General features: G+C 41.5%; 5 protein-coding genes across 5 annotated transcripts; all 5 read left to right on the top strand.

Annotated features, from left to right (window-relative positions):
• The first annotated feature begins 36,259 nt into the window (after positions 1–36,259).
• Positions 36,260–38,853, top strand: LOC133009681 (beta-1,3-galactosyl-O-glycosyl-glycoprotein beta-1,6-N-acetylglucosaminyltransferase 3-like). Its single transcript, XM_061077219.1, has 2 exons — positions 36,260–37,310; positions 38,636–38,853. The coding sequence occupies exons 1-2, from the start codon at positions 36,260–36,262 to the stop codon at positions 38,851–38,853; spliced, it is 1,269 nt and encodes a 422-aa protein (XP_060933202.1).
• A 3,583-nt stretch (positions 38,854–42,436) lies between these two features.
• LOC133009680 (beta-1,3-galactosyl-O-glycosyl-glycoprotein beta-1,6-N-acetylglucosaminyltransferase 3-like) lies at positions 42,437–43,648 on the top strand. The gene has a single exon (XM_061077217.1). It carries the CDS (start codon positions 42,437–42,439, stop codon positions 43,646–43,648), a length of 1,212 nt encoding a protein of 403 aa, XP_060933200.1.
• A 2,886-nt stretch (positions 43,649–46,534) lies between these two features.
• Positions 46,535–47,818, top strand: LOC133009679 (beta-1,3-galactosyl-O-glycosyl-glycoprotein beta-1,6-N-acetylglucosaminyltransferase 3-like). The gene has a single exon (XM_061077216.1). It carries the CDS (start codon positions 46,535–46,537, stop codon positions 47,816–47,818), a length of 1,284 nt encoding a protein of 427 aa, XP_060933199.1.
• An 11,002-nt stretch (positions 47,819–58,820) lies between these two features.
• LOC133009678 (beta-1,3-galactosyl-O-glycosyl-glycoprotein beta-1,6-N-acetylglucosaminyltransferase 3-like) lies at positions 58,821–60,086 on the top strand. The gene has a single exon (XM_061077215.1). It carries the CDS (start codon positions 58,821–58,823, stop codon positions 60,084–60,086), a length of 1,266 nt encoding a protein of 421 aa, XP_060933198.1.
• A 3,107-nt stretch (positions 60,087–63,193) lies between these two features.
• LOC133009676 (beta-1,3-galactosyl-O-glycosyl-glycoprotein beta-1,6-N-acetylglucosaminyltransferase 3-like) lies at positions 63,194–64,477 on the top strand. Its single transcript, XM_061077214.1, has one exon. The coding sequence runs from the start codon at positions 63,194–63,196 to the stop codon at positions 64,475–64,477; it is 1,284 nt and encodes a 427-aa protein (XP_060933197.1).
• Positions 64,478–67,546: the final 3,069 nt, after the last annotated feature.

Genomic DNA, 67,546 nt, shown 5'->3' with positions numbered 1-67,546 from the left:
TCACAGACAGAAGCTGATTTGTCATTTAATACAAAATCTCTTCTCCACGCAAATGTGCCACAGGCTGTATTTCCATGATGTCAACGTACGTATGTAGCAGTTGGACCGTAATAGGATGAGTTATAGCAGAGATAATTGTCTCCATAGTGAGCGGTGATCGCCCACATGTGAGGCCGCTATACACGGCAAGCAGGTGGGAGGTGAATATACTGTACAAACACTTTCACTCTACTCTTTGTACTGCAGCTCCCCCAGAACTGGAGAATGGTCGTATAAGTAAATCCTATACAGCATCATATACATCTGGAGTTAGAAGCTTTTAATACCTGGTTCTATTTTGGATTTTAGTGCAAAAAATAAAACTGATTCAGTTTGGGAAAACCCTTCATACAGACATTGATAGGTATAATTTTCTAAGGTTAATCAATTTCCTTCTATAAACCTGCATCGTCATAAACTGTGCTCGGTTGGAACAAAAAATAAGTCCCACTCAAATTGTAACTGCAGAGATCGAGATGGGGAGTCAATATCTAACACCCCTCACTCTAAAAGGTAAAAACTGGAGGGTAACAAATTTATCGGTTCGTTATTAGAGTAATATCGATATTTGCGTTTATGTTTGCCGATTTGTGACTATATGAAAACTTTTATTTTACTGAATAAACAATGCAGAAAACATGTGCATTTATGTTGATCATAATAATTAACTACTATTAGTATCAGCCCCCAAATCCCCAATCCACATTGGTTGAGTAAAAAGACTGCAACTGAAGTATTAAAGATGATGATGAAGATAAAGAATCTCGTACTGAATACAAAGTAAATCCTGTCACGATAAAGGTGTCTGATCACGCCGCTCCCCTGCTGCAAGACCATCTTGACTTGACACAGTGTAAAATTGATTAGTCTGATGATGGCGGATGAATTGTAACATTTCATAAAGACTGGATGTCACACTGTGACGAGCGGCTGCTGAATCTGCCAGTGGCAGATCATCTGGTGTCAGCCTTCAACCCACCTCCTGCCAGGAGGAGAGGAGTGGATGGGAGGTGAGGAGAGGAGAGGAGAGGAGGAGAGGAGAGGAGGAGAGGCTTATCTTCATAGTATCTAATCATATTTGTATGATGACTACATAACTCACTTATGTTTTCTCATTAAAGGGACAGTGTACCAAAAACTGAAAGGTTCAAACATGCTGTTAATGACAATTTGAATGTTGGTGCTTATGGACAGGAGCAGTATCGAGGCATTTTATGTTTTTTTGGGGCCACATCTGCCAAATTACCAATATTGATATATCAGCCATTACAGGTATTTAAAAAATTGGTTATGAAGATGTTTTCATCACACTCTTAAGAAATGTATTTGAGGTTTGATATTTTACAATTTAACCATAAACTTCATTATAAATAACTATAAATAGAAAGAAAACACATACACATCTAGACCAGCACTTAGTACAGTCCCCATATGAAACCACGTTTTAATTTATGAGCTCTGGATTTTTATTTGGTTCTGCATCACCTACTCATACATTTCACTCCCCTAATCCTGGATGATAATTCATCAAGATCCAGAAACTATTCTCTTAGAAATGAAGGAAAAGGTTGAAAAATACACTCTCACTATGATGTGAATAACAAAAAATCTAATGATTTCTCCCTTCACAAAATTTCATGGAAAAACAATACTATTCTCTAGTTTTTACCTAATCCCGATAACTAATAAACAAAACAATATTTCCTCAGTGGAGGTAAAAACTAAGTGCATATATTTTCTTCATTGTTTATTCTGTAAAATAAATATTTTTTCATATTGGTGCATGTCAGCAAAGATAAATGCAGTTACTGTTATCTGTGGCTCAGATCTGCTGATAAATTGTTCAGGCTTGACTAAATATTTGAATAAGATAGCTAATCTCATTGAAGGATTCAATGCATCCTGCTTTGGGAGGACTAACTCAAGCTCCAGTAGAGCAGGTGGCAACAATCCAAAGTGTCAACAGGATGTCTGCCACCTGAAACCTGAGCCCGGTTTACAAAATAGTGGCAAAAGACTTGTTCTGCAAGGGATGGACATATAATGCAGGCTTGTGGTTAAACACAAATGAAGCTCCTGAAACCTCAAGGAGTCCTGATCCCTCCTGCGTTGCATGGACAGAATATTTTGGATTCTTCAACTCGAGCATGGTATAAAATCTCAACACTCCATCGGGTCAAATGTGGCTTCACTACCAGTTTGTGAGCTGAGCTGCAGTTATAGGGGGCCAATCGCCATCAGGCTGAAACTGCCAGGTTCGACATCCTGTATGAAATGTGTGAGAAGATAAACATGCGTGTGTGTGTGTGTGTGTGTGTGTAAAAAGCTCTCCACCCCATTCAGTGTGCCCTTGGTGTGTTTACCAATCTCACAGCTAACAGAGCAAGTGCTTCTACCAAGGACTGCCAAAACACTGAAGACAGCTAATAAAAGATGTGATTCATTCTTATCCAGAACTTATTCACATGCCTGTGTACAGCAACATGTCAACCCACTCTCTCAGTTATGGCCAGAGGGGGAAAAAAAGGCCTGTTTTTTCCTACAACAACAGAAGCAGCTTTGCTAATTTAATGGAAACACTAAAACCACACAACAGTTTCTGAACGGCGTTGATTCACAGCTATTATCAACCTTCTAATTCCACATACATCTGTCTGTCTTTCCCACATATCTCGCAAACCGTTCACCAAATGACACTTATTCAAATTGCCTGAGGAAGTTCAGTGTCAAATTTGGTTCAATTTGAACATTAGATACCTTCAATATTAATAAAGTATTTGAATAAACAAGCGGCCGGCGCTCTGTAGCAGTCAGAGGGGGGGAGCAGGGTAGTGTGTCAGTCTGTAGACCGAGTTGAACACGTCTTCTTCAATGTCCGGAGATAAACTACAGCTGGTTGGCAACTGGCAGCCAGTGGCTATTAATATCTGTCCCGCCAGATCATTTCATTAATTTGAATTCTTGGTGCTTCACTGGTGCTGATCTCCATCATGTCAACAAAATTCATAAAATCACTTCCTCCTCGTTGCAATTCATTTTCAAAGTGAAAGCACAAGATGTGTTTTGTTGCAGCTGTGCTCTACACCGAGTGGAGTCAGAGAGCTTTTATTAGAGATCTGAAGATTGTGTCAACTGATTAACAGACTCTGAAATAGCTGACATGCAGTGTATGAAAAAATAACACCAGTTAAATAAATCAAGCTTATATGCAAACCACACTCACAGTAATAAAGCAGATTCAATTTCATTTGATGAAAAACCTTGACTAGGAGGGATGAACACATGAAAAGTTTTCGAACTTCACTCTGCACCATGGACTGTTTATAAAAAGCTGTGCACACAAACAATAAAAAAGTGACAATTCTGAAGTAGCTCCGGAGCAATACAAAGGACAAGAAAACAGCCCATTCCAAACAGGCTTGTTTACAACAACCACTGCACTAGTTGATGTAGTCCAATGAATAAAGGCAGAAACAATGGAAAACACTATTAAATAATATATTAGACTTTTAGGGTAATTGCACATTATAAAAGAAATGAACACAATTCCAGTCAAACTGATTTTTCCTTTCCACCTTGCATCAGTAGTGAATAATCAACACAATCCATTAGCATGCTTCATCACACAGCACACTTAAGTGGCATGGGAAATGCATGTAATGGGATATCATAATGTCTCAGCAAACTACACACTAAGCACTTCCACTATTTCAAAGTCCCTGCTTGAGAGCACAAGATTCAATCAGAGAATTTGTACGTAGAGTTGACGTTCCACTTGCTATTCAGCCTTCATATCAGTCAGTCAACCTCAATCCCTGTCCTTCCTCCTCCTTCCTCCACCTCCTCCTCCTCCTCCTGCAGCCACAACGGTAAGCTTGTATTTTTGGTGATTGTGTCCGTGCATCACTAGTTACATGTGGCAGCAAACGTTTGCATGCAGTACACAGATGCTAGACAATATGATCGGCAGCGACGTGTTTCAGTCAGTGCCTGAGGCAACATGTTCATGCTAGGGCTCTTCAGGCTCATCAAGTTTAGCCATTTGGATTTCTGAGCGCTCCATCTCTGTCTGTCTGTCTCCAATAACCATCTGGGAGTGTAGAGACTCCCTCCATTATGCTCTACTCACCAGTGAGTCGTTCCCTGACTTCAGCGCCCACAGGAAGGTATTTACTTGGTGTGAGAAACTAAACGGAGGGTCCCACTTTCTTCAAGAAACAAGAAAATGGAGAGATCGACGAGAGAAAGACAACAAGGTGGAAGGAGTGACTACAGGTTGCATGTCACTGATACACTAACCACTCCTGGCTAATGCAGAGAGCCAGTATAATACTCAGAAGTCTTGACCTCTAGACAGCATCTGTAATAAAGCTGTGCACCAACACTCACATACTTTTTCTTTGACTCTCTTATCCTCCACTAAACTTAAAAGAAGTCCAGCTTCTGTGCAGCAGCCTTCCACATGCTGTGGGAAAGATGCTGCTGGAGGCATTAATGTCACTTTCCATCTCATTGCTGCACTGCACACTGCCAGCACAGCAGTGCACGGAGTGGAGGGTTGTTGTCAATTTGCTCTAAATGCATCATCACATTAATATTTGAGATAAACTTTGATAAACGCTGCAGTGGACAGCACAAGCAGCCTGTGTATCTGAGCGACACTGGTGTTTCAAAAGAACTTTCCATTTTAATTTAAGGAGACATATATAGGTCCATTATCTTAATTTGAAAATGTTCCGAAAACAATCACTAACCTCATACAGGCAATTGCAGCAGCTCCTCTTTTCAGACTGCGTCTGAAATGGTTTGGTTCTGTCTCTTAAGGCCCCCCCCTCCTGATAATGCCCATTCTCCTATGATTGGTCACAACTCACTCTGTTGTGATTGGCAAACTGCGTCAGCCTCTATCTTACTTCACCTGGCTTGTCCGGAGGAGTGTCAGAATAGCTGCTAGGCGTGCATTATGCAAATGTAGGGAAGTATGGTCCAGACTGCTGACAAGGGGTTTGGGGAGCTTCAGGAACAGTGTATTGTGTGGGAGAGATGAGCTCCCTTTACCACAGACTTTGGGCTGTTAATCTTTGCAGACTTAATGACACACTAGAGGAATAAGAAAAGCCACAAATATAACAAAACATGTCTCTATTAAAAAAGTGAAAAAGTCCAGCCTATAAACCACATGAATCAGACAGAATGTTAATTTACCATCAGAGCCATAACTTTTACTGCTTTTCCTAGGGTTTCAGTTATTTACAGACACAGTCATTATTTAGAAATGACAAGAAAGTAATCACCCCTAAAAAATGTGTTTTCACAACAAGTAATACATCAATTTAGCAAAGTAACGGTTTCTGTCTGATATGATTGTCGAGTCAAACCTCTGGTTCCAACAGATCCGCAGACACAGCTCAGCTGTGTGTGCAGCATGCACCCAAACAAAGAGCGGGTTGCTGAAGGGCACAGAAGAAGATCATAACCCCTTAAAATGTCAATCCCTCCAGCCCCCTACCACAGCGGCCAATGCCCCTTTTCCCGACTGGGCCCTTTCAACAGAGTGCCACGAGCTGTCAGCTGTGACCACACAGACTGAGGCCTTACCAAAGCAGAGGGTTCCTGACTTTCTGTTGGTTTGAAGCTGATGCCATAGAGAGTGAAAACTGTGAATACATCCTTTGCAGCCATAGGTGTATTAAAGACATGTGTAAGAAAAGAAGAGACATGGTGAACTGCTTGTTTTCTGAATCTGTATGTTCTGATCCCACGTGAGATTAACACAGCAACTAGCTGAAGCCAGCTGGTGTTTCCTATGTGAGTTTGTGCTGAGGGAGGCTGTTCTCCCAAGAGACGAACACACAGTGTCTTTCGCCTGCATCCACTAATTTTTTGTCCTGGACAACACTGTGATACAAAACGATTACTGCCTGTATCTGAAGAGAAACTGTGTGTAAGTGACGTCATGTTTCACTTGTTTGAGATCACCACTGAAATGTATGCATGCCACTTTATCAGTGTAGTTCTGGTTTGTTACTGAGGATTCAGAGGCCAGCATTTCCAATAACGCAGTAAAGGTCTACATCCTTGCACATTAAAAGATGTAACTGACGATAACGTTTTGTCCACCTCTTCACTGTCTTTGTAGTCTTAAAATACAAAACCCAACCAGATGTCTGCCGCTGCCGCCGCAGCTCCAGCCATGTTTTATGTCCCTTGCGAGGCCAGATCTCATTGTGTAAGAAGGCCGACCACGAAAGACCAACAGTTAAAGAGCGCCGATCTGATACCAGTGCAGTAAAAGCTTCATGAATCCACAGGTAAAGGCCATAGACTGTGAAAGTTATACGATGAAAGACTGATCTCAGGATTTTATGAATCAATGCAGGAACATTTAAATCAACATCCCAGCCTGATAGCATAGAAGGTTAAAATGTCATCTCTCAGAGATGAAACACACAGACACACACACAACCACATCTTGGTGAGCTTAGCAGCTAAGCAGTACTTGTGCTCTTGTCAACCTGATTATTTCATTTTGCTACCCAGCAAACTACAGGACGATAGCATTTAGAGTAAAGCAGTGCAGGGTTGTCCCAGTCGCAGCTTTGAACAAACATCCAAAATGTAAAGAAATAATTGTATTAAGCTGAAACTCTGCTTTAGTCACAGGACATTCAGAATGTCCTATTATTACAATTAAAACTGTATTTAAACAGGTTTAATGCTTTTATCTCAAACTACCTGTATCGTCCAGCATGGCACCACTGTTGGATTGATTCTGTGCGTGGGTGCTTGCATGTTTGTGTGTGTGTACATTCAAGTAGGTGGAGAAAGCAATATTATGGAGTTTCTCTCCTATTGTTATTCAACAGCCAGGTTTTTCCTTTTGAGAGCATTATTTCTTCATTTCACGCTCTAACTTTGCAGTGCCGTCCCTCAAAACGCTGCCCTCTCTTCTAAACAGCAGCCGCTCGCGTGCAAATTTGCTCTGCTCCTGCTCAACATCGTTTTTCTGCACTCACATTACAGCTGTTTGAACAAATGTCCTGCGTTTCAGTTTGAGTCCTTATCCCCCGTGCTCAGGCTGCTTCCATGCACTTGAGCAACTCCTGTCAATCAACATAATGGCAGGTATGACACTGACCAATTAAATCCTTTTTGTTGGTCTGTGGTCAGCCTCACTGTGACATCATGACAGCGTTTCCCACAGAATTTATTCGATCTACAGTGGTAACATGGGGTGCACATGCTCGAAGATCACTTTCACGTGCTACAGATTCTGAATGACAGCTCCACAAACGTAAAAGTGAAAGATAAGTTCTCGGATGATAAAAAAGAACTGCATTGCATGCCACAACTGCGGCTGCAACAATGAGGTTTGACTGCGTGGTCAACAAAAATGTTATGGGTATACGGACCATAGCATGAGCATGCAAAAGCTCGTGGAAAAAACGACAGCATGTGTGAGCATAAGGCAAATAGTCGTGCACACAAGTTTTAGATCTCTAATGTTATGAAGAAAAGTGTAAAAAAAAATGTTGGTTTATTATGAAACTGAGGTTGGACAAATAAGATTATGACAGGCAGCCACTTTATAGATAATTAATGGGAAACACTGCATAATGTTCTGCGAAAACAGTCCTCAGTTGCTGGTGATGGAGCTGCAATGCCCTCCCACACACCTGCCCACTACTTTGCTAATGAAAAAAAACAAATAAATCAATAAAAACATTATTCTATTTAAAGTTAGGGCAAGATGTATATTTTAATACATTTTGCACAGAATACACCTATTTTATTCTCTCCCAACCGCGTGCTCAACATGTGAATGTTTCCTATGGTTGCTCCTGATTCTGAGGTGCAATGCTATAGAAAAATGGCCTTAAGAGTGTTTTCTCAACATAATGAATGCATAAGGAACTCAATGAAGCTGACGTCTGACCTTTGACCTTTGACCTCTACATTGCAATCAGTTCCTCCCTGAGTCCAAATGAATGTTTGTGCCACATGAAATAAAACCCCCTCCATGTGTTCCCAATATATCTCAATCACAAGAAGGGGACGGAGAGACGGACGGATGGACAACCACAAACTCGAACCACGGGCCCCCAGGCGACTTCCTGCACTTTACTGTGGTCACTTTTGCGGAAGGAACAGCAACAAGCTAACAATTAGGAGTGGAGCTCATGCTAACTTCAGTAGGCAGACCCAAACTGTGTCTGGTGAGGACCAGAGGACAAGTCACAAATTAATAGTGGCTGCATAAGAAGTGGACATACTATGAATTTGATGCTTGTGTCATTTATTACCTATAGCCACAATGGATTTTCCATCCATCCATCCATCCATCCATTATCTATACCCTTTATCCTTTGAGGGTGGAGGGGGAGCTAAAGCCAAACCTAGTTGACATAGGGTGAGAGGTAGGGTGCACCCTGGACAGGTCGACAGCATATAACATTCACACAGTTAATGTAAAGTCCCGAATTGACCTATCCCCAATCTGCAAGTCTTTGGACTGTGGGTGGAAGCTGGAGTACCTGCAGAAAACCCACACAGACAGAAAGACCCCGGCCAAACTGGTATTCGAATCAAGAACCTACTTGCTATGAGGCAACAGTGCTTAACACTAGGGCTGCAACTCACAACTATTCTGATAGTCGATTAGTCACCGATTACTGAAACGATTAATCGACTAATCGGATTATGAATGACACAAATTCTCAATTGCTCTTATTTAGCAAACAGCTTTTAAATTTTGCTTGAGGTTGTTCGAGGCATGTGATGACTGAAAAAACAGGTAATAAAGATTGTTACTTCATTAAAAAAAGTCTTTTAATAAACTTTGCTGCATATAAGGGTACTGTGACACGAAAGCAAAGACAAATCAAGTTTTTGACCATTTAAAACCAAGGACAGGCAAAGTTCTAATAAAAAAGATAAATTAAAAATCAAGTATCCATTTTTCCTGTTAACAAAAATAACAGGGAAAGTAACAGCAATAAAAACATCAACAAACAAAACTACAGTCTTCTTCTGACTAAATAATTGTGATTAAAAAAAGACGTTTGTCAGGCAATTGGATAACTTTTCGCTTTTAAACTCGTTAATAAAAAGTTTAAACCATATTTTTGTAATGGATGCTAGAATCCTGCGCGCAGGTATATACGTTTATATATAACATCTGACAGAGGCGAGTCCGCATCGTCTCCGTTACGATGTCACACGTGCCTCCTCCTAACATGCGCGTGTCCTGCTTCCATGGAGAACAGGTCCGCTGTGCAGATACTGCAGGTAGTTTTTTTCGGGCTGTTACGGGTGAAGTTCTCCCGAACTTTTTACTTTCTGGTGCGCGATGCTGCTGCAGCGGAAGCCGGCAATGCTCCGTGTTTTGACGCTATTGCACATGCGCGACTTTCATAGATAGGAAGGAAGCGAGATGGCTCACTCCTCAGCTGCTTTCATCAGCACCTCCGGTAAAACGCCGTTTAGTTCCGCTGCGCGGCACGAAAAACACGTGCTGTGACGTAACCAACGAATCATCGACGAGTAAATTCGTCAGCGACTATTCTTGTCATCGATTTTTGTCGACGACGTCGACTAATCGTTGCACCCCTACTTAACACTGCACCACCATGCCGCCTACCAGTGATTTTGAAGCCCTAAATCAAAATATTTCAGAAGGTAATGGAGCTTAAATCCACAAAGATATCCCACACAAACTTTTGCATCGGCCCCTCAGAAAACAAAAAATCCTCACTCTCATAACTTTGCTGGATGCATGTTCTCCAAGCTTGGTTTAAGTGCACCCACAGGAAGGGCATCCAGTGGGCGGGGGTGCATTGTGGAGGAGAGATGTGTCATACCCAGACAGTAACAGACATTTGACAGATTATGTTGTGGTGACTGATGATGCGAGCATGCAAAATGTTTCCCCTTCATTGTTCAAACGATTTTCACGATGGGAATGTTTTTTACAACCAACAGGGATGTTTCCCTGTACAGTCTATGATCTGATTTCCATTTTTACAGAAAGAGATTTTCCTTAAATCAAACATTTACAATGGCCATAAATCTGGACAGTCCGTACCCACAGATGTTAACGTGAGTGTGAAAGGTTGCTTGTCTCTGTATGTCAGCCCTGTGTTGGGCGACATGTCTAGGGGTGTACCCCATCTCTCACCCAATATCAGCTGGGATTGGCTCCAGCTCCACCACGACCAACAAAGGAGGAGCACTATACATGTGATAATGGATGGATGCTCTAAATCACGTTGTGATGCTTTTTATTGTAAGTGGTGGAGTTCCAGAAGCTACTTCAGCTGTTTGCAGACTTTGGAGACCTTTATGTGCTTAAAGGGATAGTTCACTGAGAAAGGCTACTTCCGGTAGTGGACCTTTAGGCTTAAAACATGGTGTAAATTATGTTGTTTCGAGTCGAATATAAATACCGGGGCATGCAGACTAGGGATGGGCATAATTAATCGACGATCGATTAATTGATCATAAAGAATTTCGTCGAGGACATTATTTTGTCTTCGACGAAATTATGTTGCGTTCACTGCCAACACTGCGAAGCTATACGTCTCCATGAGCGCATGAGTAGGAGGGCAGAATACCCGGGTTGCCTGAACGCAGCACAGTGACGACGTTAGCAGCTGTAGGAAGCAGCCCGGAGCTATACTCGACAAGCTCCGCTGGGGGACCGGCGGCTGGCCGCTGGGAGCTAGATGGATTTAACGGTTCTCGACCTCTCAGTCCGGTTGTTGTCATGTCATCAATCCCGGAACCTCACCCAGACCCGGGTCTCTCCGGGTTCCCTTCCCCGTAGACTGAGGGTCCGTGTGCGGACATTCAGCCAAGCTCCGCAGCTAGCCGCCGCAGCTAGCAGAGGCTAGCTCGAAAGCTAGCCTCTTCGGACCCGGACAAAGCCGGGTCTGGTGGAGGGGCTCCGGGAGTGAGAACGTGACAACGGCCGGACTGAGAGGTCGAGAACCGTCAGATCGAGCTAGCTCTCAGCGGCTAGCTGCTCTCTCAGCGGGGCTGAAGAGGACAGCAGCGAATATTTTCAAGTGTAACCATTGAACGATCCCGTTTAACTGCCACAAGAGTTATTCATCTTGTAATAAAGATCTCAACTTTGGGTAACTTTGGCTGCAGAACTGTTTACCCCTGAGACTTCTAAAGTGTTTTGTGGACTCAAACACTTCACCCAGCCATCCATCAGCATAGTGGTGAGCAGTGTTGGGGAGTAACGGAATACATGTAACGGCGTTACGTATTTAGAATACAAATTATGAGTAACTGTATTCCGTTACAATTACAAATTAAATAGATGGTATTCAGAATACAGTTACATTGTTGAAATCAGTGGATTACATGACGGTACTTCTCGAGTTTATTCACTCTCTTGTAAATCCACCGGCGGCAAAGCCCCCAGGAAGCAGCTGGAGACCAGGGCTGCCGTAAGAGCGCCCCGGCGGCGTGAAGGAGCCTCACCGCGACCGGCTCGGGACCGAGGCTCTGAGAGAGTTCCGTCTCTACCAGAAATCTACGGAGCTGCCGATCCGCAAGCTGCTCTTCCAGCACCTGGTGAGAGAAGACCGACCTGCGCTTCCAGAGCTCCGCTGTCATGGCTCTGCAGGAGGCCAGCGAGGCACGCCGGGTAGCGCTAATAATATCACCCGTTGACCCAGTAGTACAGGGATGCCAGGGTGAAATTGGACAGGGGGCCAGATTTTTTCAAGCAAGACCTCAGGGGGCCGGATTACACTTTCGGACTGAAAAGGCCAAACACTGACTCAACACATGGATAGGTAGATTATTTGAAATTATTCATGAAGGCCTACACATCAATAAGAAATTGCATCGGCACCAAAATAGCCTCACAATGAGGCCTAAAATTACATAGCCTAAAGCAGGAGACAGTTACCCTCTAAAAACGTTACATTTTCCTATCCATGCAAGTAGCCTACATTTATAAATTAGAAATGCAACAAAATAGACTAGGTGCCAACAAAACACATTTCCTATAAATAACACAAGTGTAAACTGTTAATTACTTTTATTATATTTATTGAAGGCTTGCACATGAAAACAAGTCAATGCAAAAAAACGCCAATTAAAAGAAGGCCAGGCCAAGTAGGCCTAAACGAGTCACAGAAAGAAAGCGCCAGAATAAAGTAGTCCAACATTAGACCATGTGATTGAATATCCAGTAGGAATTAGTAAAACAAAACGGTTCTTGAAAAAATAGGCAAATATGAGCTATCTAAAAACTAAATTGGCTCAATAACAGATGAGGCACATTAACTTTGCCAGTCATCACCAGTCACCAACCCATATTTCCACACACCCATGTGCCTTTATGGCACTAGCCTGGCTATCAGTCAACCCCAGCCCCTTTTATTCCCTCCCCCCCATATCACAGTGGAAATTATAAAATATATCATACTCTCTGTATATTCTTTGTATACATAAGTCTATATACACATATTTATACATGTGTACATGTTATAATTACTATTATTATATCACTATTACTATTATTATTATATATACTGTTGCTGCCATTATTACTATATACTGCTTTTATATTGGTATAATTACTATCATATATAAATATATATTATGTTATATTATATACTATATATACTGTACTATTCTTATATACTGTCTAACAATAACATTACCATCTGTTTTTTATTCTTTCTACCTCAATATTTTTTATTTTATTCTATTGTATTGTATTTTTGTATTTTATTGTATTCAAATGTACCGGCTGCTATGACAACTTAATTTCCCTTCGGAAAGTAATCTATCTATCTATCTATCTATCTATCTATCTATCTATCTATCTATCTATCTATCTATCTATCTATCTATCTATCTATCTATCTATCTATCTATCTATCTATCTATCTATCTATCTATCTATCTATCTATCTATCTATCTATCTATCTATCTATCTATCTATCTATCTATCAACACTCGTCTTCTCCCTCCACTTCCTCATTCACCCCTGACACGCCAACGAACCAGCCAATGAGAGCCTGTCATCCCACACAGCCATTGGTCAAGAACTGTCACATGTCCGACCCCGACCTATTCACAGACACTCAGGACATCTCAGTACTTATTCAACACGGTGTACTTAGCGGAACATTCATTACAACCACATATCAAGCAGTCAAACAGAACAGAACTCAACTATCAGTTCGTTACAATATGTATTAAAATAAAACGAACCTTCGTGTGTATCTCGACATTTGGAGAATACGGCTTGCTGTTTCTGTAGCGATGATGCTAGCTCGTTTAGCTTTTGAGTCCGGAGTTGCCCTGTGTACTCGCCGTATTTCTCGGCGTGGGTCTCGTAGTGTCGTTTGATGTTGTACTCCTTTAGTACAGCCACTTGTTGACGACAGATAAGACACACGGGTTTGCCTCCTACTTCCCAAAAGAAATAATTTTCTCTCCATCTATCCTGAAAGATGCGAGCTTCAGTGTCGACCTTCCTCTTCTTTGACAACATCTCGATCAGCACTACCGGCGCTGCTGCAGCTGAGGCGGGCAGCAGCAACAGACCAACTAACGGAGTCCACCGAAAATTTTAATTATTTTTTTTTTTTTTAATTCCATCAAAATTAAATTAAAATTTATATTCTCCCCTTATCACCCTCGGGCCGGATGTGATGTACAGTCGGGCCGGGTCCGTAACCCTGGCATCACTGCAGTAGTATAAAAGCATATGGTCACTTGTTGCTCCAACATTAACTGCAACAGCGTCCCAATTTAATTTCATCCATCTTCAAGAGCTTCTCCGCTGTTTGCTCCGTTCAATGTCGGGTGTCGAGGGTCAATTACGTATTCTCCGCCCCCCCCTCTCTTTTTATCTTTATGACTGCTTGTGTGTCTGTAGTGGATGGGCAGAGGGGGGCATTTAATAATGTGATCGGTAAAATTGGTCAAATTAAAACTCCAGGACAACAGAAGGGGAATACAAACTATGGGATGCATACTTTATCATTTATATCATATAAAATGTCATCAATATCGTTTATAATCAATTGTCAGTGTGTTTCCTGGAGCGATATGCTCGCGTCAAGCGCAAAAAAAAATAGACTCGACGCCGAAACGATCGCTGCACGGCGCGAGGCAGCCTTGGCGCAGAGGGGGGGGGGGGTCCTTCAGCCTCCGGTGGGACCCGCACAGAGGTGGGAGTGGATGGGAGCCGGAGATCCAGCTGGCCCGCCGCATCGGCGGAGAGAGAGTTTAAACTGCTGCTGCTCCACTGACTATAACAATGCCGCAATCATACACTTAAAAAATGCAATACAAACCGGAAGTATTCCAAGTATTCAGAATACGTTACTCAGATTAGTTAATGTAATGGAATACGTTACAGATTACATTTTTGGGCATGTATTCTGTATTCTGTAACGGAATACGTTTTGAAAGTATCCTTCCCAACACTGGTGGTGAGTAGGTAATGAGTGAATTTTCATTTTTCGGGAAACTATCCCTTTAACTGCACTTGCTGTTACTACTATTGACAACAACCAACAACGTAAATAAACCAGGACTGAAACGTTCAGCATTTAGGGCCATTATCAGACATGAACTCTGGAGAAAGTCCACACAACTGGGAAGGGACTTTTTTTCAGATCTTTTCTTTCACATATTAAGAACGCAGCAGGAGATGCTGTGGCCATATATGTTCAAAACAAAAGGAGAATCTCCTGAGCATTAAGATTAGAGTAGAGCCGCAGGAGGGGAGTGTTTAAACTGCACTGTGGAAATTACATGTTTTCTCATCAAAAGCCCAAATCCCCAAAACCTATCAAGTGTTGTTGTCTGTCTAAATTGTTTGTTTCTTCCACATGTATGACACTTCTCTAACTCTCTGCCATCCTGACACATTTGTTCTCTTTTCATTTTTCACTTGCTCTGTGGATGAATTGTGTGTGAAAAGGTGCTGCACAAATGTGTGATTGTGACTTGCACTATTAAGTGCTCTGAGTTTCCAGGCTTCGATGAGACTGGGGAAGTTCTATATGAATGCAGCCCATTTTCCATTACTCTGAGGGAACCAGCAGCAGGGTGAATTAGAAGAGCTGACCCCCCCAGGCTCATATTCTTGTGAAAATAATACAATTAAATGTATAAAACAGTATGACTGCTGACAGGGAGAAACTTGAAAAAAAGGATTCCAGCAAAACGTAACAAGATAAATATAGTCCACAACAACAACTCTACTTCATGGCCCTCTTGAGTCATCTCACATCTTTTCTTTGTTTCCCCAGCAAGTAGACACCAAAAATTATAGATTCATTACTAGTTGATGGAAAGGACGTGGAGTGAAAGTGTGGAGTAAAAATGAAAGAAAGTGCAGTGACAGCGTGAGACAGCACAGCATTTACTTTCTCTACCTAAGGAAATGAATGACGTAGAAGGCGAGCTGAACAGCACTGATCTTCCTTTTTCCACGAAGGGCCTAACCTGCATTTCCTTTTTAAAATCTCCTGAAACAAAAAATGAACTGCAAGGCAAAATGGAGTTACATCGAGTTAAGTTTCCAACCAACTCAGCTGGGTTTTGCAAAGAAGACGAGGCCTGACCTCTTTCCCTGAAAGAATGAAAATGACCTACACAGTGGACCCGCATGAATCTAAATTGAGTCACCAAGGGTATCCTGTGCAACAGAGTTCTGTTTGATTTAGAAACGGCTCCCTTGCTGTTTGGAGACAGGACAGGGGATGGCTGTGCCCACTGGGCCTTGAGGGGAGAACGTAGCCTGAGTCTAGACTGACCACCAGACGAGCAGAGTCACACACATGCAGTCAGGTGCAGGAGGTCAAGACACACACATTTGTGCACATATGCAGACAATGGCTGTCACACACCAACACACAACCTGTGGATTCTCTTACTTTATAAGTGTCAGACTCAAAGATGTTCCGATAGCATTTTACCTTCCAAATACCAATTCTGAAAACTGGACTTTGTGTATTGGTCAATAACGAGAGCTGATCCCATACTAGTGCATTCAAAATAAAATAATATATATATATATATATATAATACAATGTATCTTAACAGCTGCATGCTTTAGGGAAGTGATGATTGTTATCATTGTTGTTTGGCCTGGCTCAGGTTAAACACTTTGAAAAACAAATTCATACAGAGAATGTATGTCATAGAGGTTCTTTTAGTATCTAGTTTAGTATCTATTACTGATATTTAAAAAATTATAATCCAATGGTTTTCAGTTGTGTCTTACTGTGGTATGTGTCTGTCTCAGCATCTGAATTCATCCCACCTCAGCCTTCCCTAGAACTGTATCCATACGTTTAACTAAAACCATCTCTGTCCACAAAAGCGTTTTGGCTCTGTATCCATTTTAATCTAGGTCCATGCCTGAAAACGCATATCACGTGACCACTTTACACTTACACAGGCATTTGGTTGTTAGTGTTAGAGTATACACACAAATAATAGCTTGTGTCCTCCACATGTAAGCATTTGTATCATTGTAAAATGCAAGACAGCTGTTAGCAAAGACAACAGGGTCTGCAACCTGTAGCTGAATATCCATGTTGCGTTCTACACTGGATGCCAAGGCTATTTATGATTGTTTTCCTCCGGAAGGGGTCACGTGATAAGAGCCTGACGAATCATCTTAGGCACGTCGTTATCAAAAGACCCAATCAGCAAGCTGTTGTGAGTGTGTAGGTCATAGTTTCCAAATAAATGCTCGTCCAGATTATAACACATGTTCTCTAGCTTCAACGTATGACCCAGGTAACGTCTAGTCATCCAAATAAGACGATGGTCACAAGCCCCAGGGAGACCGCCTCTGTTCCACTCCTGCAACGCACATTTCAAAACACGACAAATAGAAACACAAGCTCAAGCCTTGCAGATAAACACTGTCAAATCCAGCTTTACTATGAAAAAGTCCATAAATCACTGTTAGATGGTTTCTGCAGTCGATGTATTAAAGCCTGTCTGCGGCTGCAGCCTGAAAGGGAATACTGGTGTAGGGATTTATTACATCTTTATGGTGCAAGGTTTACAACTACATTTGTCTGTGATTTGGAGGTGCAGTTTCATATTTCCATTCAAACGCAAATTTGAGAATGGGTTTGCTCAATGCCTGTGACCACCACAGTGACTCTGGGAAGGTGACCTGTCGCCCCTCCACCCTCGTCTAATTTGATGTGTGCATGAGAGGAGCCCCTCTGCCTGCCTCCATGGCCTCTAGCTGACCTCCCTCCGCCTGCAGACAGAACACTTAACATTGCTTCCCCACCTGTAGAGATGTCTGAGGAAAGGGGGCCAACTTCAAAGCCCTGCAGTGATTGGGCCATGATTACCATGGGGCACTTTACTCATTTCGTCTCCTCTGAAGGACTTGACTTTGGAGGAATCAGGCATGGAGGTGTGGAATTCTTCTGAAAGGAAATAGGAGGTTTAAACCCCCTTCACAGGTGCATTTCGGGATCTGGGTCAATTATTTTGATCATTCTCTGAGATCCCTGAGTAATCCATCACCGGAAAAACGTAAACTGAAAATGTTTCGATTACTCAATCCTTTTTTTCCAATGAAAGCTTATGAGGGTAATTTCTCTGCAACTGCACAGATGTTTGCAAAGGATTGTCATTTTGCATCAATTGAAAATAGTTCAATAAAGCGGCACTGCTGCAGTGACATGAAAGCCCAACTGAGTTCAACAACAACCGTCATCCCTGGTCTGCTTTTCTGCAGCTAAATACCAGTGACAAGAACAGAATTCGCTGTGGTAACTGATCAGGTGCCAAGCACCCTCTCCCCAGTGCCTTCCTGCACCGGAGCCCTCTGTGGAGCTGGCATGGCTCGGCCCATCTAGGCCATGCCAAGGGCCTGGCAGCCACGGGCCCTGCTTTGTAGCTCTGCCCTGTCTATTGGAGCCGTCTCCAAATTAGACTCGACAACTGTCGGCTGCCCGTCTCAAAGACCCGAGCAGAGACTTTAGACAGGGGCAATAGGTGGACTGAATAAGTTGTGTGGGTAACACAGCCGACAAGCTGATCTGATGTAAATCACCAACAGATGACCCAAAAGAAACCGAGAGACCTCACTATAGTGTTATACCCAGCTCAAATATTAGCTGATATTCCTGACAAACACGGATTTATTATGTCGATATAAATAAGGCTGGAGTCCAAAATTAGAGCCTTTGCAACACAAACACAATTGGGAGATAGCGTGAACCAGGCCAGCGTTAAAAGAATGAAATCAGACAGAGGCTTTTGTGAGTCCTCCTACATTTGAACAGGAATAGAGAGGTGATGGAGACACTGCTGAGATTTACTCAAACATGCATGATTTCCTCTCCAGCTACATGTGAAGCCATCTGGCCCAAAATACCCTGTGATGATTAATATTCCATATCTGTAAAGACAACTACAGCCCTCACAGCCTCAATAAGCTAAAAGAGACATTTTTTGGGGAGGGCTGTATGCTACCATCACATCATAAATTTATAAATATATATACACTACATCACAAAAGGTCTGTGACTAAGCATACAGATACTAGAGCACATCCATGTTGACAGCATATAAGCGCACGTCTCACCAGAAACCGTCGATGAGATGATTTGTGGCCTCGATGTTTTCTTTGCCTTCGACCCAAATCACAGGTTCTCGCAAGGGAGCTGAAGTTGAATTGCATCGAGGCACGTACACTCGCAGAGAGCCAGGTGCACCTGTCTGCAGCGGCAGCCTATTGTGTCCACTGTCCACTGAGCCATGCATCAGCCTGTCGTGTGTGTGTGCGTGTGTGCGTGTGTGTGCGTGGGGAAATAAAATGAATAAGTGTCTTTCTAAAAGCAGGTCGGTGTCTTACCGTGCTGTTTTCACTCATTGCTCCCCATCGTAGCGTTTTCAGTCCAGACCTCTGACGAACCGTTAATTCCTACCTCTCTCTTTCTCTCTCTCTCTCTCTCCTCTTTCTCTCTCTCTCTCTCTCTCTCTCTCCTCTCTCTCCTCTCTCTCTCTCTCGCTCATCCCCATGTCATATTTCTCCGCTGCAGCAGAACAAAGCCACGCCCCCTCCGACAGTCACCGTCGCGTGACGTCAGCCGGTGAGCAGCGTTGGTTGTGCACACGCCCTCCCGTTGACGTGCAGTGAGAATCCGCTAGAGGCCGCTGTGACTGATAGAAGAGAAGAAAAAGTGCACACACAGACCAAGGAGCTCAGAGCCCATTGATACAGCTCTAATGTTTTATATTTTCACGTGAAGATCTGGAAATTTTTAAATAAATTTTTAAATAAAGAAACGTAGAGGGAGTTTCTAAGATTCTCCACTTATTTTGCAGGCATAGAAAAGACACTATATCACAAAATAAATCAGTTACTGCAGTCAGGGTGGTTCCCTGTTCCAACCTGTATATTCATTTTTCCCAGTTGTTATATGGTTTTCCAAATGTTACAGTTGTTATGTTTATTTTATTTTCCACTTGTTATGGGGTTAAGGTGTTGTGGTTTTCCAAGTGTTATAGTTAAAATGTTTTGTTTTCCTGTTGTTATGGGGTTTAGGTGTTGTGGTTTTCAGTGTTTTTTTGTCTTTCATGGTTTTCCAGGGGCTTTGGTTTTCCAAGTGTGTTGACTTTTCAGTTGTTAAAGATTTCCAGGAAGCATGTTTGTCTCTGGTGTTTTGTTTTACCAAGTGTCATAGTCAGGGCCGGCCTTGGCAATGTTGGCACCCTAGGCGAGATTTCAAATTGGCGCCCCCCAACATACACACGCAAACTGTCATGCATCCACAATAACTTTTGGACTGTATACAGATGCACACACAGGCAGACAAAATTGTAAGCTATAAAAAACAATAAAAATATATAACAAAAAATATAAGGAGTCTGAAATCAGCTGTACTGATAGCATATCATGTCATGTCGACAAAAATAAACATTAATGATGTCCACAATCGGGGTGATTCTTAACTCTATATTGTTCTTTCTTCTCCTCCTCTACTTTGCAGTGCTTTCTGAATTGTGCACCTGATAATTTAATCTTTTTTTGATTTCAATCACCTATTAATTGCAAAATATATTACACTATGTAAATTTAAACTAATTAAACATAAAAAAGAAAAATTAAATTAAATTAAATTACATTAATAAAACAAAAATAAAAAAAAAACTGCACGCGCAATTCCTGCGCAATGGGCCTTTGCGCAGGATTTGTGCAATGGGCTTCTGCGCAGGATGGGCGCAATGGGCTTCTGCGCAGGATGTGCGCAATGGTCTTCTGCGCAGGTTGTGCGCAGTGGGTTTCTGCGCAGGATGTGCGCAATGGGCTTCTGCGCAGGATGTGCGCGCACAGTTTTTTAAAAAAATTTTTTTAAATTTAATTTTATATTTTTATTTTATTTCATTTTTTTTTTTTATATATTTAATTTGAAATGGTTATGGTTCATGTTTGTTTTTAAATTGACATATGATTAGATATTGTGCAATGAATAGGTGGTTGAAGTCCTGCCAACACGACAGCCTGCCAAACTTACCCATGAGTTCGGACCCCCCTACTAGTCCAGGCAAAGTAGCGTTTTCCGACCGACTAATTGTAAAAGAATTTTTTTCAGCATAGATCATTTCTATGAGGTGTCCAGAACAACATACTAAAAGTCCTAAGAAATCCTAGTTGAGGAAATATGTTTAATTCTCATCAATGTGTGCCAATAAGGCCCGGCAACAATACACCCCAAAAGGGCTATTTTTTTCGTTTACTCCTGTCAAAATAAAACTTTACACAATGAAAGTAACCATGAAACGTAACATTTTTTGTATAACAAGTTTCTTTGAAAATGAATTTGAATATGCAAATGAGCTATACACTAATCGACTATGCCCCAAATACACCCAAATAGGCTTAATTTTTTCCTTTACTCCTACCACAATAAAACTTTACATAGTAAAAGTATTTATGAAAAGTAACTTTTTTTGTATTACAAGTTTCTTTTGAAATAAATTTGACAAGCACATGAGCTGGGTGTATTTTGGGCATATTCGATGAGTGTATGGCTCACTTGCATATTAAAATGTATTTTCAAAGAAACTTGTAATACAAAAAATGTTACGTTTCATGGTAACTTTCATTGTGTAAAGTTTCATTTTGATAGGACTAAACAAAAAAAATTGCCCTTTTGGGGTGTATTGTTGCCGGGCCTTAATGGCACACATTGATGAGAATTAAACATATTTCCTCAACTAGGATTTCTTAGGACTTTTAGTATGTTGTTCTGGACACCTCATAGAAATAATCTGTGCTGAAAAAAATTCTTTCACAATTACTTCTATTTTTGGCTCCAAAATGGGTTACTTTGCCTGGACTATACCCCCACAGGAGATTATGTGCTTGTGTGTGTGTGTGTGGACGCGGCGCTTCCCGGTTCTTCCCGGCATTACGCTGCGGGTGCGAACATGGGCAAGGAAACGAGGCGGACCGCTTTTCGCGGCGCTTCTACCTCCGGTGCGTCCCGGGGTTAGAGGATGATGGTGTGACGTTAATATATTGTGCCCCTGGTTATAGTTTTTATATGTTGTTTTTTTTTCCAGGTATGTTACCGTGTGCGTTGGTTTTCCAGGTGTGTTGGATTTCCAGGTTTTTTGCTTTTCCATATGTGTTAGTTTCCCATGTGTGTTGGTTTTCCCGGTGTTTTAGTTTCCCCCAGGTGTTTAGGTTTGTCAGGTGTTTTGGAACATGGAGCCTCCCTGTTTTCATACACTGGCACCAGACGCCCCTCTGAATCAGACACCGGGATGTGTAGGCACACACAGAGAGTGGCTGTTCGCCCCTGTTCTCCTCTCAGGATCACTTGCTGAATGCCGCTGCTGACCGCACTCCCCGCTCATTGTCCAGTCTCCACTCGGAGGAACTGGTCCTGCGAGTTCTCCTCTCGGCAGGTGTGTGTGTGAAGCGCCACAGTCTGTGGTGTAGCCTTTCACATATCAGGAGATACCACCAGCACCGCTGCTGCTGCTGCACGGACACTGCGTCTCTTTGGGGACAAACCTTTTTTTTTTTTACTCCTCCTCACTTCCAGGCGAAGTCTCCGGGCGCAGCCATGAGGTCTGTCTGCCTGCTGCTCGTCCTCTGCTCTGTGGGATTTGTTGCGGGTAGAAAAGCCTCGTCGCCCTCCTGTCCGAGCGGACGGTTCCTGCTGAAGAGCCAGTGTGTCCTCTGTCATCCCACCTGCTCCGAGTGCGTCGGACATGAGCTGTTTGAATGCACTACCTGTGGAGTTGGTGAGCAACATTACACACACACAGGCACACACACACACACACACGCAACCACACACACACACTCAATGCATGGCCGTGCATACATAGCAAGCACCCCCCTCGAGTAAATCGTAGCTTATGATGGATATTTTAATCATAGGGGGCTCATATAATATCATATAATGCTCTTGATACGGCTTCAGAAAGGTGATTCCCCCCCCCCCCCGTTTAGTTTCCAGCAACAAATAAATATTCCAGGCTTCGCAACATTTTTTTCCTCGTATGAAAAATGTCACATGTGTCTGTCTCTTCATGTATGGCCTCTGGCTGATATAAGGTTCCCTTTGATGGCAGATTGAAACAAATCCATGTCAAAGACTGATTAATCCATCTGAAAGGGGGGTGGAGTTTTTCCTTTCAAAGCAGCACTGTACTGGAGGCAGTAAGTTGTTTCAAGGCTTTTGCATTAAAGGAGTGGCATTCAGCTCTGGTTTATCATCTACTCTTAAACAATCAAGAAAGTGCAGCCTCGTCTAGAACTTGTTGATTTTTTTTCTTCTTTTTTCTTGGAGTCACAGGGGCACCTTTTGAAATCAAGGTGTGATCATTTTTCTCCCGTGTAATACGATCACGTCAGAATGGGGCCTTTGTTAATCAGAGGGAAAAGGAGAAAAAATATCCCCTCGGGCTGGAAGTATTACTGTTGCAGTTCACTGGGCGCAACCTGGGAAACCTGCATGTCTCTCTTTCACTCTGTCCCTCACCCACACATCCCTTTCTTTGTGACCGAGCTACATCCAATCATTTCTACTGATTTTAATTAAATGTACACTGCCGTTGAGATTTTTGTGCACAGTATGTGATCCTGGTGTGTGTACCTGTTAGCTGTCCTGTGTGAAGAATAAATGGTCTGTATTCTATCCCTCATGCTATGTGTTGTGTTGTCGTATAGGAGCCACAGTTCTCTGTACATGCTGTTAGAAGGGCTTGTGGTTCCTCTCCTTCCTTTCCCACACATAAACTGAGTGGATGAGACAATGCTGCAGCTCATCGGCTTCCAGAGGGGCCTCAGGTGCCACGGCTAGGCTAGTGGCAGGTGGCACAATATTAATCACCAGGGCCAACACAAGCCTCTCTCTCTGCCCACAGCTCTGATCGCTCATCGGCCTCTGACTGCCCTTGTTTACATTATTTGGAGCATCATCAGTCGGTGATCTCACATGTCGAGGTTGTCATCTGCAAGCCCTGCAGTCAACATGCTGGACCGCAGACATCGGTTAATGATGCTGTTTATGAGTTTAACATGCGCTCGTTCTGCCACAGTTTCACCTTTTTCCGTCAAGGACGCACGAGCAGTGAAATGTAGTATGAATCCTCAATTTCCTAATCTCTGCAATATGTGTCATTACTATGGGCCCTGAACTTCCACACAGCTGACAGCACAGGGTCTTTCATCTTTTCTTCATCCCGTGTAATCATCAGGCTCTACCTCTCTCTTTATTAAGAGAAGCTCATTGATTTTCAGTTTTTATAAAAGCATTGCAGGAGTTCCACATGATCAACGGCATCTTAACCAGAGGAAAAAACCGAGCAGGCTGTATGGTAACAAGTCCTCTGTGCCCTCCTCCTCCTCCTTCTCAGATGAAGATGGACAGGAACGTTTCCTCCACCAAGGTCGCTGTCGAACACATTGCCCCCGGGGACTCTATCCTGACAGGGGTCACTATGCCTGCCTGCCCTGCATCGCCAATTGTGAACTCTGCACAGATGGCAACATATGTGCCAAATGCCGGGAACACTACAAACTCCAGAATGGGGTCTGCCAAACGGCGTCCTGTAGCACGGGTAAATCTAAAGCATTGTTTCTGACTATAGGCTGTAAGTTGAGAGAAAGACACACAGGCTCTTACTGGGTGGGTCTCTTGTGTTTCAGGGCAGGTGCAGGACCCTGATACAGGAGAGTGCATTGACTGTGAGATGGGCTGTAAAGCGTGTTCCACAGGTAAGTTTCACATGACTCCTGTATCAGGCTCACATCACAGCACAGTGAGGAGAATAAACAATGTGTGTCAAAACCTCAGTGATAATGATGCACAGTGCAGTTTTTTATTTTACCATGAATTTTAATTAAGCACCTTTTCTCATTTGCACACAGACGACCCTGAGATCTGCAGCAGCTGTCTTGAAGGTTACTTCCTGTGAGTTTCTTGCTTTATTATTCCGTCTTCCCCTATCGTCTGCCGTATTATCAAATGTCTTCTCAGGTATTCATTTAGAAACCTAACAGTTAGTAACCTCGTCTGCAGAAAGCAGCTTCACTTATTCTGATTAATCTCTCTGTCAAAATGCCAATTGCAGTTTCCCTGAAGCTAAATTGTCATACTGTGCAATAACAACAAAAAGCTTATTTTGTCTGAACATTGCTCCAAACCCAAGAACATTGAGTTTACAATCACATAAGATTAAGAAACTCATGTGATTGTCATATTTGCTTAAAAAAATGACCTGCAATTAACAATCACCAAAAATGTTGCAGACTAATTGTCGGTAAATCGAGTGATAGTGTCTATTTGATACCATAAAAATGAACGTTTGATTTATTCAGTTAAATTTTCTTTTCAGCGGTTTTAAATTATGGAAATTAAATATGCTGCCAGGAAATAATTAACCTCAAAGTGACCTTGTCATATATATATTACATATTTTTTTTTTGCATTGCCATTGTCTTGGTAGATAAAGAGTTGGGTAATTCAATATGCAGTATGTGGAGTAAGAGACTATGCCTTTCCACCAATTGCACAGCAGCATTTGGTATGTTATTCTCCACACTGCAATTTCACCTGTATCCCTGTTTATGCCAGCTTATCGCTTGGACCCAATGTGTAAAGCCGGCTGCAGAGCAAGAACAGACCTCCAATTGTGCTCCCACTCCCTAGAGTTAAGGCTGAGTGGTATTGTGTGATTCAGGTTACCCTCCATTTTGAGTCATACCCTGTTACCTGAGCCCTGGTTTGAGCACAGATCAGTGGTCTGCCTCACGGAGATACTGAGTGGAGTGTGATTCCATGTTGTATGTGAGGAGGAGAGAGACAGAAGAGAGCGAGTGTAAGTGGAGAGCCACACAGCCACCAGAAGTGTAACTATATAGGGTGCATGGTCTTGACTTCTCTGTGAATCCGAGCAGAGGAGGAGTTGGAGGAAAATACACCACTTCACTGCTTGTCCATCGGTGCAGTGAAATAAGCTGCTTTCAGACATACACTCAACTCAGAGATCCTCCAGACATATTCTCCGGAGGTGGTACCCCACACGGAGAAGACATCAACGAAGATGTCAAGAGAGCTTTTGGTGATGAGGGCCAACACTGGGGTCAATGTGCTGTAATCAAAAACACGTGATCTCTCCGCAGAATGAATACGTTTCATTTTTACTCGGCCTGCTGCGCCACCCCTCCCCTGATAGCTGCAGAGATTTCTGCACTTTTTGTAAACGTGTGTCTGAGCAGAGAATCTCCTGCTGTGATGTTAATGTGTGAAAGGCAAACACTGGCAAAGGTCAGGACCCAATTCTCTGGACATCATCCAGAAGTCATGTCTGAAAACTTTCTATTGTCTTCTTTGGAGAATCCACTTTTGTCACATTCACTTAAATCACTATCGATTTTTATGAGATGTGGAGCGAGAAGTCGTCTCGATAATTTGCCTCTCGTTACATCCTCCACGAGAGGCAAACAAAAATTTAAAGAACTCCGATAGAGCACAGGACGATCATTAACTGCAGGAAGAGCCTCACAGTGATAGATCATGACAGTTTTCAGCACTTGCAGAAATTCTGCTCTTTGAGGTTTTACTCATAGTATTGAAAAATGTCAACATTAGACAGCGCTGGCATAACTGTGAATCGACTGGGCCAGTGTTACTCTGGCAGAAAACACCGCCTATTGAAAAGAGCCACAGTATGATGGATGCTTGGTATTTATTGACATTTACCTCCCTCTCCAAGGAGCTAGGTTCAGCTAAATCAAAAATAAATTGCCGTGATTCATTCTCAATATGGCTTATACCAAGCGTTCTTAAGTACAGGCACAGTTTCACCTCTTCATAGCTAATTCAAGGAGTAAAGGCTCCAAACAAAGGTTGCTTTGGAAATGCTGATGTGCTCCCCTGGAATGTATCGTTTGATATTTGCACAGAGGGATTCTTAAACATCCCGCAGATTCTTAAGCCGTGCACTGTTGCCAGGCCAGCTGCTATTGTAAGTGAGTTGATGGATGCTGTGTGGCGCCTCCAGCTGCGCCCGCTCAAATAACCAGCACATCCTAGCACCAAACCCACGGCAACGCAGTCGGAAGGGCAGCTTGACTTGTCAGCGGTCAGGCTCTCCCATATAGAAAGACGACGAAGGAGGCAGCATAGGGTGTTGAACCGTATAACTAACCAGCTTATTGATCTTCAGCCTGTTTAAAGTGTTAAAAGTTGGAGTCATTCTTGATTTAATGTTTTATGTGTGACATCTTTGCAACTCAGTATCTCACCTGCTTTAGGCTAGATACTTTTTTTAGGACAGTGGTCTCTTGTTTAATAGCTCTGTTAACCCTAAAGGACTGTTGTGGAAGGTTAATGACAGAAATCTCCCCCTTGCCTCTGGGCTACAAATAAAAGACCAATTATCTTCCTGCCTTAAGAGGAGCACAAAACTGCGATTAGCTGAAAGAAAAGCTTGTTATCTCTGTTTGCTGCCTTACTGATGGCCGATATCGTTGCACTTTTTTTTGCATTGGGGTCAACAATATGGACACATAGCATGTTGGGCTTGCCTCTTGCATGTGCATGTCTGTGTGTTGTCATCCATTTGGGCAGACGCTTCCTTCAGCAGCATGATCCTTCTTTCACTGTAAAGCTTTTACATTAAGCTCCATGCAACGCTTTACTTTGAAATAGCAGATTAGGTTGATGGTTCACTGACTTGCAAGAGGCAGAATAGTGCACTTGTCACTTCTTGCTGTATGTAACTTTTGTGAGCAGGTACGATCTGTGTGAGATCCAGAGAAGGTCTGCACCATGGCCTCCTGGTTGTCTCCAATATTTGCCTTTCACACATGAACAACGCAGAAGGAGATTGAAAGCAGCTGGATAGTTGTGGCTTTAATGGCCATATTCAGGCCCAGAAAGTTTAAGAGTACTGCTGAATCAGTTAAAAAGACAAATCAAAAACCAGGGTTTATCTTTGATATTCAGCAAGGAAACTTTAAAATACAAAAAATTCAGAGTTTGGTGTATTTGCTACAGCATGCAGCTCTTCTGGTTCAAGAAGCCTGGAATCATGAAAGCCAACAGAATGAATCCCCCCTTGTTGCTGCAGAGGTCGCTGTTGCTCAGTAAAAGTTACAAGGCGTTGCTATAAATCACAATCATTAGGTTGATATAGCTTTGTTCTGCATGATTGCTTAACGTAATAAAAAAGCTATTTGTTTGGTTTGATAGCTGTGACGACCAGTTTCAGTCCACGCCGTACTTAGACATTTTCACTCTCACACACCTAGTTCTCCCTGAACGATTTGCAAATGGAAAATGGATCGATCAATCAATCTATATTTATGTAGAACATATTAATATAATGTGTTCAATGCAACTAAAAGTGCCATATATATAATATTAAAGATAAATATAAATATTAATTAAAATATTATATAAAAGCCAGCCTTTAATATGGTTCAAAATATATCAGAAATATTCAGCTCCTCTGAGCTCCTCTCGAAGGCTGTTCCAGTGATTTGAAGAGTGATTTTTGAAATGGTCTTGACTTTTTTTAAATTAACCTTTGCTTTTGCAGTTTCAGACATCAGTGTCGCAGACACTGTCCCCAGAGCACCTATGAGGACTGGGGCAGGGGCGTGTGTCTGTCCTGTCCAGCTCTGTGCACAGATTGCAGGAGCGATTCACACTGCCTTGCCTGTCAGCCTGGTTACTTCCTCAACGGTAACATAATAATCACTTATTTATATATATATATATATTGCAACCATTTCACAGGGTTTCGTTTTATCTGTTAAAAATAATCTTACAAAATTAGTTTGCATTTGAGAGTAATGAATCAGTCTTGTTAAAGACAAATTATGGTACTCTGAGTCTTTATTTGATTTGCAAATCAGATCTGTGTCAGCTAATGCATGACATGAGATATGCAAATATATGGTTTATGTAAACAAGGAATAAGTGTAGCTAGGTTGAGTTCTCTTTAGGCCTCTCAGTCTCTGCATCTTCTCTACCCATATGATCTTGTTTGTGCCTGGTCAGTCAGATGGACTTTGGAGAGAGAGCGAGCTCCTCGCAGGGTAGACAGGATAGATGTAAGGAGTTTAAATCACTTAGAAATACAGGTTGAAAAGCGTGTAATAAATTTGATATTTTCTTCCATATAGTGTCTGCTGTGTTTTTCAAGAACACTATTTCAGGAATCCAATCATACAGGAAAAATAATTTCATTTTACTCTGTGTACCGATCTGCCCTGACAGGAGGTGAGTGCATCAAACAGTGTCCACAGCAAACTTTCAGTGACTCCACTGGGTGGCGCTGTCAGCCTTGCCACAGCTCATGCCAGACGTGCTATGGACCCCGATCATCAGACTGTGAGCTCTGTCTGGGTGGGAACCCTTCTCTGCACGGGCAGTGCCCTCTGGTTAACTGCCCATTGGGACAGTACTTTGACGGTAAGAGGAACAACGTTTTTTAAGCTTTTGGTTGATTTATCCAAAAGAAAACTTTTTAGTAAATTTACAGGCTTGTGAGTGGCCTAATATGAATATGTGATTGACTGCATTCCAGTAAAATAAAGTAAAACCGTGAGCAAAAGGTTCGATGGCAAACATGCCGATGGCAGAGTTTGCATTATTTTGAATTATATCACAATATGTATAGTGCTGTATAGAGTCATAGTATGATCTCTACGGATGCGGCACAGGAGAATGAACAAGTTTTTTACTTCGTATCGGGGTAAATCACCATGGTAACTTATGCTGAACGGCTAACCTGCTGTGGATCAGGTTAAGTTAGAGATGATAGATCAAGCTGTATAAAGGCCTGGCCACGGATCAATCAATTCCATTAGAACACCACAACACCATTCTTAAAGGATCCTGTGGAGATGGGTGTGGATTGTTTGAGGGTCTCTGAGGAGGACAAGGGTCTTCAGAGACCAAGAAATTATTATACCTACTCCGATGTGTATTTTTATTAAAGATATAGATTCTCATCGGAGGGAATGATAAACCTCTGTCAACAGCTGGAGCCGAAAATAACCTACCTGACACGTAGAAGCAACGTACAGGCTGATTTCCTGGGTGTGTTAGCAGCAGGATAACCAGACATAGTTTTATAGTTTTATCCTTCCCTATAAGTAGGTTTATCCTATGAAATTAAATAGTTATATGGAATAAGGGATAGATAGTTGACAGATTTGCCTTGTGACAGGAGGATACTTCATCAAATAATACACATACACCAAAAGAGGGGTTTTTTGTCGGCAGAAACAGTGGCTCCAAAGTTTCCTTAGATTCTGCATTTAAGATCATGGGTGATTTGAAACATTTGGTGCTTGTGCATTGAGCATTTTCTTGAACAAATCTAAACTTTTCTGGATGGCCACCATCTCTGGTGTTTTGAATTTACAAGAAGAGGTTTCAAAAAAACATGACATTGAAGAGTTTGAGGCAAGCCTTGAAAATTGCCATCATCGGTGATCAGCAGTCAACCCCAGTATCTAGACACAAGATTGCAACCATCGTGGTTGAGGGTGTTTCAGAAGCTGTTCCTTGAACTTGATACCAGTACCAAAGTGACAAATCTCAAACAATATTTTGATATGTTTAGTTAATAAGTGTTAGGTCCATAACTGCAGTTCAAAATAAAAAAGGTAAATTGCCAAACAATGATGTTGTTTAATGAATGCATTTCTTTAAAGCTAAAAATAAATCTAACTAGAGCAAAAAACAATTTTCAAATGGTTGTCAACTTAAAAATGTGTGTTCATGATTATTCAAATTAAGAACAAAATCCTTAAAATTACTTTTCAATAATGTGTAGTCGGACCAACTTTATTTGAAAGAGTAATCCACTTAAAAAAATGTTTTTTTGAAACAATTCTGAAGTCAGTAGATAAAAATACTTTTGATTGCAGAGAAAAATATCATTGCCCTACTCAATCTTGTTTGTTGGTTAAAGGTAACTCCTTTATAAGCTGTCCTTCTTCAAAAAAGATGGATGCAAACTTTTTTTTGTCGAGCCTAGAGAATATTTTCTAGGACCCTTCCACTGTACTGCCTCACCTTCCATTCAAGAGTCTTTTTATTGGAGCACTTTCTAAAGGCTTCTCTGACTTGAGCACCTGGTTCCCCCTTTGGTGTCATGACAACTCTTCACTTTGGACTCAAAAGCCGGACTCAGACAAGTGATCTCAAGCAGTTGAAAGCTTGGTTGAGTGTAAACTTGGAGTAAACGTTGAAGTTGAACCGGAGCTGACCGATGAGCCATGCAAGCTGAGGCAGCAGAGTAAACAAGGAAGAGAGAGTGACGTAAGCTGCTGGGCGAGGAATAATGCAATAATAAAAGTTGCTTTTTATACTTATACAGAGCTGCAGATGGAACAAATGCATGATGGTAACTGTCTCTATTGTTTCACTGTCAGGGGGAAAAAGTGAATGTCGCACGTGTGATGCATCCTGTAAGATCTGCTTTGGTCCTCAAGCACAGGATTGTTCATCTTGTTTCAAAGGTACAAATATTCACTCTTGTCGGTCATGACATTTGATTTGATCATAACCCCAGGGCTTTGTGTGTGTGTGTGTGTGTGTGTGTGTGTGTGTGTGTGTGTGTGTCTGTGTGTGTGTGTGTATACGTGTATACGTGCACATCTTTACAGGGTATTTCCTGGACCAGGACAGTTCTTGTGTTGCACAGTGTCCATCTGGCTCCTATGCAAACACTGTAACACAGCTGTGTGAGGACTGCTCTCCAAACTGTGAGGCCTGCATAGACACCAGTGATAACTGTGTCAGCTGCGCCAAAGGCAGCTATAGACTTTTTCTCCACCAGGGGCGCTGCTGGTCAAATTGCCCTGAGTAAGCCATTGTAATGATGTTTTGTAATTATGGTAGATTGTTGTTAACTGTATCTGTCTCTTTTTACGTATTAACTGTCTCTTGATGCCACTTGCAGAGGTTTCTTTGAGACAGCTGAGGGTTCATGTGAAGCCTGTGACAGCTCCTGTCTGACATGTGATGGGATCAAGTCCCAGTGTCTGTCCTGTGCTGATGGCTACTACTTAGGCAGCGGTATGTGTAGACTGAACTGCTCACTGCGGACGTACCCTGCGGATGATGGCACGTGCAGACGCTGTCCGCCGCACTGTGACGTTTGCTCAGATGACAGATCCTGTTTCAGTGAGTCATCATCTTTTTGAGAAGCTAAGAATAAGTTATAATATCCTAAACCATTTACATTTTTAAATATATTGTGATCAAATCCTCAAATCCCTTGTTACCTGTCCTCCACATCATTTCAGAATGCAGTTTCCTCTACTTGATGCTGAATGGCGTGTGTAAAGCTAGTTGTCCCATGGGCTTTTATGAGGATATGGAGGAGGGCCGCTGCGGTCAGTGCCATCCTACCTGTGCCAGCTGTTCAGGGCCCTCATCAGATGACTGTGAGACCTGCTCAACATTTAGCCCCAAAATCTACAAGGGTGCTTGCTCCAAAGACTGCCACACTGGTACTTACTATGAAACTGAAGCCATGGAATGTCAAGGTGAGCCACAAAAGACAAGGATATTTACACTTACAACAGCATCAGTACAACAGTATCACTTCCAGTGTTTTTTAAAATGATCACCATCTACAATTCAAACATGACCATGCTCACACACACGTGTCTTTTGATTACGTGCAGAATGCCATCAGACTTGCATTAGCTGCTCCGGCCCGGATGCAAACCAGTGCACACAGTGCGAGAAGGGACTCGTGTTGGATCCAAACACGCTGCTGTGTGGCGTGACCGGCGACACAGACTGCCCACCAGGGACCTACCTGCACGATAACCAGTTCACCTGCATGGGTTGCCACCGCCACTGTTACTCTTGTGAGGGGCCGGGCAACGATGAATGCCAGACATGTGTCGTCCCCAAATACCTACACAGTGAGCTTTGGCAGATCTACACATTAAGATAACAGTCTATAATAGCGATGTATGAATGGTATGAATATTTCCTTGTATTGGCAAATATCTCTGAAATTATTATTATAATTTTCTTTAGCATGAGGCTGCAACATTAAATGGGAAAAAGTGAAAGTCTGATTCCTCTCTGAATCCACTGTAGATTTTGTGGGTGTTTGCAGTTGATGCCGTCAGTTCACCTTGAGAACTGGCTACAGAATGATGGCTTCTGTATCTGTGTGCTGCTTTCCAGACGGGACCTGTGTGAGCGAGTGTCCGGCTGGTTCATACAACACAAGGCAGGACGCGGACGGGCAGGAGCTTGGATTCTGTTTGCCTTGTGAACATGTTTGTTCCACCTGCACTGGAGAATCAGCAAGAGATTGCTTAACTTGTTCTCCAGGACACCTGCGGCTCCTTCATCTCTGTGTCACTCAATGTCCCACAGGGTAATGCAATTTCAGATTAACAGTAACCACATCCTCTTTCTTGAATGAATTGTTTTCACAACGCATTCACTGAATTAAAACCAACTACGAGTGGCGTCTCTGCTTCTCCATCTAAATCTACAGCAATGAAAAATCTTTGTATGTGTCTGACGCGTTAATTCTCATAAGTTGATGCATTTCTTCAGGTATTACAAAGACGGATCCCACTGTGAGAAATGTGACCAGTCCTGTGAGCTGTGTACAGGACCAGGGCCCGATTCCTGCAGGGCCTGTGCGCCTCCCCTCCTGGAGCTGCAAGGCACCAAGCTGTGCGCTGAGAGCTGCCCGCACCGCTTCTATCAGCTCCATGACATGTGCGAACAGTGCCACACGAGCTGTCAGACCTGCATGGGTACATACTTAGGAAATATTAATACTATCATTTATTTGATTTAACCATTGTTTAACCTGGATTATCCCATTGAGATTATAGTATAGTGAGACCTGGTCAAGATGGACAATACAAATGTGTCAGCACGGGTGGTTTATGTTTGACACTCTATTGTCCTTGTGCATTTGCAGATGCCTCACCTCAGAGCTGCCTGACTTGTGACTGGGGCAGCACTCTTAAGGACAAAGTTTGCTATCCACGTTGTGAGGAGGGACGGTACTTTTCTGATGAGGTGCAGTCTGAGCTATGAGTCATGAAGCCTACTTAATGAATATCTGACTCCATTGAGAAATAATTCAAAGCAGATATCAACTTTTCAAAGGCATTTAGTACCTGACCAGGATTTAACCCACCTCTTTTTTTCAAATCAGGAAACCTGTAAGTCATGTGACAGCTCATGTCGGCATTGTACTGGCCCCCGAACAGACCAGTGTCTGACCTGTCACCGTGATTCTGCTCTTCACGCCGTGGAGAACCGCTGTGCCCGCTGCTGTCAGGCTGGAGGGAATGACACCGATTGCTGTGTTTGTGACAGTCGCTCAGGTAGAGCTCTGCCCATCATAAGAAACACAGGATTCTTTGGATACAGTTTGCTGAAGCCGTTGTCTTCTTTCTTCTAGCTTTGTGTGTGGAGGCCCCCCAACGTAAGTCAGGAGATGACCCGAGAACAGACGTGAACATGTCCTCCAGACCTTTTAATCACACCTCAGCTGCATTACCTGTTTCCCTGTTGCTGGCTCTGGGGTTGGCTCTGGCTGTTTACGCCTTGGTCAAAGCTCACTCCCAGAAAAGGCTTTGCTGGGGCCAAAGCTACGAAAGACTGAGCGGCACAGCCAGTGTCAACATGCCCCATGGTGTTCCTGAGCCGGACAGCGGAGATGAGGTGGACGTGGTGTACACCAGCAGAGGTGGATCAGTCTATCGACGCTACAGCTTCATCCATGAGCAGGACAATGATGCAGACCAGGATGTGGATGAGAGCACTTGTCTCAATCAATCTTAAATACATTCAAACCCGAACTTTCAGTGAGGAATGTATTGTGAATGCACACAAATACGAAGATTGACAGGTGAATTGAAAATAGTTTAGTTAATGCTTAGATGGGAATGTGGTGGTATGTTTTGTGATGGAAATCTGGAAATACAAGAGGCTGGAAACACCAAAGTTATCTACGTGTATTTAATAGGGGCTTTCTGCAGAAAGGATCAACACAGAGAGTCACAAGGGTCTCAGAGTAAAGATTAAGGACAGTCAAATGCAAGGATCTTATATAGGAGGACTAAAGCTGTCTCTCTGAACCGTCTGAAAATATTCAGGTCTTAAATGGCTCAGACCATAAAACAGCTCAGGTCACAAAGCATTTGGACAGTTTGTATATTTGTAGATACAGGTCATAAAAGTCTTTAGACAAGGCTGCAAAAGGTTACTCTTCAACTAAAAAACTGGTTTTAACCACACTTAGTTAATTTTTCCAATACATTTCACTCCTTGTTGACACTTATGACAACATAAGAGGATGCACAACTACAGTGAAAAATGTAATATATCAATTCACAAGGAGTCTTAATGCATCACCAACAATACTATTGAAGAAAGCAAACTGCTGTTGCTGGGGACACAGGCATCCTGTCATGTAGATCTACAATCCTGTGTCACCCTTGCGTTGAATGGGGTCATACAAGGTTGTAGAAGTAAGCAAGGAGTCATAAAGACCTGACTGGGGAGGCGGCCCAATATTCAGATGATTGGGAAAAAGACTAATACAGTTCTTGATGGGAGGAAAAGAACAGTTCCCCTAAGGCCACACAGGACTGGCAGTATTCAGTGTGTGTACAGTGGATGGATGGTCTGGTCCTGGAACTCTCTTGCAGTGACTGGAATCCACGTTGTCATTTCAGCGACCTCTACTGCTGTGCGTGTTGTTAGCAGGGTCTGTTACGGTCCTGTAAGTTGCAGCTCCTGTGAGTCAGACATGGGGGTGGTTGAGTCGACCTCTAAGAGAATGAGTGAAGCAGGTGGTGGCTGGCGAGCAGTTGCTCTAGCATCCGCTCCGGCATTACCTTGTGATACTGGGTCATTATTAAAAGTGTGAGCATCACATTTACATACTGCAACCTGTCGGGAGGAGGATAGCATCAAATTTTTTCAGGCTGGCTTTGTGGCCTTCTGCAGCTAAATGTTTTAAGAGAGCAACAGTATCCTTTAACCATTGCTCTTTAGTTGGAGCACGAATCATTAAATTGTCAACATATTGTAAAAGTGCACTTCCTGGCGTTATCTCTAATGAGCTTAGGCTTTCTTTTAGTGCCTGGTTGTAAATGGTTGGTGATTCACAATAGCCCTGACCCAGGTGTGTTAATGTCAAGCTTTCACTGTGCAAACCAGTATTGGCTGTCTTTATCAATTTAAACATTGAAAAATGCATTTGCCAGATCAGCAACAGAGAACAATTTACTACCACAGAACTTGCTCAAGGATTGTTTAAGGATTTGGAACAGACAAAGCGCGTTGTTGTACTGCGGTGTTGACAACTTACAAATCTCAGATGAATCACAAATCATCAGATTGTGTTTTAAAAAATATTATTTTATTTGTGAAACAGTGGAAAGATGATGTAACTTAAACAACTACAATTTTTACGATTTGTCGTACATAAAAATACATATGAAATAACGTCCACGTAATGCGCTCAGTTCTACTTGACAGCTGGTTATGCTGCCATAATCTTTTGTCGTCATCATTAGACACACCTAAAGCAAATAGGGGTTTGGTGTCATTTATCTGACGAGGCAGTGACATTGATCAGTCAGATAACCTGCACTGAGGACATCATCACCTGTGATCTAAGGAGACAGCTTCTGTAAGGATGGTGTGTCACAGTGTCCCTAAGTTGAGGATCCTCTGTTTCATCTTCATGGGTATGTTCCTTGCATTTGTCTTTTGGGAAGCTGGCTCTGGCAGGTGGTCATCGGCTGATCTTGTAATACCAGAGCAGTTCTATACGGACCTGCCTGTCTGCTTAGCCATCATCAGTGGAGACACAGAGGGCAAGATGAGTGAATTAAAAGAGCTTCTAGCAGCTGGGACAAAGCAGAAGAAGCTTTCGGAGGATTTCTACCTAAATGTGACAAAGGACTGTCCAGCTTACATTAAAAAGAGAGATTTCTTTACAGTGCCTCTCAGTGAAGAGGAGACTGACTTTCCCATTGCCTACTCCATTGTGATCCATGAGAAAATTGAAATGTTTGAGCGACTTCTTCGAGCAGTTTATGCACCTCAAAACATCTACTGTGTGCACGTGGACCAAAAGTCCTCCGAAGAATTTCAGATGGCTGTGGAGGCTATTGTTGCCTGTTTCCCCAATGTGTTTATAGCTACAAAACTAGAAAAGGTGATTTATGCCTCCTGGTCCCGTGTGCAAGCAGATCTGAACTGCATGACAGATCTGTTGAAGTCACCTGTAAAGTGGAGGTACCTGCTAAACACCTGTGGGACCGACTTCCCTATAAAAACCAATGGAGAGATGGTTAAAATACTCAAGATCCTAAATGGAAAAAACAGTATGGAGACTGAGGCGGCCGGCTTCTACAAGAAAGGCCGTTGGCAATATCATCACAATGTGACAGACAGTGTCATCAGGACCGGTGAGATGAAGAGTCCCCCGCCGATTAGCAGCCCGATGTTCACAGGGAATGCCTACTTTGTGGTCTCAAGAGCCTTTGTGACGCACGTGATGCAGGACACAGAGGTTCAGAATCTCATGGAGTGGTCGAAGGACACATATAGCCCTGACGAGCACTTGTGGGCCACTCTACAGAGGATGCCCTCTGTACCCGGATCGACGCCTGCCGACAGAAAGTTTGATTTGTCAGACATGCTAAGCCTCGCCCGTGTGGTGAAGTGGAGCTATTTGGCAGGTGATGTAAAAAAAGGAAATCCGTACCCTCATTGCACTGGTGTTTACAGACGAGCCGTTTGTGTGTATGGAGCTGGTGACCTCCAGTGGCTGCTGAGTCAACAACACCTTCTTGCAAATAAGTTTGATGCTGAAGTTGATGACATTGCCATCAGATGTTTGGAGACAGTATTGCGTTTCAGAGCTTCAGGCCTTGACCCACTGCTAAAAGGTTAATATTCTACTATGTTGTAATGGTTTTGATCATGTAAAATGTATAATATTAAAGATATAGTCCTTAAGAAATGGTCTAATATAAAATCATACGGGGTCTTCTACTGGGTTGTCTTAACAGATTATGTTCCTGTTGTATTTCCAATATACTACCCATTGTGATGGGATTTTAACATTAAGAATAATTATTTTCATAAATCTTATATTATTTTAGAAAGTTCTGAGCATTAATAATGATAGCCAATGTGTATGGCTGATGTTTTTATGGGAATTCTTTGATGCCTTTGTGTAGGATTTCAGTGTATTTGTGGCTCCATCTAGTGGATTCTGAGTTCTGTCAACTTGTTTTGCCAGTTGCCTGTTCTGTTAAAAAATGGGGTTCAGTGTTTGTATTACTTAAATCCTGCCACGCATACTCAGGAATTGGTCACTGTATTGCTTTGGTAGTGCTATATGATTATCTTCATCATGTTACCACCACAGATGTATTTTTAATAAAAATCCAAAACAATGTGGTTCAATGGATGATAAATAAATCATAAATGTTATTAGAGCAACAAGTCTTCAAGCTCAAATTGGCTTCATCGCACCAGTGTACTGACAGCTGGATCAAGACCAACATATATTCAGGGGAAATCCCAACATGAATTAATTGTGTCCTGCTCTCCTTTGATTTATAATTAAAGTATTGATATCATATAACGTGCAAGTAATTAGTATTAAAGCCTGTCCTTAAGAGATTTTTAGCTTTTCATTGCTGAACACTTTTTCCTGTAGGAACCCGCAAGATCAAACATTACTCCCAGTCAAACCATATTCACTGCCGAACAGAATTGACACAAGATAAACACTTGTGGGAAAATAAAGTAGAACAAAGCTCCATCTTTAACAAATGCAAGAACAAATATTGATCAATTATGTATTATAATGAACAGCGAGATCGTCACTCTGGAACAGCAGCAGCCGCACTCTCCACTTTGCCATGCATGTCCTGATCGATCCTGCCAACAGAGTCAACAGACCATCAGGTGTTTGTGTCACTGGGATGCCACCACATCGAACAGGTCGCCCGTGTGGTGAAGTGGAGCTATTCGGCAGGTGATGTGAAAAAAGGAAATCCGTACCCTCATTGCACTGGTGTTTACAGACGAGCCGTTTGTGTGTACGGAGCTGGTGACCTCGGGTGGCTGCTGAGTCAACAACACCTTCTTGCAAATAAGTTTGATGCTGAAGTTGATGACATTGCCATCAGATGTTTGGAGACAGTATTGCGGTTCAGAGCTTCAGGCCTTGACCCACTGCTCAAAGGTCAATCTTCTACTATGTTGTAATGGTTTTGATCATGTAAGATGTATAACATTAAAGAAATCTTCCATAGTCATTAAGAAATGGTCTAATATAAAATCATACGGGGTCTTCTACTGGGTTGTCTTAACAGATTATGCTCCTGTTGTATTTCCAATATACTACCCATTGTGATGGGATGTTAACATTAAGAATAATTGTTTTCATAAATCTTATATCATTTTAGAAAGTTCTGAGCATTACATATGATAGCCAATGTTTATGGCTGATGTTTTTATGGGATTTCTGTGATGCCTTTTTGTAGGATTTCAGTGTATTTGTGGCTCCATCTAGTGGATTCTGAGTTCTGTCAACTTGTTCTGCCAGTTGACAGTTCTGTTAAAAATTGGGGTTCAGTGTTTGTATTACTTAAATCCTGCCACGCATACTCAGGAATTGGTCACTGTATTGCTTTGGTACTGCTATATGATTATCTTCATCATGTTACCACTACAGATGTATTTTGAATAAAAATCCAAAACAATGTGGTTCAATGGATGATAAATAAATCATAAATGTTATTAGAGCAACCAGCCTTTTACAGGTCGTCACTCTGGAACAGCAGCAGCCGTTATCTCCACTTTGCCGTACATGTCCTGGTCGATCCTGCAGACATATTCAACAGACCATCAGGTGTCTGTGTCACTGGAATGCCACCACACCAAACAGGTTTAAGATCATGAATCATCACAGTGACGACAGGCTACTGCACTTCCCAGAAACGCTTTTTTATACAATCACATCCTGGAAAGGGATCCTTACATTTCCACCCTTACAAAGGGAGTTCTTCCTCCGTGAGAAAAACATTTCTGTAAATATATATTTTTATTTGATTCACTAGAGAAATTTCTTTAACACAAAATCAATAAATTCGATCTAGATAAAGTTAAATAAAGTCTTAACATTTTCCATCCTGAACAACCTTGATTATTCATGTGCTTATAAATAAAAACACATGAGGGTAATACAAACCATTATATAATTTGTATCAATATGATATTCTCACTTCTCCTGAAACCTTGTAAGAGAAAAGCAGTTTTCAGTATCTGCAGATACTACTGCAAAAAGTGGTACATTCCAGGAGGCAGGGTTTAGGACCTATACTGTAGCCAGCCAGAAGGGGGGGATCAAGAGTGTCTGACTTGCCTTTCCTTTGGGGAGCTGTCATGTTATCTTTATGTACAGTCTCCAGCTGTTTCTCAAGTCAGGGGACCATCCCATTTAAAAAAGATCCTTTAAATGTTTCATCCAATCCCTGAGAAACAAAGGTTTCAGTAAATGGATCCTTCCTGGCTGTGTTAGTATCTGTGAAAGGCCACGTAAATTGTTGTAATGAACTGTTTTTGCTAACAATGGGTAGCTGGATAACGAAAAACAACGTTCCTGTGCAACTGGAACGCTATCAACTCTGTGTATTTGGATGTGACGTCATTCCGAGGACCGATCTCCGAGCTGCAATGGAGCACAGCATTACTCTCCCTGGTAGTAAAGGCAGCTGAGAGATCTGCCACGTTGAGACTGAGACACGTGGAGAGGAATCATACAAACACGTTGGCTGTCTCCGAATTCAACCACTTGCTCACTATTGCCTACTTCACTATACAGTGTCTACCATATAAAAGACTATAAAGTGAGCTAATCAGGAAAAGAAAAACACTTTTGGACATTACTCTGTGCTGCTTTTCTGCACTGGTAATGATGTCACATTAAATTTTAAATGTTTATTTTACACTCTGGCATAACCTCGTGATACTGGGTCATTATTAAAAGTGTGAGCTGCAACCTGTCAGGGGAAGAGGATAGCATCAAGCATCTGAGACACGACTAGAGCATGATATACAATGGGTTTGTCTCTGTTTCCAAATCGTGCAAAATGATGTACTACACCACATGCATATCTTCTGTCTATGTAGATCACATGTAGATATTGAGCCTTTTCTCTTCAGTCAACTTGCATGCTTCAATGAGAGCTTGATCTCTGCTGCTTGTGCAGACAGAGAAGCAGGGAGTGGTCGTGCAATCAATTTATCATGTGATGTTAGCACAGAGAAACCAACTTGATTTGCTCCCGTGTATGAACTGCGAGGCGCTTATCTATCCACAAACAGTTCAAAGTCTGGATTCTGCGATGGTGTTTCCTGTAAGTCTGGTCTGGGGAAACAAACTTTGGTTATTGTTACTACACAGTTGTCTTGTTCACCATCTCCTTCTGGTGGAAGAAGAGTAGCTGCGTTTAGAACATTAAATTTTTTTTTCAAAGTGATGCTAGGCATTTCCAACAGAATAGCATGATTTAGATAGCATCATAGACATAGCATTTGGGATCAGGTGAGTTGGGAGTATCCTACTAAATCCTTGTATGCCATGACAGTCTTATCTGAAGCTGCTACAGCTCTAAGACAAGTAAGGAGGCCTGTATCAACAGGATCACGTTTGGCTGATAAAAATGCCACAGGTCTCCTTTTGCCCCCATGGTCTGGGAGTAGCACTGATGTCATGTAGCACCCCTTCTCGTTAACTGCCTGTGTGAGAGGTCGGTCAAGGTTGGGTAGTCCTAAAGTCGGGGTTGTTTGTAAGGTCAGCTTCAAGTCAATGAAACATTTCTCTGTGTAATCAGTCCATATAACTTTAGGATATGCTTGTAGGCCCGTGTGCGATTGCGCTGAGTGGCTCCTCGAGGACAGCATAGTTAGGAATAAGTGATCTGCAATCATTTATTTACTTGTAACAGTTTAGGAATATTTTAAATTACTGTTACTCTATTATGGGAGAGGGATTTGCCCTCTACTGTGATCACGTGCCTACAAAATTAAACTTGTTCTCTAACAAACTGCAATTTTTTCAAGCTTGCTTTGTGGCCTTATGCAGCTAAACGTTTTAAGAGAGCCACAGTATCATTTTCACATTGTTCTTTAGTTGGAGCATGAATCATTAAATCGTCAACATCTTGTAAAAGTGCACTTCCTGGTGTTATCTCTAATGAGCTTAAGCTTTCTTTTAGTGCCTGGTTGTAAATGGTCGGTGATTCACAATAGCCCTGACACAGGCGTGTTAATGTATAACTTTTACTGTTGAACTCAAATGCAAACCAGTATTGGCTGTCTTTATCAATTTGAACACTGACAAATGCATTTGCCAGATCAACAACAGAGAACAATTTACTATCCCACAGAACTTGCTCAAGGATTGTTTAAGGATTTGGAACAGACAAAGCGCGTTGTTGTCCTGCGGTGTTGACAACTTACAAATCTCAGATGAATCGCAAATCATCAGATTGTGTTTTATCAAAAATATTATTTTATTTGTAAAACAGTGGAATGATGACGTAACTTAAACAACTAAAATTTGTACGATTTGTTCTACATAAAAATATATATGAAATAATGTCCACCTCATGCGCTCAGTTCAGCTTGACAGCTGGTTATGCTGCCATAATCTTTTGTCGTCTTCATTTGACACACCTACAGCAAATAGAACCTGAAGGTGTGACGAGGCAGTGACATCTATCAGTCAGATAACCTGCACTGAGGACATCATCACCTGTGATTTAAGGAGACAGCTTCTGTAAGGATGGCACGTCACAGGGTCCCTAAGTTGAGGATCCTTTGTTTCATCTTCATGGGTATGTTCCTTGCATTTGTCTTTTGGGAAGCTGGCTCTGGCAGGTGGTCATCGGCTGATCTTGTAATACCAGAGCATTTCTATACGGACCTGCCTGTCTGCTTAGCCATCATCAGTGGAGACACAGAGGGCAAGATGAGAAAATTAAAAGAGCTTCTAACATCTGGGACAAAGCAGAATAAGTTTTGGGAGGATTCATACCTTAAAGTGACAAAGGACTGTCCAGCTTACATTAAAAAGAGAGATTTCATTACAGTGCCTCTCAGTGAAGAGGAGAATGACTTTCCCATTTCCTACTCCATTGTGATCCATGAGAAAATTGAAATGTTTGAGCGACTTCTTCGAGCAGTTTATGCACCTCAAAACATCTACTGTGTGCATGTGGACCAAAAGTCCTCTGAAGAATTTCAAATGGCTGTGGAGGCTATTGTTGCCTGTTTCCCCAATGTGTTTATAGCTACAAAACTAGAAAAGGTGATTTATGCCTCCTGGTCCCGTGTGCAAGCAGATCTGAACTGCATGACAGATCTGTTGAAGTCACCTGTAAAGTGGAGGTACCTGCTAAACACGTGTGGGACCGACTTCCCTATAAAAACCAATAGAGAGATGGTTAAAATACTCAAGATCCTAAATGGAAAAAACAGTATGGAGACTGAGGCGGCCAACGACTACAAGAAAGCCCGTTGGCAGTATCATCACAATGTGACAGACAGTGTCATCAGGACAGATGAGATGAAAAGTCCCCCGCCGATTAGCAGCCCAATGTTCACAGGGAATGCCTACTTTGTGGTCTCAAGAGCCTTTGTGACGCACGTGATGCAGGACACAGATGTTCAGAAACTCATGGAGTGGTCGAAGGACACATATAGCCCTGACGAGCACTTGTGGGCCACTCTACAGAGGATGCCCTCTGTACCCGGATCGACGCCTGCCGACAGCAAGTTTGATTTGTCAGACATGCTAAGCCTCGCCCGTGTGGTGAAGTGGAGCTATTTGGCAGGTGATGTAAAAAAAGGAAATCCGTACCCTCATTGCACTGGTGTTTACAGACGAGCCGTTTGTGTGTATGGAGCTGGTGACCTCCAGTGGCTGCTGAGTCAACAACACCTTCTTGCAAATAAGTTTGATGCTGAAGTCTTATATTATTTTAGAAAGTTCTGAGCATTAATAATGATAGCCAATGTGTATGGCTGATGTTTTTATGGGAATTCTTTGATGCCTTTGTGTAGGATTTCAGTGTATTTGTGGCTCCATCTAGTGGATTCTGAGTTCTGTCAACTTGTTTTGCCAGTTGCCAGTTCTGTTAAAAAATGGGGTTCAGTGTTTGTATTACTTAAATCCTGCCACGCATACTCAGGAATTGGTCACTGTATTGCTTTGGTAGTGCTATATGATTATCTTCATCATGTTACCACCACAGATGTATTTTTAATAAAAATCCAAAACAATGTGGTTCAATGGATGATAAATAAATCATAAATGTTATTAGAGCAACAAGTCTTCAAGCTCAAATTGGCTTCATCGCACCAGTGTACTGACAGCTGGATCAAGACCAACATATATTCAGGGGAAATCCCAACATGAATTAATTGTGTCCTGCTCTCCTTTGATTTATAATTAAAGTATTGATATCATATAACGTGCAAGTAATTAGTATTAAAGCCTGTCCTTAAGAGATTTTTAGCTTTTCATTGCTGAACACTTTTTCCTGTAGGAACCCGCAAGATCAAACATTACTCCCAGTCAAACCATATTCACTGCCGAACAGAATTGACACAAGATAAACACTTGTGGGAAAATAAAGTAGAACAAAGCTCCTTCTTTAACAAATGCAAGAACAAATATTGATCAATTATGTATTATAATGAACAGCGAGATCGTCACTCTGGAACAGCAGCAGCCGCACTCTCCACTTTGCCATGCATGTCCTGATCGATCCTGCCAACAGAGTCAACAGACCATCAGGTGTTTGTGTCACTGGGATGCCACCACATCGAACAGGTTTAAGATCATGAATCATCACAGTAACGACAGGCTACTACACTTCCCAAAAACGCTTTTCATACAATCACATCCTTGAAAGGGATCGTTACATTTCCACCCTTAAAAAGGGAGTTCTTCCTTATTGACTCACCAGAGATACACAAAATCAATAAAATAGATCTTAATAAAATTAAATAAAGTCTGTTAACATTTTCCATCCTGAACAACCATTATCATTCATGTGCTGCTAAATGAAAACACATGAGGGTAATACAAACCATTACATAATTTGTATCTTGATATTCTCACTTCTGCTGAAACCTTGTCAGAGAAATGCAGTTTTCATTATCTGCAGAACACACTACAAAAAGTGATACATTCCAAGAGGAAGGGTTTAGGACCTATAGTGTAGCCAGCCAGAAGGGGGGGATCAAGACTGTCTGACTTGGCTTTACTTGGGGCAGCTGTCATGTTTTCTTGATGTACAGTCTCCAGCTGTTTCTCAATTCAGGGGACCATCAGAAGAATGAACAGGTTGTTTACTTTGTATTGGGGTAAATCACCATGGTAACTTGGGCTGAATGACTAACCTGCTGTGGAGCTGGTTAAGTTGGAGTTGAGAGATCAAGCTGTATAAAGGCCCGGCCACGGATCAATCAATTTCATTAGAACACCACACCACCATTCTTAAAGGTTCTGTGGAGCTGGGTGTGGATTGTTTGAGAGTCTCTGAGGAGGACAAGGGTCTTCAGAGGCCAAACAAATTATTATACCTACTCCAATAAGTATCTTTATTAAAGATATAGATTCTCATCGGAGGGAATGATAAACCTCTGTCAACTGCTGGAGCCGAATATAACCTTTCTGCATTGATCTACGTTTCTTTGCTTGTGGGAGTTACTGATATTGATTTCCTGGGTGTGTTAGCGACAGGATAAACATAGTTTCATACTTTTATCCTTCCCTTTAAGTAGGTTTATCCTATGAAATGAAATAGTTATTTGTAATAGGGGATAGGTAGTTTTACCTTGTGACAGGAGAATACTTCATCGAATAATACACATACTGCAAAAGAGAGGTTCTTGTCGGCAGAACCAGTGGTTCCAAAGTTTCCATAGATTCTGCATTTAAGATCATGGGTTATTTGAAACATTTGGTGCTCGTTCATTGAGCATTTTCTTGATCAAATCCAAACTCATCTGGATGGCTAACATCTCTGGTGTTTTTCAAGAAATGATTAAAAACAAAAACATGGTTGCATTTTTATTTGGGCACAGCAATTCAGAAGGTAGTAAACATGTCCTCCAGACCTCTGAATCACACCTCAGCTACCTTACCTGTTTCCCTGTTGCTGGCTCTGGGGTTGGCTCTGGCTGTTTTTGCCTTGGTCAAATCTCACTCCCGGAAAAGGCTTTGCTGGGGCCAAAGTTACGAAAGACAGAGCGGCAGTGCCAGTGTCAACATGCCCCACGGTGTTCCTGAGCCGGACAGCGGAGATGAGGTAGACGTGGTGTACACCAGCAGAGGTGGATCAGTCTATCGAGGCTACAGCTTCATCCATGAGCAGGACACTGATGCAGACCAGGATGTGGATGAGAGCACTTGTCTCACTCAATCTTAAATACATCCAAACCAGAACATACAGTGAGGAATGTATTGTGAATGCACACAAATACAAAGATTGACAGGTGAATTGAAAATAGTTTAGTTAATGCTTAGATGAGAATGTGGTGGTATGTTTCTTCTTGAGTTCCTGGTGTTAATTCTACAAAGTGCCTGTGTGTTTAAAATGCTTAATTCTTAGAAGAGGCATTTGTGAGTGAAGAAAGGAGATATAAATACATATATCTGTGTATACAGTATGTGTGTCAATGGCTTCATTTTTTACTTGACAGCTGGTTATGTTGCTGTAATCTTTCGTCGTCTTCATTAGACACACCTAGAGCAAATAGAACCTGAAGGTGTTTGTTGTCATTTATCTGACGAGGCAGTGACATTGATCAGTCAGATAACCTGCACTGAGGACATCATCACCTGTGATCTAAGGAGACAGCTTCTGTGAGGATGGCGTGTCACAGTGTCCCTAAGTTGAGGATCCTTTGTTTCATCTTCATCGGTATGTTCCTTGCATTTGTCTTTTGGGAAGCTAGCTCTGGCAGGTGGTCATCGGCTGATCTTGTAATACCAGAGCAGTTCTATAGGGACCTGCCCGTCTGCTTAGCCATCATCAGTGGAGACAAAGAGGGCAAGATGAGTGAATTAAAAGGGCTTCTAACATCTGGGAAAAAGCATGAGAAGCTTTCGGAGGATTTCTACCTTAATGTGACAAAGGACTGTCCAGCTTACATTAAAAAGAGAGATTTCATTACAGTGCCTCTCAGTGAAGAGGAGAATGACTTTCCCATTGCCTACTCCATTGTGATCCATGAGAAAATTGAAATGTTTGAGCGACTTCTTCGAGCAGTTTATGCACCTCAAAACATCTACTGTGTGCATGTGGACCAAAAGTCCTCCGAAGAATTTCAGATGGCTGTGGAGGCTATTGTTGCCTGTTTCCCCAATGTGTTTATAGCTACAAAACTAGAAAAGGTGATTTATGCCTCCTGGTCCCGTGTGCAAGCAGATCTGAACTGCATGACAGATCTGTTGAAGTCACCTGTAAAGTGGAGGTACCTGCTAAACACGTGTGGGACAGACTTCCCTATAAAAACCAATGGAGAGATGGTTAAAATACTCAAGATCCTAAATGGAAGGAACAGTTTGGAGACTGTGCCGCCCCCTGACTACAAGAAAGCCCGTTGGCAGTATCATCACAACGTGACCGACAGTGTCATCAGGACAGATGAGATGAAGAGTCCCCCGCCGATTAGCAGCCCTGTGTTCATAGGGATTGCCTACATTGTGGTCTCAAGAGCCTTTGTGTCGCACGTGATGCAGGACACAGAGGTTCAGAAACTCATGGAGTGGTCGAAGGACACATATAGCCCTGACGAGCACTTGTGGGCCACTCTACAGAGGATGCCCTCTGTACCCGGATCGACGCCTGCCGACAGAAAGTTTGATTTGTCAGACCTGCTAAGCCACGCTCGTGTGGTGAAGTGGGGCAGTTTGGCAGGTGATGTAAAAAAAGGAAATCCGTACCCTCATTGCACTGGTGTTTACAGACGAGCCGTTTGTGTGTACGGAGCTGGTGACCTCCAGTGGCTGCTGAGTCAACAACACCTTCTTGCAAATAAGTTTGATGCTGAAGTTGATGACATTGCCATCAGATGTTTGGAGACAGTATTGCGTTTCAGAGCTTCAGGCCTTGACCCACTGCTCAAAGGTCAATCTTCTACTATGTTGTAATGGTTTTGATCATGTAAGATGTATAATATTAAAGGTATCTTCCATAGTCATTAAGAAATGGTCTATTATAAAATCATAAGGGGTCTTCTACTGGGTTGTCTTAAAATATAATGGTCCTGTCGTATTTCCAAAATATTACCCATTGTGATGGGATGTAAACATTAAGAATAATGGTTTTCATAAATCTTATATCATATAACAATGTTCTGAGCATTAAAAATGATAGCCAATGTGTATGGCTGATGTTTTTATGGGATTTCTTTGATGCCTTTGTGTAGGATTTCACTTGTGGCTCCATCTAGTGGATTCTGAGTTCTGTCAACTTGTTTTGCCAGTTGACAGTTCTGTTAAAAAATTTGACCAACATATGTTCAGGTGAAATCCAAACATGAATTAAGTGTGTCCTGCTCTCTTTTGATTTATAATTAAAGTATTGATATCAAATAAAGTGCAAGTAATTTGTATTAAAGCTTGTCCTTAAGAGATTTTTAGCTTTTCATTGCTGAACACTTTTTCCTGTAGGAACCCGCAAGATCAAACATTACTCCCACTCAAACCATATTCACTGCCGAACAGAATTGACACAAGATAAACACTTGTGGGAAAATAAAGTAGAACAAAGCTCCTCCTTTAACAAATGCAGGAACAAATATTGATCAATTGTGTATTATAATGAACAGCGAGATCGTCACTCTGGAACAGCAGCAGCCGCACTCTCCGCTTTGCCGTGCATGTCCTAGTCGATCCTGCCGACAGATTCAACAGACCATCAGGTGTCTGTGTCACTGGGATGCCACCACATCAAACAGGTTTAAGATCATGAATCATCACAGTAACGACAGGCTACTACACTTCCCAGAAACGCTTTTCATACAATCACATCCTCGAAAGGGATCATTACATTTCCACCCTTAAAAAGGGAGTTCTTCCTCTGCACAATTCCTGAAGACTATTTTATCCTCATTACCCAACTTAAACACACACAGACTTATTCTAGGGGGTGACTTTAATTGTATATTACATCCAGTCTTAGACCGCTCCTCTAGCTCCCGACAATATAACAAGAACAGCGAAGATTATTAATTCCTTCCTTCAAGAATACAATATGATTGACCCCTGGCGTTTCCTGTAGCCTGATCTAAGATGTTATTCATTTTTCTCCCCTGTGCATCACTCTTACTCGCGCATTGATTATTTTTTAATTGATAGCCAGTTGCTGACCTCAGTCAGAGATTGCAGATATGAAAGTATCGTGGTTTCTGATCATGGGCCTGTAGTTTTGCAAATATCCTTCCCTAAAAAAGTAACTCTGCGCCCATGGCGCTTCAGCAATACTTCACTCACAAATGAAGAGTTTATTAACCATATAAACACACAAATAGATTTTTTCTTATCCATGAATGATACACCAGATGTTAGCAAGTTCACTCTTTGGGAATCGCTTAAAGCTTTTTTGAGAGGAGAGATTATTTCATACACCACCTGGGAGGGCAGGAATAGAAAACAGCGCCTTAAAGATCTTACAGACCAAATTCATCAGCTGGACTGTAAATATTCAACTGCTCCCACCCCTGAACTTTTTAAGGAGAGGTCAGCTCTGCAGACAGAGTTCGACTTGATGACCACCCATTATATAGAGCAACTACTGCTCCAATCTCGCTCTAATGTGTATGAACACTCAGATAAGGCAGGCAAGACTCTTGCTCAACAGATTAGGCAGTCCATAGCCTCTACCCTGATCACAAATATTCGTAAACATGACGGTCAGATCTCTAATGACGAGCAGGAGATAAATAATGAGTTTAAAGAATTTTATTCCTCCCTTTACACATCTGAGGTGATCCACAACCCTTCTAGGCTAGAGTCGTTTTTTCAGAGCATGGATCTGCCTCAAATAAATGAATCATTTATGGAGCAATTGGAAGAACCTCTGTCTTTGGAGGAAACTAGATCAGCTCTATACAGTATGCAGAATGCTAAAGCTCCAGGACCTGATGGTTTCACGGTCGAATTCTTTAAAAAATTTGGAGATAAACTGCTGCCAATTTTACTCACTCTTTTTGAGGAATCCTTTGTCGAGGGCCAACTTCCACCCACACTCTCTCAGGCTTCTATCTCAGTTATATTGAAAAAGGGTAAGGATCCCCTTAGCTGTGGGTCTTACCGTCCAATATCACTCCTGAACGTGGACTGCAAATTTTTAGCCAAGGTCTTGGCTCACCGCCTAGAAGCTACCCTATCTTCGATTATCTCTCCAGATCAAACTGGTTTTATAAAAAACCGCCTCTCTTCTTTTAATATCCGTCGCCTTTTAGATATCATGCAGAACGCAGATCCCAATCAGCCATTACCCGAAGTAATTATCTCTCTGGATGCTGAAAAAGCGTTCGATAGGGTCGAATGGGGCTACCTTTTTCAGTGTTTAGAGAGATTCAAATATGGTCCAAAATTCATATTATGGTTAAAATTGTTATATAAATCCCCAATGTCGTCAGTACGCACAAATAATATGAACTCCCAATATTTTCCGTTGCAACGTGGCACGAGACAAGGATGCCCATTGTCTCCTCTCTTATTCGCCATCGAACCTCTCGCAACATCACTGCGCTCCTCACCTGAAATTCGCGGCATATTAAGGAATGGAAAAGAACATAAGCTATCATTATATGCTGATGATTTATTATTATATATTAGCGATCCCCAGAATACTTTATCGCACATTATGACTACACTGGATCGTTTTACCGAGCTTTCTGGGTATAAGATTAATGCTTCAAAAAGTGAGCTTTTTCCTGTCAACTCTGCTGCACAATCACTTTCTTTTAATTCCTATCCTTTTAAGGTGACTTCTGATAAATTCACATACTTGGGTATAGTTGCAACTCAGAAAATCTCAGATCTCTTTAAACTTAATTTTACTCCTCTTTTAGAACGCACCAAGATGACCCTCGACAAATGGTCTTCTCTTCCTATCTCATTAGCTGGCAGAATTAACCTAATAAAAATGAACATATTTCCCAAATTCTTATACCTGTTCCAAACTATACCAATCTTTATCAACAAATCTTTTTTTTCACATCTCAATAAGATCATCTCTTATTTCATTTGGAATAAGAACCACCTCGTATCCGTAAGGAATTTTTACAAAGACCCAAATCGGTGGGTGGGATGGCTTTACCTCATTTCCAACTATACTATTGGGCAAGCAACCTGAGAGCCTTGGCCTACTGGCTTCAAACCTATGCTAACAACGAAGCCCCTGCCTGGGTCCAAATGGAGGCTGATGCGAGCCTCCCATTATCCCTCCCAGCCTTGTTGTATTCAGCAATGCCTATCACACCACGCCGTGTCTCTATTGCCCCCCTTGTCTATCACTCTCTGCGTATATGGGCTCAGGTGCGAAAACACTTCGGTTGGCAGACTAGCTCGCTTTGTGCCCCCATTGTGGCAAATCATCAGTTTCCCCCCCTCACTTGAGCATGACTCTTTCATAGTCTGGCGTGAGAAAGGTATTGTCTCATTTAAAGATCTGTACATAGCAGGTATTTTTGCTTCATTTGACCAGCTCAGAGCTAAATTTGATTTACCAAAATCACATTTTTTAAGATTTCTGCAGGTAATGTTTTCATATACGTCTGTTTGTATGAGATTTCATCTTCAATTGTGAAAACCAATTAATAAAGTGGAAAAAAAAAGGGAGTTCTTCCTCTGTGAGAGAACATTTCTGTAAATATATCTTTTATTTGACTCACCAGAGACATTTCTTTAACACAAAATCAATAAATTAGATCTAGATAAAGTTAAATAAAGTCTTAACATTTTCCATCCTGAACAACCTAATAAAACACATCAGGGTAATACAAACCATTATATAATTTGTATCAATATGATATTCTCACTTCTCCTGAAACCTTGTAAGAGAAATGCAGTTTTCATTATTTGCAGAACACACTGCAAAAAGTGGTACATTCCAGGAGGCAGGGTTTAGGACCTATACTGTAACCAGCGAGAAGGGGGGGATCAAGAGTGTCTGACTTGGTTTTACTTTTGGGAGCTGTCATGTTATCTTTATGTACAGTCTCCAGCTGTTTCTCAATTCAGGGGAACATCCCATTTAAAAAGGATTTCTTTAAGTGTTTCATCCAATCCCTGAGAGACAAAGGTTTCAGTGAATGGATCCTTCCTGGCTGTGTTAGTATCTGTGAAATGTCGCGTAGATTGTTTTTATGAACTGTTCTGGAACGCTATCAACTCTGTGTATTTGGATGTGACGTCATTCTGAGGGCCGATCTCCGAGCTGCAATGGAGCACAGCATTACTCTCCCTGGTAGTAAAGGCAGCTGAGAGAGCTGCCACGGTGAGACTGAGACACGTGGAGAGGAAACATACAGACACGTTGGCTGGATCCGAAATAACCCACTCGCTCACTATTGCCAGTCTCACTATACAGTGACTAACACATAGAAGACTATAAAGTGAGCTCATTAGGAAAAGAGAAAGACTCTTGGACATTACTCTGCGCTTTTTTTCTGCCCCGGTAATGATGTAACATTAGATTTAAATGTTTATTTTACACTTATTAATTATATAAGGTTATAAAACATGTTGAATGATAATCTTTAAATATAGAAATTAACTTGTTTACCACATTTTCTGATGTGATGAGCTGCTCTGCTAATATTTGTATTTGTACCACAGGGCGGGCTGTTCCTGCTGCCCTAGCTCCTCTCGTCTCTCCACCGCAAGCGCAATGCATTTTGGACACAGCCTCGGAGAGGAGTCACAGACAGTACGACCGACACAGACATATCTGAGTTGAGCTCAGCTACCTTTAAACATCTATAAACAGAATGTCTCATTTCAGTTCTGCCCAGAGGTCTACCTGGCCTTATATCACAACATGTATAGTGCTGAATAGAGAGCATAGTATGATCTCTATGGATGTGGCACAGAAGAATGAACAGGTTGTTTACTTGTATCGGGGTAAATCACCATGGTAACTTGTGCTGAACGGCTAACCTGCTGTGGAGCTGGTTAAGTTGGAGTTGAGAGATCAAGCTGTATAAAGGCCCGGCCACGGATCAATCAATTTCATTAGAACACCACACCACCATTCTTAAAGGTTCTGTGGAGCTGGGTGTGGATTGTTTGAGAGTCTCTGAGGAGGACAAGGGTCTTCAGAGGCCAAACGAATTATAATACCTACTCCGATGAGTATCTTTATTAAAGATATAGATTCTCTTTCTTATATTGGTGACAAATTGATCAACTCAATATTGTCTGTAATTAAAAATAGAAATTGTTTTGTAATAATATTTAAGTTGTAGTAACTTCATGAAGCTGGCTTGACAATTGTATTTTTCTCCAATTTAGTTAAGGATTTTAAGTCCCCTCCCCTGCACACTTAACATCTTTGATAAATTTATGAACTTATGTTGATTAAATTCAGTGGTGGGAAGTAACGAAGTAGAAATAAGGACACATATAGCCCTGACGAGCACTTGTGGGCCACTCTACAGAGGATGCCCTCTGTACCCGGATCGACGCCTGCCGACAGAAAGTTTGATTTGTCAGACATGCTAAGCCTCGCTCGTGTGGTGAAGTGGAGCTATTTGGCAGGTGATGTAAAAAAAGGAAATCCGTACCCTCATTGCACTGGTGTTTACAGACGAGCCGTTTGTGTGTATGGAGCTGGTGACATCCGGTGGCTGCTGAGTCAACAACACCTTCTTGCAAATAAGTTTGATGCTGAAGTTGATGACATTGCCATCAGATGTTTGGAGACAGTATTGCGTTTCAGAGCTTCAGGCCTTGACCCACTGCTAAAAGGTTAATATTCTACTATGTTGTATTGGCTTTGATGTATAAAAAATGTATAATATTAAAGATAGTCATTAAGAAATGTATGAAATATTATGCTCCTGTAGTATTTCCAAAATACTACCCATTGTGATTCGATGTTAACATTAAGAATAATTGTTTTACTTAAACTTATATAACTTTAGAATGTTCTGAGCATTAAATATAATAGACAATGTGCATGGCTGATGTTTTTATGGGATTTCTATGATGCCTTTGTGTAGGATTTCAGTGAATTGTGAAAACTGTTAAAAAATGGGTTTCAGTTTTTGTATTACTTAAATCCTGCCACGCACAATCAGGAATTGGTCACTGTATTGCTTTGGTACTGCTATATGATTATCTTCATTATGTCACCACTACAGATCTATTTTGAATAAAAAATCCAAAACAATGTGGTTCAATGGATGATACATAAATCATAAATGTTATTAGAGCAACAAGTCTTTAAGCTCAAATTGGCAAAACATGAATTAATTGAGTCCTGCTCTTTTTTGATTCATAATTAAAGTATTGACATCAAATAACGTGCAAGTAATTTGTATTAAAGCTTGTCCTTAAGAGATTTTTAGCTTTTTATTGCTGAACGCTTTTTCCAGTAGGCACCCCCACCGATCAAACATTACTCCCAGTCAAACCATAATCATTGCCGAACAGAATTGACACAAGATAAACACTTGTGGGGAAATAGCGTAGAACAAAGCTCCTCCTTTAACAAATGCAGGAACAAATATTGATCAATTGTGTATTATAATGAACAGCGAGATCGTCACTCTGGAACAGCAGCAGCCGCACTCTCCACTTTGCCGTGCATGTCCTGGTCGATCCTGCCAACAGAGTCAACAGACCATCAGGTGTTTGTGTCACTGGGATGCCACCACATCAAACAGGTTTAAGATCATGAATCATCACAGTAACGACAGGCTACTACACTTCCCAGAAACGCTTTTCATACAATCACATCCTGGAAAGGGATCATTACATTTCCACCCTTAAAAAGTGAGTTCTTCCACTGTGAGAGAACATTTCTGTAAATATATCTTTTATTTGACTCACCAGAGATATTTCTTTAACACAAAATCAATAAATTAGATCAAGATAAAGTTAAATAAAGTCTTAACATTTTCCATCCTGAACAACCTAATAAAACACATCAGGGTAATACAAACCATTATATCATTTGTATCAATATGATATTCTCACTTCTCCTGAAACCTTGTAAGCAGGCACGTGCACAGACATTTTGGGGGGGCGGTGCTCAAACCAAAAAAAAAGGGCACCCATCGCCAAAATTATTTATGAAATTTAAAAAAATAATAATAAATAAATAAATACTGATTCTCCCTCATTTGTTTTACTAGTTGATGGCCTGATCCAATATAAAAGAGAGATGCTACCCTGAGCTGCTTGCTGCAGTTCCCTGTCCTGCTTTTGGAGTCTGTCTTTTCTTGGCATTATGCTGCAAATTTTGTAAATGAGATAAATCAATTTTGTGCATAATAATCAAGAGTGATTACATAATCTCTATAAAGCTGACAACACAGTACACAGATTTTTATTTACTGTTTTCTGACAGAGTTGAAGTATAAGCAGCATTATAATATACCACAGTATATACCTCACGCAGCTCAACTTAAGACCTACCTTTCATTTCAATAATTACGATTTTAAATGAAATAAAACAGTGAACTTGTCTAATTTGTAGAACAGTAACACTGCATTTAAATTCTCTGCCTGCTTGCCTGCCTGCCTGTCTGTCTGTCTGTCTGTCTGTCTGTCTGTCTGTCTGTCTGTCTGTCTGTCTGTCTGTCTGTCTGTCTGTCTGTCTGTCTGTCTGTCTGTCTGTCTGTCTGTCTGTCTGTCTGTCTGTCTGTCTGTCTGTCTGTCTGTCTGTCTGTCTGTCTGTCTTCCTGTCTGTCTGTCTGTCTGTCTGTCTGTCTGTCTGTCTGTCTGTCTGTCTGTCTGTCTGTCTGTCTGTCTGTCTGTCTGTCTGTCTGTCTGTCTGTCTGTCTGTCTTTCTGTCTTTCTGTCTGCCCGCCTGTCTGTCTGCCTGTATCTCTCTCCCTCTCTCTTCATTGAACATGAAAAACGTCAGTAAACAGCTGGAAAGGCTTTGAAATCACGGATTTCGTGAGGTTTTTGTTAGTTTATTTTTTATGAAACGTCGGACCAGTTGCGACGTAATGTTTTCAGCGCTAATGTTGTGGTTAATTCATCACCAAACAACATCGGGGGATTGCACACACAGCGTCATTAGCTGTTTGTCTGATGCTGCGCGTCAGAGAAGAGGAGAAGTGGCTGCAGCCGCTTGGCGGTCAGCGCTGCATGAGGAGGAGGAGGGGGAGGGAGGGGCCAGCAGGGGCTGGTGAGCACGCGGAGCATGTCGGGGCGAAATTCTCACAAGAACTCAAATAAATGCCCGTCAGATATCAAAACACATTTGGGGGAATTGATGACAGAGAGAGTAATTTTTATTCTTAAATATTGATGAATGAGGAACAAATTGGACTCCAGCAGAAGGGCACTTTTCTCATCCAGGGCAAAAGGGCTGGTGCTTGAGCACCACTAGGGGTTATCTGTGCACGTGCCTGCTTGTAAGAGAAAAGCAGTTTTCAGTATCTGCAGATACCACTGCAAAAAGTGGTACATTCCAGTAGGCAGGGTTTAGGACCTATACTGTAGCCAGCCAGAAGGGGGGGATCAAGAGTGTCTGACTTGGCTTTCCTTTGGGGAGCTGTCATGTTATCTTTATGTACAGTCTGCAGCTGTTTCTCAAGTCAGGGGATCATCCCATTTAAAAAGGATCCTTTAAATGTTTCATCCAATCCCTGAGAAACAAAGGTTTCAGTAAATGGATCCTTCCTGGCTGTGTTAGTATCTGTGAAAGGCCACGTAAATTGTTGTAATGAACTGTTTTTGCTAACAATGGGTAGCTGGATAACGAAAAACAACGTTCCTGTGCAACTGGAACGCTATCAACTCTGTGTATTTGGATGTGACGTCATTCCGAGGACTGATCTCCGAGCTGCAATGGAGCACAGCATTACTCTCCCTGGTAGTAAAGGCAGCTGAGAGATCTGCCACGTTGAGACTGAGACACGTGGAGAGGAATCATACAAACACGTTGGCTGTGTCCGAATTCAACCACTTGCTCACTATTGCCTACTTCACTATACAGTGTCTACCATATAGAAGACTATAAATTGAGCTAATCAGGAAAAGAAACACACTTTTGGACATTACTCTGTGCTGCTTTTCTGCACTGGTAATGATGTCACATTAAATTTTAAATGTTTATTTTACACTCTGGCATAACCTCGTGATACTGGGTCATTATTAAAAGTGTGAGCTGCAACCTGTCAGGGGAAGAGGATAGCATCAAGCATCTGAGACACGACTAGAGCATGATATACAATGGGTTTGTCTCTGTTTCCAAATCGTGCAAAATGATGTACTACACCACATGCATATCTTCTGTCTATGTAGATCACATGTAGATATTGAGCCTTTTCTCTTCAGTCAACTTGCATGCTTCAATGAGAGCTTGATCTCTGCTGCTTGTGCAGACAGAGAAGCAGGGAGTGGTCGTGCAATCAATTTATCATGTGATGTTAGCACAGAGAAACCAACTTGATTTGCTCCCGTGTATGAACTGCGAGGCGCTTATCTATCCACAAACAGTTCAAAGTCTGGATTCTGCGATGGTGTTTCCTGTAAGTCTGGTCTGGGGAAACAAACTTTGGTTATTGTTACTACACAGTTGTCTTGTTCACCATCTCCTTCTGGTGGAAGAAGAGTAGCTGCGTTTAGAACATTAAATTTTTTTTTCAAAGTGATGCTAGGCATTTCCAACAGAATAGCATGATTTAGATAGCATCATAGACATAGCATTTGGGATCAGGTGAGTTGGGAGTATCCTACTAAATCCTTGTATGCCATGACAGTCTTATCTGAAGCTGCTACAGCTCTAAGACAAGTAAGGAGGCCTGTATCAACAGGATCACGTTTGGCTGATAAAAATGCCACAGGTCTCCTTTTGCCCCCATGGTCTGGGAGTAGCACTGATGTCATGTAGCACCCCTTCTCGTTAACTGCCTGTGTGAGAGGTCGGTCAAGGTTGGGTAGTCCTAAAGTCGGGGTTGTTTGTAAGGTCAGCTTCAAGTCAATGAAACATTTCTCTGTGTAATCAGTCCATATAACTTTAGGATATGCTTGTAGGCCCGTGTGCGATTGCGCTGAGTGGCTCCTCGAGGACAGCATAGTTAGGAATAAGTGATCTGCAATCATTTATTTATTTGTAACAGTTTAGGAATATTTTAAATTACTGTTACTCTATTATGGGAGAGGGATTTGCCCTCTACTGTGATCACGTGCCTACAAAATTAAACTTGTTCTCTAACAGACTGCAATTTTTTCAAGCTTGCTTTGTGGCCTTATGCAGCTAAACGTTTTAAGAGAGCCACAGTATCATTTTCACATTGTTCTTTAGTTGGAGCATGAATCATTAAATCGTCAACATCTTGTAAAAGTGCACTTCCTGGTGTTATCTCTAATGAGCTTAAGCTTTCTTTTAGTGCCTGGTTGTAAATGGTCGGTGATTCACAATAGCCCTGACACAGGCGTGTTAATGTATAACTTTTACTGTTGAACTCAAATGCAAACCAGTATTGGCTGTCTTTATCAATTTGAACACTGACAAATGCATTTGCCAGATCAACAACAGAGAACAATTTACTATCCCACAGAACTTGCTCAAGGATTGTTTAAGGATTTGGAACAGACAAAGCGCGTTGTTGTCCTGCGGTGTTGACAACTTACAAATCTCGGATGAATCGCAAATCATCAGATTGTGTTTTATCAAAAATATTATTTTATTTGTAAAACAGTGGAATGATGACGTAACTTAAACAACTAAAATTTGTACGATTTGTTCTACATAAAAATATATATGAAATAATGTCCACCTCATGCGCTCAGTTCAGCTTGACAGCTGGTTATGCTGCCATAATCTTTTGTCGTCTTCATTTGACACACCTACAGCAAATAGAACCTGAAGGTGTGACGAGGCAGTGACATCTATCAGTCAGATAACCTGCACTGAGGACATCATCACCTGTGATTTAAGGAGACAGCGTCTGTAAGGATGGCACGTCACAGGGTCCCTAAGTTGAGGATCCTTTGTTTCATCTTCATGGGTATGTTCCTTGCATTTGTCTTTTGGGAAGCTGGCTCTGGCAGGTGGTCATCGGCTGATCTTGTAATACCAGAGCATTTCTATACGGACCTGCCTGTCTGCTTAGCCATCATCAGTGGAGACACAGAGGGCAAGATGAGAAAATTAAAAGAGCTTCTAACATCTGGGACAAAGCAGAATAAGTTTTGGGAGGATTCATACCTTAAAGTGACAAAGGACTGTCCAGCTTACATTAAAAAGAAAGATTTCATTACAGTGCCTCTCAGTGAAGAGGAGAATGACTTTCCCATTTCCTACTCCATTGTGATCCATGAGAAAATTGAAATGTTTGAGCGACTTCTTCGAGCAGTTTATGCACCTCAAAACATCTACTGTGTGCATGTGGACCAAAAGTCCTCTGAAGAATTTCAAATGGCTGTGGAGGCTATTGTTGCCTGTTTCCCCAATGTGTTTATAGCTACAAAACTAGAAAAGGTGATTTATGCCTCCTGGTCCCGTGTGCAAGCAGATCTGAACTGCATGACAGATCTGTTGAAGTCACCTGTAAAGTGGAGGTACCTGCTAAACACGTGTGGGACCGACTTCCCTATAAAAACCAATAGAGAGATGGTTAAAATACTCAAGATCCTAAATGGAAAAAACAGTATGGAGACTGAGGCGGCCAACGACTACAAGAAAGCCCGTTGGCAGTATCATCACAATGTGACAGACAGTGTCATCAGGACAGATGAGATGAAAAGTCCCCCGCCGATTAGCAGCCCAATGTTCACAGGGAATGCCTACTTTGTGGTCTCAAGAGCCTTTGTGACGCACGTGATGCAGGACACAGATGTTCAGAAACTCATGGAGTGGTCGAAGGACACATATAGCCCTGACGAGCACTTGTGGGCCACTCTACAGAGGATGCCCTCTGTACCCGGATCGACGCCTGCCGACAGCAAGTTTGATTTGTCAGACATGCTAAGCCTCGCCCGTGTGGTGAAGTGGAGCTATTTGGCAGGTGATGTAAAAAAAGGAAATCCGTACCCTCATTGCACTGGTGTTTACAGACGAGCCGTTTGTGTGTATGGAGCTGGTGACCTCCAGTGGCTGCTGAGTCAACAACACCTTCTTGCAAATAAGTTTGATGCTGAAGTTGATGACATTGCCATCAGATGTTTGGAGACAGTATTGCGTTTCAGAGCTTCAGGCCTTGACCCACTGCTAAAAGGTTAATAATCTACTATGTTGTAATGGTTTTGATCATGTAAAATGTATAATATTAAAGATATAGTCCTTAAGAAATGGTCTAATATAAAATCATACGGGGTCTTCTACTGGGTTGTCTTAACAGATTATGTTCCTGTTGTATTTCCAATATACTACCCATTGTGATGGGATTTTAACATTAAGAATAATTATTTTCATAAATCTTATATTATTTTAGAAAGTTCTGAGCATTAATAATGATAGCCAATGTGTATGGCTGATGTTTTTATGGGAATTCTTTGATGCCTTTGTGTAGGATTTCAGTGTATTTGTGGCTCCATCTAGTGGATTCTGAGTTCTGTCAACTTGTTTTGCCAGTTGCCAGTTCTGTTAAAAAATGGGGTTCAGTGTTTGTATTACTTAAATCCTGCCACGCATACTCAGGAATTGGTCACTGTATTGCTTTGGTAGTGCTATATGATTATCTTCATCATGTTACCACCACAGATGTATTTTTAATAAAAATCCAAAACAATGTGGTTCAATGGATGATAAATAAATCATAAATGTTATTAGAGCAACAAGTCTTCAAGCTCAAATTGGCTTCATCGCACCAGTGTACTGACAGCTGGATCAAGACCAACATATATTCAGGGGAAATCCCAACATGAATTAATTGTGTCCTGCTCTCCTTTGATTTATAATTAAAGTATTGATATCATATAACGTGCAAGTAATTAGTATTAAAGCCTGTCCTTAAGAGATTTTTAGCTTTTCATTGCTGAACACTTTTTCCTGTAGGAACCCGCAAGATCAAACATTACTCCCAGTCAAACCATATTCACTGCCGAACAGAATTGACACAAGATAAACACTTGTGGGAAAATAAAGTAGAACAAAGCTCCTTCTTTAACAAATGCAAGAACAAATATTGATCAATTATGTATTATAATGAACAGCGAGATCGTCACTCTGGAACAGCAGCAGCCGCACTCTCCACTTTGCCATGCATGTCCTGATCGATCCTGCCAACAGAGTCAACAGACCATCAGGTGTTTGTGTCACTGGGATGCCACCACATCGAACAGGTTTAAGATCATGAATCATCACAGTAACGACAGGCTACTATACTTCCCAAAAACGCTTTTCATACAATCACATCCTCGAAAGGGATCGTTACATTTCCACCCTTAAAAAGGGAGTTCTTCCTTATTGACTCACCAGAGATACACAAAACCAATAAAATAGATCTTAATAAAATTAAATAAAGTCTGTTAACATTTTCCATCCTGAACAACCATTATCATTCATGTGCTGCTAAATGAAAACACATGAGGGTAATACAAACCATTACATAATTTGTATCTTGATATTCTCACTTCTGCTGAAACCTTGTCAGAGAAATGCAGTTTTCATTATCTGCGGAACACACTACAAAAAGTGATACATTCCAAGAGGCAGGGTTTAGGACCTATAGTGTAGCCAGCCAGAAGGGGGGGATCAAGACTGTCTGACTTGGCTTTACTTGGGGCAGCTGTCATGTTTTCTTGATGTACAGTCTCCAGCTGTTTCTCAATTCAGGGGACCATCAGAAGAATGAACAGGTTGTTTACTTTGTATTGGGGTAAATCACCATGGTAACTTGGGCTGAATGACTAACCTGCTGTGGAGCTGGTTAAGTTGGAGTTGAGAGATCAAGCTGTATAAAGGCCCGGCCACGGATCAATCAATTCCAAAAGAACACAACGCCACCATTCTTAAAGGTTCTGTGGAGCTGGGTGTGGATTGTTTGAGAGTCTCTGAGGAGGACAAGGGTCTTCAGAGGCCAAACAAATTATTATACCTACTCCAATAAGTATCTTTATTAAAGATATAGATTCTCATCGGAGGGAATGATAAACCTCTGTCAACTGCTGGAGCCGAATATAACCTGTCTGCATTGATCTACGTTTCTTTGCTTGTGGGAGTTACTGATATTGATTTCCTGGGTGTGTTAGCGACAGGATAACCATAGTTTCATACTTTTATCCTTCCCTTTAAGTAGGTTTATCCTATGAAATGAAATAGTTATTTGTAATAGGGGATAGGTAGTTTTACCTTGTGACAGGAGAATACTTCATCGAATAATACACATACTGCAAAAGAGAGGTTCTTGTCGGCAGAACCAGTGGTTCCAAAGTTTCCATAGATTCTGCATTTAAGATCATGGGTTATTTGAAACATTTGGTGCTCGTTCATTGAGCATTTTCTTGATCAAATCTAAACTCATCTGGATGGCTAACATCTCTGGTGTTTTTCAAGAAATGATTAAAAACAAAAACATGGTTGCATTTTTATTTGGGCACAGCAATTCAGAAGGTAGTAAACATGTCCTCCAGACCTCTGAATCACACCTCAGCTACCTTACCTGTTTCCCTGTTGCTGGCTCTGTGGTTGGCTCTGGCTGTTTTTGCCTTGGTCAAATCTCACTCCCGGAAAAGGCTTTGCTGGGGCCAAAGTTACGAAAGACAGAGCGGCAGTGCCAGTGTCAACATGCCCCACGGTGTTCCTGAGCCGGACAGCGGAGATGAGGTAGACGTGGTGTACACCAGCAGAGGTGGATCAGTCTATCGAGGCTACAGCTTCATCCATGAGCAGGACACTGATGCAGACCAGGATGTGGATGAGAGCACTTGTCTCACTCAATCTTAAATACATCCAAACCAGAACATACAGTGAGGAATGTATTGTGAATGCACACAAATACAAAGATTGACAGGTGAATTGAAAATAGTTTAGTTAATGCTTAGATGAGAATGTGGTGGTATGTTTCTTCTTGAGTTCCTGGTGTTAATTCTACAAAGTGCCTGTGTGTTTAAAATGCTTAATTCTTAGAAGAGGCATTTGTGAGTGAAGAAAGGAGATATAAATACATATATCTGTGTATACAGTATGTGTGTCAATGGCTTCATTTTTTACTTGACAGCTGGTTATGTTGCTGTAATCTTTCGTCGTCTTCATTAGACACACCTAGAGCAAATAGAACCTGAAGGTGTTTGTTGTCATTTATCTGACGAGGCAGTGACATTGATCAGTCAGATAACCTGCACTGAGGACATCATCACCTGTGATCTAAGGAGACAGCTTCTGTGAGGATGGCATGTCACAGTGTCCCTAAGTTGAGGATCCTTTGTTTCATCTTCATCGGTATGTTCCTTGCATTTGTCTTTTGGGAAGCTAGCTCTGGCAGGTGGTCATCGGCTGATCTTGTAATACCAGAGCAGTTCTATAGGGACCTGCCCGTCTGCTTAGCCATCATCAGTGGAGACAAAGAGGGCAAGATGAGTGAATTAAAAGGGCTTCTAACATCTGGGAAAAAGCATGAGAAGCTTTCGGAGGATTTCTACCTTAATGTGACAAAGGACTGTCCAGCTTACATTAAAAAGAGAGATTTCAATACAGTGCCTCTCAGTGAAGAGGAGAATGACTTTCCCATTGCCTACTCCATTGTGATCCATGAGAAAATTGAAATGTTTGAGCGACTTCTTCGAGCAGTTTATGCACCTCAAAACATCTACTGTGTGCATGTGGACCAAAAGTCCTCCGAAGAATTTCAGATGGCTGTGGAGGCTATTGTTGCCTGTTTCCCCAATGTGTTTATAGCTACAAAACTAGAAAAGGTGATTTATGCCTCCTGGTCCCGTGTGCAAGCAGATCTGAACTGCATGACAGATCTGTTGAAGTCACCTGTAAAGTGGAGGTACCTGCTAAACACGTGTGGGACCGACTTTCCTATAAAAACCAATGGAGAGATGGTTAAAATACTCAAGATCCTAAATGGAAGGAACAGTTTGGAGACTGTGCCGCCCCCTGACTACAAGAAAGGCCGTTGGCAGTATCATCACAATGTGACTGACAGTGTCATCAGGACAGATGAGATGAAGAGTCCCCCGCCGATAAGCAGCCCAATGTTCATAGGGATTGCCTACATTGTGGTCTCAAGAGCCTTTGTGTCGCACGTGATGCAGGACACAGAGGTTCAGAAACTCATGGAGTGGTCGAAGGACACATATAGCCCTGACGAGCACTTGTGGGCCACTCTACAGAGGATGCCCTCTGTACCCGGATCGACGCCTGCCGACAGAAAGTTTGATTTGTCAGACCTGCTAAGCCTCGCTCGTGTGGTGAAGTGGGGCAGTTTGGCAGGTGATGTAAAAAAAGGAAATCCGTACCCTCATTGCACTGGTGTTTACAGACGAGCTGTTTGTGTGTATGGAGCTGGTGACCTCGGGTGGCTGCTGAGTCAACAACACCTTCTTGCAAATAAGTTTGATGCTGAAGTTGATGACATTGCCATCAGATGTTTGGAGACAGTATTGCGTTTCAGAGCTTCAGGCCTTGACCCACTGCTCAAAGGTCAATCTTCTACTATGTTGTAATGGTTTTGATCATGTAAGATGTATAATATTAAAGGCATCTTCCATAGTCATTAAGAAATGGTCTAGTATAAAATCATAAGGAGTCTTCTACTGGGTTGTCTTAAAATATAATGGTCCTGTCGTATTTCCAAAATATTACTGATGGTGATGGGATGTTAACATTAAGAATAATGGTTTTCATAAATCTTATATCATTTAAGAATGTTCTGAGCAATTAATATGATAGCCAATTTGTATGGCTGATGTTTTTATGGGATTTCTTTGATGCCTTTGTGTAGGATTTCAGTGTATTTGTGGCTCCATCTAGTGGATTTGGAACTCTGTCAACTTGTTCTGCCAGTTAACAGTTCTGTTAAAAAATGGGGCTCAGTGCTTGTTTTAATTAAATCCTGCCACGCACACTCAGGAATTGGTCACTATATTGCTTTGTTGCTGCTATATGATTATTCTTCATGTTACCAATACAGATCTATTTTGAATAAAAATCCAAAACAATGTGGTTCATTGGATGATCATAAATGTTATTAGAGCAACAAGTCTTTAACAGGTCATCACTCTGGAACAGCAGCAGCCGCAATCTCCACTTTGCCGTGCATGTCCTGGCGATCCTGCAGACAGATTCAACAGACCATCAGTATGTCTACGTCACTGAGATGCAACAACTTCAAACAGGTTTAAGATCATGAATCATCACAGTAACGACAGGCTACTGCACTTCCCAGAAACGCTTTTCATACAATCACCTCCTGGAAAGGGATACTTACATTTCCACCCTTAAAAAGGGAGTTCTTCCTCTGTGAGAGAACATTTCTGTAAATATGTATTTTTATTTGATTCAGATATACAACACAAAATCAATAAATTAGATCTAAATAAAGTTAAATAAAGTCTTGACGTTTTCCATTCCGAACAACCTTTATTATTCATGTGCTTCTAAATGAAAACGCAGGAAAAACAGGGTAATACAAACCATTATGATTATGATATTCTCACTTCTCCTTAAACCTTGAAGAGAAATGCAGTTGTCAGTATCTGCAGATACCACTGCAAAAAATGGTACATTCCAGGAGGCAGGGTTTAGGACCTATACTGTTGACTCACCAGAGATATTTCTTTAACACAAAATCAATAAAATAGCTCTAAATAAAATAAAATAAAGTCTGTTAGAATTGTACATCCTGAAAAACCTTGATTATTCAGGTGCTTTTAAATAAAAACACATGAGGGTAATACAAACCATTATATAATTTGTGGATGTGGTGGATGCTTGATGCTGAGACAAGGGCTTCCTGGGACCTGTAATCACCACTTAATTAAATGCAACGTTCCAAGACAAAAAAAATTAAAATATTCATTTAAATGAACCTTCTAACTTGCAAAACATTATTTTGTTGAGTTATGATGAAATTATTATGGTGACAAATCGATCAACTCAATATTGTCTGTAATTAAAAAAATAAATTGTTTTGTAATAATATTTAAGTTGAAGTAACTTCATGAAGCTGGCTTGACAATTTTTTTTTTCTACAATTTAGTTCAGGATTTTAAGTCCCCTCCCCTGATCACTTAACATCTTTGATAAATTTGTGAATTTATGAACTTTATGTCAATTAAATTCACATGATCCTTTTCTTCTTTGCAGTATAACATGGTAAATAACTAAAGAAAAAAACAAAAGAAAAAAAAGAAAGAAAATGTAAAAGAAGCTTAATGTTGACTGTGATGGATTTTCTGTCCAGGTTAAAGTAAATACAACTGAAAACATTACATCCTGTAATGGATGAGGCAGGCAACTACAATACTAGATAAAACTAGCGATGCTTTAAAATGACTTACTTACTTACTTTTGGAATGAAATACCATTCGATGATAGTGTGCCACTTCAGTGCCCCACTTTTATTTTAACACTGTATATCAGAGGTCACACAAATTAGGAGTTGTTCCTCTTTAAATGATGTGTTGTAGTATGAATTAATGTAGAAGAGATACTTGCAAGATTAAATGTTCCTGTTTGTGTCGTCTGCAGATGAAGAATTCAAGAGAAGGACCACTGTGAGCCTTGAATCTATGGCCAAACTTGACCATTGTACTCTGAATCACAATGTAACATATATAAAAATGTCTTGATCTTTTCCATATCTGGCTTTTGTCCTAACGTCCCTGCTTGATAATTTCCTGGATTAACCTTGATTAAGTTCATATTATAAGTTGACCAATTGGGTCTCATAACATGCTCTTTAAATTGGGTGATAAAAGTCAAATAAGCAATTGTTATCTCACCATTATTGTGTTTTTCATAAAAGATTTTTCTCATGTTTGTTGTTAAAATCTTTTCAGGCAATTTGACTAATTGGGTACTTGTGTGTTTATGAGGGTAAAAAAATAGTAAATAATGACTCTGTTGATCAACTGAATTCACTAAGAGTGACAGTGTAAAAAGTCTGCAGTAATCATCCATCTCATTATCTTGAACACGCTAAGGCAGTGGTTCTTAACCTTATTGGAGGTACTGAACCCTGCAAGCTTCATCAGTGCATTCACCGAACCCTTCGTAATTAGAAAAATAAAATATGATTTCTTCAAAACATAGGTATATATTTTATTAGTGCACAAAATGAACGATGCATCAGTTGCACACAAAATCACTGTGTTCAAAGAACAAAACCAACAAAACATGAATTTCACACAAAAGCCTAACTCAATGAATATTTACTTTAAATCAATGTGACTTTTGCTGTTGCCTTTCAAATACAAGTTCAGAAATGCACGGCTTCACCTTGGCATGTGCCACTCTCATATCATTTTCGCAACAAAGTCTGTTCCTTTTCTTAATTTTCATGTCTACCATCCTCGAAAAAGATTGCTTGCAAAGATTGCAAAGATACAACGTTTTATAAAATTGTCAACTTGGCATTGCAAATCATGCATTGAGGACGCCTACTCCCATCACGTTCCCCTATACACGTGAATCCATATTGTACGTATTCGTCCAACCACTTTGCTCGTCATAGTAAGTATGAAGGGATTGAAAGATTAAAATAATGTGGCGTGATCAGCTGCAGCCAATGA

The sequence above is a fragment of the Limanda limanda genome, chromosome 8, assembly GCF_963576545.1.
Source record: "Limanda limanda chromosome 8, fLimLim1.1, whole genome shotgun sequence".
In the NCBI taxonomy this organism is placed as follows: Eukaryota; Metazoa; Chordata; class Actinopteri; order Pleuronectiformes; family Pleuronectidae; genus Limanda; species Limanda limanda.
This window is presented reverse-complemented; position numbering and strand designations above follow the sequence as displayed.

Excerpts from the sequence above, each read along its gene's own strand:
- LOC133009681 (XM_061077219.1), top strand. The coding sequence starts at position 36,260 with ATGGTGTGTCACAGTGTCCCTAAGTTGAGGATCCTCTGTTTCATCTTC. Across the intron at positions 37,311-38,635 it reads GAAGTGGAGCTATTTGGCAG|GAAATCCGTACCCTCATTGC; the intron begins GTGATGTAAAAA and ends ATGTGAAAAAAG.
- LOC133009680 (XM_061077217.1), top strand. The coding sequence starts at position 42,437 with ATGGCACGTCACAGGGTCCCTAAGTTGAGGATCCTTTGTTTCATCTTC.
- LOC133009679 (XM_061077216.1), top strand. The coding sequence starts at position 46,535 with ATGGCGTGTCACAGTGTCCCTAAGTTGAGGATCCTTTGTTTCATCTTC.
- LOC133009678 (XM_061077215.1), top strand. The coding sequence starts at position 58,821 with ATGGCACGTCACAGGGTCCCTAAGTTGAGGATCCTTTGTTTCATCTTC.
- LOC133009676 (XM_061077214.1), top strand. The coding sequence starts at position 63,194 with ATGGCATGTCACAGTGTCCCTAAGTTGAGGATCCTTTGTTTCATCTTC.